The 72,089-nt window shown below is 45.1% G+C and overlaps 4 protein-coding genes and 2 long non-coding RNA genes across 13 annotated transcripts; 3 read left to right on the top strand and 3 right to left on the bottom strand.

The window, feature by feature from the left end:
• The first annotated feature begins 22,134 nt into the window (after positions 1–22,134).
• Positions 22,135–24,340, top strand: LOC125523111 (exocyst complex component EXO70B1). Its single transcript, XM_048688164.2, has 2 exons — positions 22,135–23,010; positions 23,128–24,340. The coding sequence occupies exons 1-2, from the start codon at positions 22,310–22,312 to the stop codon at positions 24,272–24,274; spliced, it is 1,848 nt and encodes a 615-aa protein (XP_048544121.1). The 5' UTR covers positions 22,135–22,309; the 3' UTR covers positions 24,275–24,340.
• Positions 24,341–24,480: 140 nt separating this feature from the next.
• On the top strand, positions 24,481–25,409 carry LOC147958928 (uncharacterized). The gene has a single exon (XM_087532371.1). The coding sequence runs from the start codon at positions 24,525–24,527 to the stop codon at positions 25,407–25,409; it is 885 nt and encodes a 294-aa protein (XP_087388497.1). The 5' UTR covers positions 24,481–24,524.
• Positions 25,410–28,569: 3,160 nt separating this feature from the next.
• On the top strand, positions 28,570–29,745 carry LOC147958927 (uncharacterized). The gene has a single exon (XM_087532370.1). It carries the CDS (start codon positions 28,570–28,572, stop codon positions 29,743–29,745), a length of 1,176 nt encoding a protein of 391 aa, XP_087388496.1.
• Positions 29,746–31,486: 1,741 nt separating this feature from the next.
• Positions 31,487–33,172, bottom strand: LOC147958926 (uncharacterized). Of its 2 annotated transcripts, XR_015609732.1 has the most exons (3): positions 32,527–33,172; positions 31,849–32,278; positions 31,487–31,780 (listed from the first exon to the last, which is right to left on the bottom strand). It is a non-coding gene; the product is annotated as an uncharacterized LOC147958926 (long non-coding RNA). The 2 variants fall into 2 exon arrangements; XR_015609731.1 differs by having other exon boundaries at positions 31,849–33,172.
• Positions 33,173–37,119: 3,947 nt separating this feature from the next.
• LOC125518796 (uncharacterized) lies at positions 37,120–55,664 on the bottom strand. 7 transcript variants are annotated; one of them, XR_007288126.2, is made up of 8 exons: positions 55,360–55,662; positions 53,781–53,842; positions 47,307–47,415; positions 46,366–46,498; positions 46,012–46,198; positions 37,869–39,073; positions 37,292–37,646; positions 37,120–37,206 (listed from the first exon to the last, which is right to left on the bottom strand). It is a non-coding gene; the product is annotated as an uncharacterized LOC125518796 (long non-coding RNA). The 7 variants fall into 7 exon arrangements; XR_015609728.1 differs by having other exon boundaries at positions 37,292–39,073; positions 55,360–55,664; XR_015609729.1 differs by having other exon boundaries at positions 37,292–39,061; positions 55,360–55,664.
• LOC147958925 (protein MARD1-like) lies at positions 43,211–43,759 on the bottom strand. Its single transcript, XM_087531966.1, has one exon. The coding sequence runs from the start codon at positions 43,627–43,629 to the stop codon at positions 43,333–43,335; it is 297 nt and encodes a 98-aa protein (XP_087388092.1). The 5' UTR covers positions 43,630–43,759; the 3' UTR covers positions 43,211–43,332.
• Positions 55,665–72,089: the final 16,425 nt, after the last annotated feature.

The raw sequence follows: 72,089 nt of genomic DNA, 5'->3' as shown, positions 1-72,089 counted from the left end.
TCCCCAAGCTTAGGCTCTTGGATATCCTTGAACATTACCTTGGGGTGCCTTGGGCATCCCCAAGCTTAGGCTCTTGCCACTCCTTATTCCATAGTCCATCGAATCCTTACCCAAAACTTGAAAACTTCACAACACAAAACTTAACAGAAAACTCGTAAGCTCCGTTAGTATAAGAAAATAGATCACCACTTCAAGGTACTATAATGAACTCATTCTTTATTTATATTGGTGTTAAACCTACTATATTCCAACTTCTCTATGGTTTATAAACTATTTTACTAGCCATAGATTCATCAAAATAAGTAAACAACACATGAAAAACAGAATCTGTCAAAAACGGAACAGTCTGTAGTAATCTGGATCAAACGTATACTTCTCGAACTCATAAAATTCTAAAATAAATTGCTGGACCTGAGGAATTTATCTATCATCTGAAAAAATAATTAACTAAATATCACTCTCCAAATAAAAATGGCAGCAATTCTCGTGAGCTCTAAAGTTTCTGTTTTTACAGCATGGTCAACAAGACATTCGCCAAGTCTTCCCAAAGGTTCTACTTGGCACAAACACTAATTAAAAGCATAAAACCACATCTAAACAGAGGCTATATGAATTATTTATTACTAAATAGGAACAAAAATCAAGGAACTAAAATAAAATTGGGTTGCCTCCCAACAAGCGCTATCGTTTAACGCCCCTAGCTAGGCATGATGATTTCAATGATGCTCACATAAAGGATAGGAATTGAAAACATAAAGAGAGCATCATGAAGAATATGACTAGCACATTTAAGTCTAACATACTTCCTATGCATAGGGATTTTGTGAGCAGACAACTTGTGGGAACAAGAATCAACTTGCATAGGAAAGCAAAACAAGCATAACTTCAAGATTTTAAGAACATAGAGAGGAAACTTGATATTATTGCAATTCCTACAAGCATATATTCCTCCCCAATAATAATTTTCAGTAGCATCATGAATGAATTCAACAATATAACCAGCACCTAAAGCATTCTTTTCATGATCTACAAGCATACAATATTTACTACTCTCCACATAAGCAAAATTCTTCTTATTCGGAATAGTGGGAGTATCATAGGAAACTCGAATACTATAAATTGTTTCCACATTAAAAGAGTAATGTTCAGAGAAGGGGCAATCATAATCATGACAAGTTTTATAAATATAATCACTACTTTTTATAGCATAAGTATCATCACAATAATCATCATAAGTAGGAGGCATGCTATCATCATTATAAATTTGCATATCAAAACTTGGGAGACTAAAAATATCATCTTCATTAAACATAGCTTCCCCAAGCTTGGGACAAACATTAATTTCAGCAAATATATTCTCAAAAACATCATCTTCATCAAACATAGCATCCCCAAGCTTGGGCCTTTTCATATCATAAGCATAATCATTCTCATCATTAATAGTATGGATAGCACAAATAGTATACCAATTATCATATTCTTCCAAGCAAGTGCCAAAAAGATTTTCAAGATCATAAGAAGTATCATTATCTTCCACAATTGTATTTTCATGAGGCACAATAATAATAGGAGCAGCATTATTTGGGGGAGATATCATTTTACCTCTCTTCCTTTTTCTTTTCTTCTTCTTCACCACATCATGTGTGGGTTCAATCCTCTTTTTGGAGCTCCTTATTAATGAGATTGGTTGAATAGGAGTCTCCTCCTCGTTACCTGATTCATCATAAGAAATAATAGGAGGATATTGGGAAGTCTCTTCCCTTTCATTAGTATTCTCTTCATCCTCTATTTGTTTTCTTTTCTTTATGTAGTTGGCAATATAAGGATTCTCAATACAATTCACCGCACAATACATATAAATTTCCTCTAGATCAAATCCAAGAAGTTTATAACGGGCAAATTCTAGAAGATAATTAGTTATACGTTTCATTTCTTCGTAACCCATAAGAAAACTAAGTTCATTATGATGTGCAAGGGAAATCAAGTCATCACAATTTTTGGACACGATACGATCATGAAACAATTTGCATTGGGTACTGAAATGATCATGTTCATTGCAAAGCTCACAAGTATGGCCAAGATAATTTAAATTTTCAGCACATTCATCTAGTCTTTCTTCCAACAATTTAGTTTCTAAGTATTTATGCCTCTTGCAATATCTATCTTCCCTATTTGGTGTGTACTTACAAACCCAATGTACTCCACAAAAATTGACATGTTTATAGGAGACATTTTCATCATAACTAGTGCAATCATCATTAGTATCATGGATATTCAAAGAATTCGTACTAACAACATTGCAATCATGCTCATCATTCAAATATTTAGTGCCAAACATTTTATAGATTTCTTCTTCTAGCACTTGAGCACAATTATCCTTTCCATCATACTCACGAAAGATATTAAGGTGAAGCGTATGAGACAAACTCAATTCCATTTTTTTAGTTTTCTTTTATAAACTAAACTAGTGATAAAACAAGAAACTAGAAGACTCGATTGCAAGATCTAAAGATATACCTTCAAGCGCTAACCTCCCCGGCAACGTCGCCAGAAAAGAGCTTGATGTCTACTACACAACCTTCTTCTTGTAGACGTTGTTGGGCCTCCAAGTGCAGAGGTTTGTAGGACAGTAGAAAATTTCCCTCAAGTGGATGACCTAAGGTTTATCAATCTGTAGGAGGCGTAGGATGAAGATGGTCTCTCTCAAGCAACCCTGCAACCAAATAACAAAGAGTCTCTTGTGTCCCCAACACACCCAATACAATGGTAAATTGTATAGGTGCACTAGTTCGGCAAAGAGATGGTGATACAAGTGGTATATGGATGGTAGATAATAGTTTTTGTAATCTGAAAATATAAAAACAGCAAGGTAACGAATGGTAAAAGTGAGCGTAAACGGTATTGCAATGCGTTGAAACAAGGCCTAGGGTTCATACTTTCACTAGTGTAAGTCCTCTCAACAATAATATCATAATTGGATCACATAACTATCCCTCAACATGCAACAAAGAGTCACTCCAAAGTCACTAATAGCGGAGAACAAACGAAGAGATTATGGTAGGGTATGAAACCACCTCAAAGTTATTCTTTCCAATCAATCCGTTGGGCTATTCCTATAAGTGTCACAAACAACCCTAGAGTTCATACTAGAATAACACCTTAAGACACAAATCAACCAAAACCCTAATGTCACCTAGATACTCCAATGTCACCTCAAGTATCCGTGGGTATGATTATACGATATGCATCACACAATCTCAAATTCATCTATTCAACCAACACATAGAACCTCAAAGAGTGCCCCAAAGCTTCTACTGGAGAATCACGATGAAAACGTGTGCCAACCCCTATGCATAGGTTCATGGGCGGAACCCGCAAGTTGATCACCGAAACATACATCAAGTGAATCACGTGGTATCCCATTGTCACCACAGATACGCACGGCAAGACATACATCAAGTGTTCTCAAATCTTTAAAGACTCGATCCGATAAGATAACTTCAAAGGGGAAACTCAATTCATTACAAGAGAGTAGAGGGGGAGGAGAAACATAAGATCCAACTATAATAGAAAAGCTCGCCATATATCAAGATCGTGCCAAATCAAGACACGAGAGAGAGAGAGAGAGATCAAACACATAGCTACTGGTACATACCCTCAGCCCCGAGGGAGAACTACTCCCTCCTCGTCATGGAGAGCGACAGGATGATGAAGATAGCCACCGGAGAGGGATTCCCCCTCCGGCAAGGTGCCGGAACGGGTCTAGATTGGCTTTCGGTGGCTACGGAGGCTTCTAGCGGCGGAACTCCCGATCTATTGTGCTCTCTGGAAGTTTTAGGGTATATGGAGATATATAGGCGGAAGAAGTACGTCGGGGGGGCACGAGGGGCCCACGAGGGTGGAGGGCGCCCCCTAGGGGGGTGAGCGCGCCCCCTACCTCATGGCCTCCTCGAAGCTTCCCTTACGTGCACTTCAAGTCTTCTGGGCTTCTTTCCTTCCAAAAATGGGTTCCGTGAAGTTTCAGGTCAATTGGACTCCATTTGGTTTTCCTTTTCTTCGAAAACCCTAAAACAAGGTAAAAACAGAAACTAGCACTGGGCTCTGGGTTAATAGGTTAGTCCCAAAAATGATATAAAAGTGTATAATAAAGCCCATAAACATCCAAAACAGTAGATAATATAGCATGGAGCAATCAAAAATTATAAATACGTTGGAGATGTATCACATGCCTCCCATATTGCCATGTCAAGCCTCTAACCCACCTTTCCTAGCGAACCGTTGTTTGGCTAAGTTACCGTTTTACTCAGCCCCTCTTATAGCGTTGCTAGTTGCAGGTGAAGTTGAAGTTTGTTCCATGTTGGAACATGGTTATGTTGGGATATCACAATATCTCTTATTTAATTAATGCATCTATATACTTGGCAAAGGGTGGAAGGCTCAGCCTTATGCCTGGTGTTTTGTTCCACTCTTGCCGCCCTAGTTTCCGTCATACCGGTGTTATGTTCCTTGATTTTGCATTCCTTATGCGGTTGGGTGTTATGAGAACCCCTTGACAGTTTGCTTTGAATAAGACTCCTCCAGCAAGGCCCAACCTTGGTTTTACATTTTCCTAACAACCTATTACCCTTCCCTTGGGTCGGCCAACCCGAGGGTCATCTTTATTTTAACCCCCCCCCCCCGGGCCAGTGCTTCTCTAAGTGTTGGTCTGAACCGAGTAGACTACGGGGCCACCTCGGGGAAACTTGAGGTTTGGTTTTACTCGTAGGATGTCTCATCCGGTGTTGCCCTGAGAACGAGATATGTGCAGCTCCTATCGGGATTGTCGGCACATCGGGCGGCTTTGCTAGTCTTGTTTTACCATTGTCGAAATGTCTTGTAACCGGGATTCCGAGTCTGATCGGGTCTTCCTGGGAGAAGGAATATCCTTCGTTGACCATGAGAGCTTGTGATGGGATAAGTTGGAACACCCCTGCAGGGTATAAACTTTCGAGAGCCGTGCCCGCGGTTATGTGGCAGATGGGAATTTGTTAATATCCGGTTGTAGAGAACTTGACACTTGACTTAATTAAAATGAATCAACCGTGTGTGCAGCGGTGATGGTCTCTTCTCGGCGGAGTCCGGGAAGTGAACACGGTCTTGTGTTATGCTTGAACATAAGTAGTTTTAGGATCACTTCTTGATCACTTCTAGCTTCTCGACCATTGTGTTGCTTCTCTTCTCGCTCTTATTTGTGTATGTTAGCCACCATATATGCTAGTGCTTGTTGCAGCTCCACCTTAATTACCCTATCCTACCCATAAGCTTAAATAGTCTTGATCTCGCGGGTGTGAGATTACTGAGTCCTCACGACTCACAGATACTTCCAAACAGTTGCAGGTGCCGATGATACCAGTGCAGGTGACGCAACCCAGCTCAAGTGGGAGCCCGATGAAGATCTTGATTGATGTTTTATGTCTTTTTCGATTGATCAGTAGTGGAGCCCAGTTGGGACGATCAGGGGTCTAGCTTTTGGGGTTGTCTTCTTTTATTTTGGTTCCGTAGTCGGACCTTTGATTGTATTATGGATGATGTATGTTTAACTTGTATTTGTGTGAAGTGGCGATTGTAAGCCAATTCTTTATCCCTTTCTTATTCAGTACATGGGATGTGTGAAGATTACCCCTCTTGCGACAAAACTACAATGCGGTTATGCCTCTAAGTCGTGCCTCGACACATGGGAGATATAGCCGCATCATGGGTGTTACATCCTTGCTGTACACACCTTTTGAGAGAGACACCCATGAATTAGAATTTATTAGAATACTCTATGTGCTTCACTTATATCTTTTGAGCCATATAGTTTTTGCTCTAGTGCTTCACTTATATCTTTTAGAGCACGGTGGTGGTTTTATTTTATAGAAATAATTGATCTCTCATGCTTCACTTATATTATTTTGAGAGTCCTTTAGAACAACATGGCAATTTGCTTTTAGGCATAATAAAAACTTTCATATAAGTGGATTGAATACTAGGAAAAGTTTGATACTTGATGATTGTTTTGAGATATGGAGATGGTGATATTAGAGTCATGCTAGTTGAGTAGTTGTGAATTTGAGAAATACTTGTGTTGAAGTTGGTGATTCCCGTAGCATGCACGTATGGTGAACCGTTATGTGATGAAGTCGGAGCATGATTTATTTATTGATTGCCTTCCATATGAGTGGCGGTCGTAGACGAGCGTTGGTCTTTTCCTACCAATCTATCCCCATAGGAGCATGCGTGTAGTACTTTGTTTCGATAACTAATAGATTTTTGCAATAAGTATGTGAGTTCTTTATGACTAATTTTGAGTCCATGGATTATACGCACCCTCACCCTTCCACATTTGCTAGCCTCTCTAGTACCGCGCAACTTCCGCCGATACCATAAACCCACCATATACCTTCCTCAAAACAGCCACCATACCTACATATTATGGCATTTGCATAGCCATTCCGAGATATATTGCCATGCAACATTCCACCGTTCCATTTATTATGACACGCTTCATCATTGTCATATTGCTTTGCATGATCATGTAGTTGACATTGTATTTGTGGCAAAGCCACCGTTCATAATTCTTTCATACATGTCACTCTTGATTCATTGCATATCCCGGTACAGCGCCGGAGGCATTCACATAGAGTCATATTTTGTTCTAAGTATCGAGTTGTAATTCCTGAGTTGTAAGAAAATAAAAGTGTGATGATCATCATTAGAGCATTGTCCCATGTGAGGAAAGGATGATGGAGACTATGATTCCCCCACAAGTCGGGATGAGACTCCAGACGAAAAAAGGCCAAAAAGGCCCAAAAAAGAGAGAAAAAGAGAGAAGGGACAATGTTACTATCCTTTTTCCACACTTGTGCTTCAAAGTAGCACCATGATCTTCATTATAGAGAGTCTCCTATGTTGTCACTTTCATAAACTACTGGGAATTTCACATTATAGAACTTGGCTTGTATATTTCAATGATGGGCTTCCTCAAATTGCCCTAGGTCTTCCTCAAAAAAAATTGCCCTAGGTCTTCGTGAGCAAGCAAGTTGGATGCACACCCACTTAGTTTCTTTTGTTGAGCTTTCATACACTTATAGCTCTAGTGCATCCGTTGCATGGCAATCCCTACTCATTCACATTGATATCTATTAATGGGCATCTCCATAACCTGTTGATACGCCTAGTTGATGTGAGACTATCTTCTCCTTTTTTGTCTTCTCCACAACCACCATTCTATTCCACCATAGTGCTATATCCATGGCTCACGCTCATATATTGCGTGAAGATTGAAAATGTTTGAGAACGTCAAAAGTATGAAACAATTGTTTAGCTTGTCATAGGGGTTGTGCATGATTTAATATTTTGTGTGATGAAGATAGAGCATAGGCAGACTATATGATTTTGTAGGGATAACTTTCTTTGGCCATGTTATTTTGAGAAGACATGATTGCTTAGTTAGTATGCTTGAAGTATTATTATTTCTATATCAATATTAAACCTTTATCTTGAATCTTTCGGATCTGAACATTCATGCTACAATAAAGAAAAATTACATTGAAAAATATGTTAGGAAGCATTCCACATCAAAAATTCTGTTTTTATCATTTACCTACTCGAGGACGAGAAGGAATTAAGCTTGGGGATGCTTGATATGTCTCCAACGTATCTATAATTTTTGATTGTTCCATGCTATTATATTATCTATTTTGGATGTTAATGGGCTTATTTTTACACTTTTATATTATTTTTGGGACTAACCTATTAACCGAAGGCCCAGCCCAAATTGCTGCTTTTTTGCCTATTTTAGAGTTTCACCGAAAAGGAATATCAAATGGAGTCCAAACGGAATGAAACCTTCGGGAGCATTATTTTTGGAACAAACGTGATCCAGAAGACTTGGAGTGGACGTCAAGAATCAATCGAGGAGGCCATGAGGCAGGGGGCGCGCCCTCCACCCTCATGGGCCCCTCGTTGCACCACTGACCTACTTCTTCCTCCTATATATATCCATATACCCCGCAAACATCCAGGAGCACCACGAAACCCTATTTCCACCGCCACAACATTATGTACCCAAGAGATCCCATCTTGGGGCATTTTCCAGAGCTCCACTGGAGGGGGCATTGATCACGGAGGGCCTCTATATCAACTCCATGGCTCCTCCGATGATGTGTGAGTAGTTTATTTCAGACCTTCGGGTCCATAGCTAGTAGCTAGATGGCTTCTTCTCCCTCTTTGGATCTCAATACAAAGTTCTCCTCGATTCTCTTGGAGATCTATTCGATGTAACTCTTCTTTTTGTGGTGTGTTTGTCGAGATCCAATGCATTGTGGGTTTATGATCCAGATTATCTATGAACAATATTTGAATCTTCTCTGAATTCTTTTATGTATGATTGGTTTATCTTTGCAAGTCTCTTCGAATTATCAGTTTGGTTTGGCCTACTAGATTGATCTTTCTTGCAATGGGAGAAGTGCTTAGCTTTGGGTTCAATCTTGCGGTGCTCGATCCCAGTGACACAAAGGGAAACGACATGTATTGTATTGTTGCCATCGAGGATAAAAAGATGGGGTTTATATCATATTGCATGAGTTTTTCCCTCTACATCATGTCATCTTGCTTAAGGCGTTACTCTGTTCTTATGAACTTAATACTCTAGATGCATGCTGGATAGCGGTCGATGTGTGGAGTAATATTAGTAGATGCAGGAAAGAGTCGGTCTACTTATCACGGACGTGATGCCTATATACATGATCATACCTAGATATTCTCATAATTATTCGCTTTTCTATCAATTGCTCGACAGTAATTTGTTCATCCACCATAATACTTATGCTATCTTGAGAGAAGCCACTAGTGAAACCTATGGCCCCCGGGTCTATTCTCCATCATATAAGTTTCCATCTATTTTATTTTGCAATCTTTACTTTCAATCTATATAATAAAAATACCAAAAATATTTATCTTATTATTATCATCTCTATCAGATCTCACTCTTGCAAGTGGCCGTGAAGGGATTGACAACCCCTTTATCGCGTTGGTTGCGAGGTTCTTATTTGTTTGTGTAGATACGAGGTGACTCGGACATGGTCTCCTACTAGATTGATACCTTGGTTCTCAAAAAATGAGGGAAATACTTACGCTGCTTTACTACATCACCCTTTCCTCTTTAAGGGAAAACCAACGCAGTGCTCAAGAGGTAGCACCTGCCACTACCTCTCCCATGCCCATGCGACCATGCTACGTTAACAAAGAAATCGGCCTAGATCTTGTCCCCACATGCATTTATTTGGGGCTCAAAACATGTTAAAAGCCGTAAATTTTGATTCAAGCGTCAAAATCCAGTTCTGTTTTCACCGTTGGGTTTCTCACGACGAGTTATTCAAAACTAGATCTCATTTGAGTAGGTTTCGTCGAACTTTTTTTAGGGCAACTTTGAGTGCGACTTGAGGCAACTATAGTGCTATAGGGAAGCAACTTCTTCCTTGTGGCCTAGTAGGACTGCCAATAAGTTGGTTCGCGTAGAAATGAGAAAAAACACACAAAACACAAGGCACCTTTACTGCTACATACAAAGAAACTTCACTGCATTATGTGTACCTGTGAATTTTTCTAACACTATCCCGACTTGTTTATTATGGCTGCTCAGTTGTCTTTTCCTGATGGTCAGTTGTCTATGGTTGATATCAGTTTCCTATAAGTACTATATATTGCCTACCATTGATGCCAATTGCCTGCTATTGGTAATTAGTTGCCTACCATTGCTGCTCAGTTGCTTAACTTTATAAAATAGTTGCCTAGAATATTTTGAAGTTTTTTATCATTGTTTTTCTAAGTTGCCTGCAAGCACTCTGAAGTTGCCTAGATTCACCACCAAGTTGCCTACCATAACTAGCAATAACAGATGCAAGAGCATTAATGGCAGACAACTTCATAGTGTTATAGGCAATTTAGAAACAACAACATAGGAGCATGAACAATAGAAACCTTAGAAGTACCAGTAAGAAGTTAGAAGAATGTTAGACAAAATTAATTAGGACACAAAATGTAGTGAAGTTGTCTATTTTTAGCACTATAAAGATGCTTCTAGTAGAAGGAAAGTTGATTATGAAGGTGATGTGACATTACCCAAAGTTGATCTCTATTACTACTTAGTTGATTATTGTTGCTGATTATTTAATTTTAATGGAGTGAAGTTGTTGTTGGGGAACGTTGCAGAACACAAAAAATTTCCTATGGTTTCACCAAGATCCATCTATGAGTTCATCTAGCAACGAGTGATCGGATTGCATCTACATACCTTTGTAGATCACGCGCGGAAGCGTTCAAAGAACGGGGATGAGGAAGTCGTACTCGACGTGATCCAAATCACCGGAGATCCTAGCGCCGAACGGACGGCACCTCCGTGTTCAACACACATACGGTCAGCGTGATGTCTCCTCCTTCTTGATCCAGCAAGGGGGGAGGAGAGGTTGATGAAGATCCAGCAGCACGACGGCGTGGTGGTGGATGCAGCAGTCACCGCAGCAGGGCTTCGCCATTTTTCTGCGAGAGGGAGAGGTGTAGCAGGGGAGAGGGAGGCGCCAAGAGTCAAGGGTGTGGCTGCCCTCCCTCCCCCCTTTATATAGGCTCCCCAAGGGGGGGGCCCTAGGAGATGGGATCTCCTAGGGGGGCGCCGGCCAAGGGTGGAGTGGCCCCCAAGGCAAGTGGGGCGCCCCCCCCCCCCCCACCCTAGGGTTTCCAACCCTAGGCGCAGGGGGTGGGCCAAGGGGGGCGCACCAGCCCACTATGGGCTGGTTCCCCTCCCCACTTCAGCCCATGGGGCCCTCCGGGATGGGTGTCCCCACCCGGTGGACCCCCGGGACCCTTCCGGTGGTCCCGGTACAATACTAGTGAACCCGAAACTTTCCCCATGGCCGAAATAACACTTCCTATATATAATTCTTCACCTCCGGACCATTCCGGAACTTCTCGTGACATCCAGGATCTCATCCGGGACTCCGAAAAACTTTCGGATTACTGCATACTCATATCTATACAACCCTAGCGTCACCGAACCTTAAGTGTGTAGACCCTACGGGTTCGAGAGACATGTAGACATGACTGAGACGACTCTCCAGTCAATAACCAACAGCGGGATTTGGATACCCATGTTGGCGCCCACATGCTCCTCGATGATCTCATCGGATGAACCACGATGTCGAGGATTCAAGCAACCCCGTATACAATTCCCTTTGTCAATCGGTACGTTACTTGCCCGAGATTCGATCGTCGGTATCCCAATACCTCGTTCAATCTCGTTACCAGCAAGTCACTTTACTCGTACCGTAATGCATGATCCCGTGACCAGACACTTGGTCACTTTGAGCTCATTATGATGATGCATTACCGAGTGGGCCCAGAGATACCTCTCCGTCATACGGAGTGACAAATCCCAGTCTTGATCCGTGTCAACCCAACAGACACTTTCGGAGATACCCGTAGTATACCTTTATAGTCACCCAGTTACGTTGTGACGTTTGGTACACCCAAAGCACTCCTATGGTATCCGGGAGTTACACGATCTCATGGTCTAAGGAAAAGATACTTGACATTGGAAAAACTCTAGCAAACGAACTATGCGATCTTGTGCTATGTTTAGGATTGGGTCTTGTCCATCACATCATTCTCCTAATGATGTGATCTCGTTATCAATGACATCCAATGTCCATAGTCAGGAAACCATGACTATCTGTTGATCAACGAGCTAGTCAACTAGAGGCTTACTAGGGACATGTTGGTGTCTATGTATTCACACATGTATTACGATTTCCGGATAACACAATTATAGCATGAATAAAAGACAATTATCATGAACAAGGAAATATAATAATAATCCTTTTATTATTGCCTCTAGGGCATATTTCCAATAGTCTCCCACTTGCACTAGAGTCAATAATCTAGTTACATTGTGATGAATCGAACACCCATGGAATTCTGGTGTTGATCATGTTTTGCTCTAGGGAGAGGTTTAGTCAACGGATCTGCTACATTTAGGTCCGTATGTACTTTACAAATATCTATCTCTCCATCTTGAACATTTTCACGAATGGAGTTGAAGCGACGCTTGATGTGCCTGGTCTTCTTGTGAAACCTGGGCTCCTTGGCAAGTGCAATAGCTCCAGTGTTGTCACAGAAGAGTTTGATCGGCCCCGACGCATTGGGTATGACTCCTAGGTTGGTGATGAACTCCTTCACCCAAATTGCTTCATGCGCTCCCTCCGAGGCTGCCATGTACTCCGCTTCACATGTAGATCCCGCCACGACGCTCTGCTTGCAACTGCACCAGCTTACTGCCCCACCATTCAAAATATACACGTATCCGGTTTGTGACTTAGAGTCATCCAGATCTGTGTCGAAGCTAGCGTCGACGTAACCCTTTACGACGAGCTCTTCGTCACCTCCATAAACGAGAAACATTTCCTTAGTCCTTTTCAGGTACTTCAGGATATTGTTGACCGCTGTCCAGTGTTCCTTGCCGGGATTACTTTGGTACCTACCTACCAAACTTACGGCAAGGTTTACATCAGGTCTGGTACACAGCATGGCATACATAATAGAACCTATGGCTGAGGCATAGGGGATGACACTCATCTCTTCTATATCTTCTGCCGTGGTCGGACATTGAGCTGAGCTCAATTTCACACCTTGCAACATAGGCAAGAACCCCTTCTTAGACTGATCCATATTGAACTTCTTCAATATCTTATCAAGGTATGTGCTTTGTGAAAGACCTATGAGGCGTCTTGATCTATCTCTATAGATCTTGATGCTTGATATATAAGCAGCTTCTCCAAGGTCCTTCATTGAAAAACTCTTATTCAAGTAGGCCTTAATGTTGTCCAAAAGCTCTATATCATTTCCCATCAAAAGTATGTCATCTACATATAATATGAGAAATGCAACAGAGCTCCCACTCACTTTTTTGTAAACGCAGGCTTCTCCATAAGTCTGCATAAACCCAAACGCTTTGATCATCTCATCAAAGCGAATGTTCCAACTCCGAGATGCTTGCACCAGCCCATAAATCGAGCGTTGGAGCTTGCACACCTTGTCAGCATTCTTAGGATCGACAAAACCTTCCGGCTGCATCATATACAATTCTTCCTTAAGGAAACCATTAAGGAATGCCGTTTTGACGTCCATTTGCCATATCTCATAATCATAGAATGCGGCAATTGCTAACATGATTCGGACGGACTTCAGCTTCGCTACCGGTGAGAAAGTCTCATCGTAGTCAACCCCTTGAACTTGTCAATAACCCTTAGCGACAAGCCGAGATTTATAGATGGTCACATTACCATCCGCGTCTGTCTTCTTCTTAAAGATCCATTTATTTTCTACGGCTCGCCGCTCAACGGGCAAGTCAATCAAAGTCCATACTTCGTTTTCATACATGGATCCTATCTCGGATTTCATGGCTTCCAGCCATTTGTCGGAATTCGGTCCCGCCATCGCTTCTTCATAGTTCGAAGGTTCACCGTTGTCTAACAACATGATTTCCAAGACAGGGTTGCCGTACCACTCTGGTGCGGAACGTGTCCTTGTGGACCTACGAAGTTCAGTAGAAACTTGATCTGAAGTTTCATGATCATCATCATTAACTTCCTCTCTAGTCGGTGCAGGCACCTCAGAAACATTTTCTTGAGTTGCGCCATTTTTTGGTTCAAGAGGTAATACTTCATCAAGTTCTACTTTCCTCCCACTTACTTCTTTCGAGAGAAACTCCTTCTCTAGAAAGGATCCATTCTTGGCAACAAAGATCTTGCCTTCGGATCTGAGGTAGAAGGTATACCCAATAGTTTCTTTAGGGTATCCTATGAAGACGCATTTTTCCGACTTGGGTTCGAGCTTTTCAGGTTGAAGTTTCTTGACATAAGCATCGCATCCCCAAACTTTTAGAAACGACAGCTTAGGTTTCTTCCCAAACCATAATTCATACGGTGTCGTCTCAATGGATTTCGACGGAGCCCTATTTAAAGTGAATGCGGCAGTCTCTAAAGCATAGCCCCAAAATGATAGTGGTAAATCGGTAAGAGACATCATAGATCGCACCATATCTAATAGAGTGCGATTACGACGTTCGGACACACCATTACGCTGAGGTGTTCCAGGCGGCGTGAGTTGTGAAACTATTCCACTTTTTCTTAAGTGTGTGCCAAATTCGTGACTCAAGTATTCTCCTCCACGATCTGATCGCAAGAACTTGATTTTCCTGTCACGTTGATTCTCAACCTCACTCTGAAATTCCTTGAACCTTTCAAAGGTCTTAGACTTGTGTTTCATTAAGTAGATATACCCATATCTACTCAAGTCATCAGTGAGGGTGAGAACATAACGATAACCACCGCGAGCCTCAACACTCATTGGACCGCACACATCAGTATGTATGATTTCCAATAAGTTGGTTGCTCGCTCCATTGTTCCTGAGAATGGAGTCTTGGTCATTTTACCCATGAGGCATGGTTCGCACGTGTCAAATGATTCGTAATCAAGAGACTCTAAAAGTCCATCTGCATGGAGCTTCTTCATGCGTTTGACACCTATGTGACCAAGGCGGCAGTGCCACAAGTATGTGGGACTATCATTATCAACGTTACATCTTTTGGTACTCACACTATGAATATGTGTAGCATTACGCTCGAGATTCATTAAGAATAAACCATTCACCGTCGGAGCATGACCATAAAACATATCTCTCATATAAATAGAACAACCATTATTCTCGGATTTAAATGAGTAGCCATCTCGTATTAAACGAGATCCTGATACAATGTCCATGCTCAAACTTGGCACTAAATAACAATTATTGAGGTTCAAAACTAATCCCGTAGGTAAATGTAGAGGTAGTGTGCCGACGGCGATCACATCGACCTTGGAACCATTCCCGATGCGCATCGTCACCTCGTCCTTCGCCAGTCTCCGCTTATTCCGCAGCTCCTGCTTTGAGTTACAAATGTGAGCAACTGCACCGGTATCAAATACCCAGGAGCTACTACGAGTACTGGTAAGGTACACATCAATTACATGTATATCACATATACCTTTCATTTTGCCGGCCTTCTTGTCCACTAAGTATTTGGGGCAGTTCCGCTTCCAGTGACCACTTTCCTTGCAATAAAAGCACTCACTCTCGGGCTTGGGTCCATTCTTTGGCTTCTTCCCGGCAGCTTGCTTGCCGGGCGCGGCAACTCCCTTGCCGTCCTTCTTGAAGTTCTTCTTACCCTTGCCTTTCTTGAACTTAATGGTTTTATTCACCATCAACACTTGATGTTCCTTTTTGACTTCTACCTCTGTTGATTTCAGCATTGCAAATACTTCAGGAATGGTCTTTTCCATCCCCTGCATATTGAAGTTCATCACAAAGCTCTTGTAGCTCGGTGGAAGCGACTGAAGGATTCTGTCAATGACCGCGTCATCCGGGAGATTAACTCCCAGCTGAGTCAAGCGGTTATGTAACCCTGACATAGTGAGTATGTGCTCACTGACAGAACTATTTTTCTCCATCTTACAGCTGAAGAACTTTTCGGAGACTTCATATCTCTCGACCTGGGCATGAGCTTGAAAAACCATTTTCAGCTCTTCGAACATCTCATATGCTCCGTGTCTCTCAAAACGCTTTTGGAGCCCCAGTTCTAAGCTGTAAAGCATGCCGCACTGAACGAGGGAGTAATCATCAGCACGTGTCTGCCAAGCGTTCATAACGTCTTGTTCCGCAGGGAGAACAGGTGCGTCACCTAGCGGTGCTTCTAGGACATAATCTTTCTTTGCAGCTATGAGGATGATCCTCAGGTTCCGGACCCAGTCCGTATAATTGCTGCCATCGTCTTTCAGCTTGGTTTTCTCTAGGAACGCATTGAAGTTGAGGACAACGTTGGCCATTTGATCTACAAGACATATTGTAAATATTTTAGACTAAGTTCATAATAATTAAGTTCATCTATTTAATGAACTCCCACTCAGATACACATCCCTCCAGTCATCTAAGTATAACATGATCCGAGTTAACTAGGCCGTGCCCGATCATCACGTGAGACGGACTAGTCAACATCGGTGAACATCTTCATGTTGATCGTATCTTCTATACGACTCATGCTCGACCTTTCAGTCTTCTGTGTTCCGAGGCCATGTCTGTACATGCTAGGCTCGTCAAGTCAACATAAGTGTTTGCATGTGTAAATCTGTCTTACACCCGTTGTATGTGAACATTGGAATCTATCACACCCGATCATCACGTGGTGCTTCGAAACAATGAACTGTCGCAACGGCGCACAGTTAGGGGGAACACTTTCTTGAAATTATTATGAGGGATCATCTTATTTACTACCGTCGTTCTAAGTAAACAAGATGCAAAAACATGATAAACATCATATGCAATCAAATAATAATAGTGACATGATATGGCCAATATCACATAGCTCCTTTGATCTCCATCTTGGGGCTCCATGATCATCTTGTCACTAGCATGACACCATGATCTCCATCATCATGATCTCCATCATCGTGTCTCCATGAAGTTGCTCGCCAACTATTACTTCTACTACTATGGCTAACACATTTAGCAATAAAGTAAAGTAATTTACATGGCATTTCTCAATGACACGCAGGTCATACAAAAAATAAAGACAACTCCTATGGCTCCTGCCGGTTGTCATACTCATCGACATGCAAGTCGTGATTCCTATTACAATAGCATGAACATCTCATACATCACATATATATTATTCATCATTCATCACAACTTTGGCCATATCACATCACAAAACACTTGCTGCAAAAACAAGTTAGACGTCCTCTAATTGTTGTTGCAAGTTTTACGTGGCTGCAATAGGGTTCTAGCAAGAACGTTTTCTTACCTACATGAAAGCCACAACGTGATTTGTCAACTTCTATTTACCCTTCATAAGGACCCTTTTCATCGAATCCGCTCCAACTAAAGTGGGAGAGACAGACACCCGCCAGCCACCTTATGCAACTAGTGCATGTCAGTCGGTGGAACCGGTCTCACATAAGCGTACGTGTAAGGTTGGTCCGGGCCGCTTCATCCCACAATACTATTGAAGCAAAATAAGACTAGTAGCGGCAAGAAAGTTGACAACATCTACGCCCACAACAAATTGTGTTCTACTCATGCAAAGAGAACTACGCATAGACCTAGCTCATGATGCCACTGTTGGGGAACGTTGCAGAAAACAAAAAATTTCCTACGGTTTCACCAAGATCCATCTATGAGTTCATCTAGCAACGAGTGATCGGATTGCATCTACATACCTTTGTAGATCACGCGCGGAAGCGTTCAAAGAACGGGGATGAGGAAGTCGTACTCGACGTGATCCAAATCACCGGAGATCCTAGCGCCGAACGGACGGCACCTCCGTGTTCAACACACGTACGGTCAGCGTGACGTCTCCTCCTTCTTGATCCAGCAAGGGGGGAGGAGAGGTTGATGTAGATCCAGCAGCACGACGGCGTGGTGGTGGATGCAGCAGTCACCGCAGCAGGGCTTCGCCGTTCTTCTGCGAGAGGGAGAGGTGTAGCAGGGGAGAGGGAGGCGCCAAGAGTCAAGGGTGCGGCTGCCCTCCTTCCCCCCCTTTATATAGGCTCCCCAAGGGGGGGCGCCGGCCCTAGGAGATGGGATCTCCTAGGGGGGGCGGCGGCCAAGGGTGGAGTGGCCCCCAAGGCAAGTGGGGCGCCCCCCCCCCCACCCTAGGGTTTCCAACCCTAGGCGCAGGGGGTGGGCCAAGGGGGGCGCACCAGCCCACTATGGGCTGGTTCCCCTCCCCACTTCAGCCCATGGGGCCCTCCGGGATGGGTGGCCCCACCCGGCGGACCCCCGGGACACTTTCGATGGTCCCGGTACAATACCGGTGACCCCGAAACTTTCCCGATGGCCGAAATAACACTTCCTATATATAATTCTTCACCTCCGGACCATTACGGAACTTCTCGTGACGTCCAGGATCTCATCCGGGACTCCGAACAACTTTCGTATTACTACATACTCATGTCTATACAACCCTAGCGTCACCGAACCTTAAGTGTGTAGACCCTACGGGTTCGGGAGACATGTAGACATGACCGAGATGACTCTCCGGTCAATAACCAACAGCGGAATCTGGATACCCATGTTGGCTCCCACATGCTCCTCGATGATCTCATCGGATGAACCACGATGTCGAGGATTCAAGCAACCCCGTATACAATTCCCTTTGTCAATCGGTACGTTACTTGCCCGAGATTCGATCGTCGGTATCCCAATACCTCGTTCAATCTCATTACCGGCAAGTCACTTTACTCGTACCGTAATGCATGATCCCGTGACCAGACACTTGGTCACTTTGAGCTCATTATGATGATGCATTACCGAGTGGGCCCAGAGATACCTCTCCGTCATACGGAGTGACAAATCCCAGTCTTGATCCGTGTCAACCCAACAGACACTTTCGGAGATACCCGTAGTATACCTTTATAGTCACCCAGTTACGTTGTGACGTTTGGTACACCCAAAGCACTCCTACGGTATTCGGGAGTTACACGATCTCATGGTCTAAGGAAAAGATACTTGACATTGGAAAAACTCTAGCAAACGAACTATACGATCTTGTGCTATGTTTAGGATTGGGTCTTGTCCATCACATCATTCTCCTAATGATGTGATCTCGTTATCAATGACATCCAATGTCGTTGATCAACGAGCTAGTCAACTAGAGGCTTACTAGGGACATGTTGGTGTCTATGTATTCACACATGTATTACGATTTCCAGATAACACAATTATAGCATGAATAAAAGACAATTATCATGAACAAGGAAATATAATAATAATCCTTTTATTATTGCCTCTAGGGCATATTTCCAACAGTTGCTTATGTTTAGCACTAAAGTTGCCCCATCTAGCATCAAAGTTGCTTTTCAAAAAAAAATCAAAACATATCTAGGTGGGGTTTAATTTTGAAGAGCTCGTCGCGACCTGGCTAGCCAACACGTGTGCATTCAATAGCGTTGGCGGGCAGACTCCCCCAGAAAAGGAAAGCACAAGGATCTCACACCATCCATCCCACATAGTTTAGAAAATTGGGATCACGATAGACGACTTAGATCCCACGAAAACTTTTCGACATTGTAGTCAACTTAGGTCCCTTGATGGACAGGCTCCATAGTATTGCAGGTAGGGATGGAAAAAAGCTCGAAGCTCGGGAGCTAAATGAGTAGCTCGTGACTCGACTCGAATTGAATTGAACTCGAAGGATAACGAGTCGAGCCAAGCTTTAGTTTAAGATCGTTTATAGACCGAGTTAAACAATCCAATATCACACGTACTCGTCTAACTCATTAGGCTCGGTACAAAAGATCAGCCGCTCCCAATCAAAAAAAATATCAGCCACTCGGCACCTTACGTCCCAGGCGCACAAACACAAGGCCCAACTGATGAAGGCCCAGCCGCCCAGGAGACTCATGCGTTACAAGGAAATTACATTGTTTGATGATGTGTATGTTTAATATATACAAAATCATTTTTACCATATTTGAGGTTTTATGTTCATAACTCTAGCGAGCTTAACAAGCTAAACGAGTCATCTCGCGAGTAAATGAGTCGAGTCAATCTTGGGTTTGAGCTCGTTATAGTAATGAGTCGAGTCGAGCTAACTTGTTAATGAAACGAGCTTTAGCGAGTCGAGCCGAGCTGGCTCGACTCGACTCGAATTCCAGCCCTAATTGCAGGCAATTGAGGACCACTCGTACATAACTTCGTAGCGACGTAGGTAAACTTGGTTTGTGAAGTAGACAACTTGGAAGCCATGTTATGCAACTTTCCACACTATGGTAAACAACTTTAACAGTATGATAGGCAACTAAACTATTTACAACTTATTTTTCGATATGCAACTTAGCAACCATGTTAACCACCTATTACACTAGTGCATACAACTAATTAGGAGGCTATTAGGCGTATTCAGTTATACACAAGGTGTAATTCATCTAACATCAGAGTGGCTCATGTTTAGCACTAAAGTTGCCTCATCTAGCATCAAAGTTGCTTTTGAAAAAAAACCTCAAAACATATTTATATGAGATCTACTTTTGAAGAGCTCGTCACGAGAAACCCAACGATGAAAACAGATCATAATTCTGACATGTGATTCAAAAATTATAGCCTTTTGAATTTCTAATGCAGGAATCAATGCATGTTACATCATTACTGGGTTCAGACGGTTGGTCAGATAAGGTGAAGAAAAATCAACATATTATACCCGAGGAATCTTTCCATATATACAATAGATGGGTGAGCAGTTTTCTAAATCTGGCATCAATCTGTCCCATCATGCAATTCATGGCTCGCGACGACGTAAGGTCAACTCCACCGCGCGACCCTATCCTGTCCGGCTCCGTCCGTTTGGGGTAAAACGGACAAAGGAGGCGGCCCAGCGCGCGACGGCCCGGGCCCATCTTGTCCGTTTTGTGTTCGGGCCGACCCATTTCGAGCGCAAACTTGCGCCGGGTTTGGATCGCGACGGACACCAAACGGACGCGCGCCTCGTCCGCGTCGGGGTCGCGTGGCAGGCGGCTTACCTACCTCCCACCCGCCCACATCAATGCACATGAGCGGGCGGCCACACCTGTCATCCGCACGTCGAACGGTCGCCGTCCTTCTTTAAGTGGGAAGCGTGGACGGGTCGTCGTCCACACTGCCCCACGCCATCCCGCGGCCTCCTCGAAACCCGACAGCCCCAGTCCCAAACCCTAGCCAACACCTCGCCGGCCAGCCGCCCGCAGCCATGGGCCGCAAAGGCAAGCACGACCGCGAGGCTGGTTCCTCGTCGAGACGCCGCCGCGGCTCGCCATCGCCACCACACCGGGCCCCCGCGCCGCCCGCCTTCTCCATCGCGCCCACGTCCGCCGGCGAGCGCGGCCGGCATTACGTCCACTCGTCGGTGTGCCGCCGTTATTGGGAGACGAGGACGCCGCTCCCCTGGAGCGACGTCCATCTCCCCAATAACTGGCATCTCTTCGCCGACCGGGTCCCGATCCCGCCGGTCCCGACGAGCGGTCGTGCGCGCGACAAGGAGATCGAGCGCCGTCGCCGCCTCCTCCCCGACGACCTCTTCTACGACCCCAGGTACGCCCCCGACTCCGGGCTCTGGGACACCTGGTTTCGTGACGAGCACGACACCAGGCGCGCGTCGTTCTTCGCCGGCACCTCGACGGGGCCGCGGCGGCCACGACAGGAGCGCGTAGCGCCTGCTCCGTAGGAGCGCGGGCGTAGGCGGGTGCGCGGCGTCACGCCCACGCCATCGCCTTCCCCGTCTCCGTCGCCACCTCCCCCTCCTCGCATGACAGCGGAGGAGGAGGCCCGTCTCCTGCAGCGTGTCATGGAGGACTCCATGAACACGCACGACGAACGGCAGTGGGATGGCCTGGAGGAGACCATGGCCCTCTCTGCCGCCAGGGACGTCGCCTTCCCGGAGCTGCAGATGGCGGCCGTCACGGAGGAGGCGATGGAGGAGGACCTGCCGGCCGCGTTCCAGCAGCTGCTGGGCCAGGGGTGGGGCTGGTCCTGCACTGCTTCGGAGATGGCCGCCGGCGTGGGCGTGAACTGGTGCCCCACTCCGCCGCGGTCACCGGAGCGGGAGGCGTCGCCCCGGGAGGAGGTAGTGCAGGCACCTCCGGCTGTCCAGCCCGCCCCCGTCTACCACGCACCGCCGGCCCACCTGTGGACGCCGCCGGCCTACGTCGACCTCGTCAGCGACGACAACGACACCGGCGGCCAGTGAAGACGGCGACGGCCACGGCATCGACGGGCGCGGTAGAAGCGCGCGGGAGGCGTTTTTTATTTTGTTTTTATATGTTAATTATGAAACTGGGCCTTTTAATTGGCCGTAGAAACTGCACAGTTTTGTGGCCGACCCCTACATATGTTTTATGTTTCTTTAAAATGTGTTTATTTACTTTTTTAATTTGACAAAGCCGGACACAGGCGAACTCATCGGCGCTTCAAAAAGACAAAATCCGGACAATTCGGACGTCCGTTTGGGATCGCGCGGTGGAGTTGGCCTAATAACACAGATGCACTTTTAACCATTTGGGATAATGATCAGCCCCAACTCCCACAGAACAGATCGAAGGTCCACCTCAGTTCCCCATTCGGTCTCTGGATCTACCTACAAGTCAACAACCCAGTCTTCGGGTCAAGGTCCGGCTCCGGCAAAACCGCATACGGCAGAGCGCCGCTTCTGCTCGCCGCTCTGACCTCTGCATGGGCGCCGCGGCAGGGAAGGCCGTCGAAGACTTGGCATCTGCTGCTGATGGGACAACAACGCGAGCGGAGGATCGGCTCGCCGTCGCTGAGCGCGTCATCCTCGAGTTCGAGCGCCGCCGCTCATCCTGCGACGGCTCCGACGTCGGCATATGGGACGCGCAGGCGACCTGCACCAACCAGGGCCTCCTCGCCGCGGTCGACGAGATAGTCTTCCTCAAGGAGATGCACGCGTTCCCCATGGCCTCACCCGCCGGCCGCCGCATGGACGGCGCCCTCCGGGCCGCCATGTCGTGCCTCATGGAGGAGTTCCTCAGCCTCAGGGTGTGGGACGGTTCCCAGCTCGAAGGCAGGAGCGGCCTCCGCTTCGCCATCGACAAGCTCTCCGTTTCAGTGGCAGCGGCCCGTGGCGCGTCGTCGTCGTTCGCCTTCCTAACCGGCGGAAGCACGGCCAGCACGGTGAGAACCAGCACAGGCGAGTTGAGCTCCCGCACCGTCGATGTACTTTACGCGTCCGGCTCCGGGAGCCAGCCGGCCGGGCCTGATGTCTTCTCGGACGAGGAGTTTCCCGATGAGCTCGACCTGATCTGCCCGGCGAGCTTGTCCGTCCTCCACGAGATCTCACTGCGTGTCATCCGTGCCGGCTATACGAAAGAGCTGCTGCACACGTTCGCCGACGCTCCCTGCGAAGTTTTAGACAGGTACAAACAGAATCCTCTTTAAATTCTTGATTGAAAGGTACAGATCTGAATTTGGCATTTGGCCTCTTTTCTGTCAGAGTTGATGAACTGGAATATTGTGACCATGGATTGGAGCAGGTTCTTGTCGATTCTCCAACTCCAAGTGGGATGCTCTCCGGAGGCCGAGACCGGCGAGTCGATCAGCTATGAGAACGCCGAGTGGTGGACGGCGGAGGACATGATCCGGCGGTGGATCCTGGCGACCAAACTGGTGGAGAAGGCCCTCGTTACTATGCAAACGCAGCTCCACGCGCAGAGCAACGGCGCCTTCGACAGGTTCAAGAACGACTACATCATGGCCATGGCGAAGCGGAGATCCTACATCCTGCTCAGATTCGCAGACGGGTTCACCAGCACGCGCTCGCCGGAGAAGCTCATGTACGTCCTGGAAATGTACGAGGTCCTTGGCAGCGCTGTCCCTGGGCTCGTGCTCGTGCTCACCGGGCAGCACAAGGAGCTCTTCTCCCGGCAGGTCGAGGTGGTTCTCGCAAAGCTGGCGCGCGCGCTGAGGGCCATGATCGGCGGTGCCGTCACAAAGGTCCGAGCCGGCGGGAGCTCTGGGACGCAGGGCGAGACGCGCGGGGTCGGCGCCGGCGTCCATCCGCTGACGCGGTATGCCGTGTCCTGCATCGAGTCGCTGGCACCGCACCGCGGCGCGCTGGATGTGATCCTCGCGAGCACGGGCGGCATCCTCGAGGGCGTGAACTCGTTCGGCGATCTCTTCTCGGAGCTAGTCGCGTCCCTGGAGCCCAAGCTGGAGGAGATATCCACCCTCCGCGGCGAGGAAGGAGGCGGCCTGCGGCACCTCTTCCTGGCCAACAACACCAGCTTCGTGCTGAAACGCGCCGGCGCGATCGGGGGAGACGACGAGTGGGCCGCGTGCCGCCGGAGCCGAGTCGAGCAGCACGTGGCGGGCTACGTCGAGGCCTCCTGGGCGCCGGTCGTGGCCTGCCTCGAGGCCGGCAAGCCCGCCACCAAGGCGCTGGCCAAGTTCAACGCCGCGCTCGATAAAGCGTACAGCGGCCACGTACGCTGCGAGGTCTCGGACCCCGAGCTCAGGGCGGCGCTGCGGAAGGCCGTGTCGGAGAACGTCGTCGGTGCTTATGGCGCGTATCTGCTGGAGCACCCCAAGCTTGGCAGGTCTGCCAGGCACACGCCCGATACCCTGGCCGGGTTGGTGTCCGACTTGTTTGAAGGAGAGGACGCGTCGGGCAATCATTCCTAGCACTGCTCGGAATACGCGGCCGGCTCGGATTCTGTGTTCGATTGCAACCCGAGGCGGTTTCTTTCTTGGGTCTACAAATAGGTCATGAATTTGCAGATCAGGTTACAGACCTGGGCGACAGGGGCCGGTGAACCACGGCGACCGCGCCGGCAAAAGATCGCGGCCTGTGGACAAGCAGCAGAAGCACCTCTATCTTGTTCTAGACGACTGGACCAGGGGCCTCACCATCCGCAAGATCGACATCGACGCCATGGACAGCGGCCCCGACCTGGACCTGGAGCCCGCACCTGTTTATCCCGTGAACTTCACCGCCCTGGGCAGCAACATCTTCATCGCGAGCAACAGGCACCCCGGCACCATGGTGTACGACACGGAGACGGGCGGGCTGGCCATCGGCCCTCTCCTCCCGGACCCGCTGCTCGGCGGCACCCGCGTCTTCGCGGCCACCGGCGACACGCAGCAGCTGTACGCGCTGAAGTACAGAATCTGTGACATGCAGCAGGCCTTCGAGGTGATGTCCACGGCCTGCGTCGAGGATTGGCATCCCACCTCTTTCCCAAACCCAAGCCAGGACTGGTCGTGGGCAACCGTCCCGTCGCCACCGCCATTCCCCAAGGATTCCCTGATCACCGCCTACGCCATGCACCCGGACGGACGCACTCTCTTCATGTCTTGTGGAAGCAACCACGACACACACCACCACCACACCTACTCCTTCGACACCAAGAACCATAAATGGAGGTCTCGTGGCGACTGGGCGTTGCCTTTCCAAAATCAGGGCTACTTCGACGGCGAGCTGGACGCGTGGGTCGGCCTTCGCAAGGACGGCTACGTCTGCGCCTGCCGGGTGCCGTCCCGCAGCAGAACGCTCGCCGCGCAGCCGGACTGGAAGATGGCAAAGGACGAGCTCTTCCTCGAGCACCCGGGGAGCATGGGTGCCACCCTCACGTACATGGCGAACGCCAGGTTTTGCCTTGTGGAGACGGAGGAACTGGAGTTTGACGGCTTCATGCTCTATATCACCATTTTTGGTATCAAGTACAACCATGAGGGAGAGCTGCAACCCACCGCCCGTCGCACCACCAAATCATGTCGACTGCATAGGAAAATAAAATCAAATCAAAGAAACAAATGAATAAAAACAAAAAACATAGAAGAATAAAAGAAGGAAAGTGAGAAAGAATAGAAAAACGATAAAACCATGAAAAAAATGAAGAGAAACCAAAAGAAAACCAAAAGAAAAAATGAAGTATAATAACGAAAGAAACCGAAGAAGAAATAAGAAAACCGAACAAGAACCAGTGAAACCAAAAAAGAAGGAAAAAAATGAAGAGATAAAAAGCTCCTGTCTTTTTCTCAAGTAATGTGCGCCTCCAATGCAAACACGAAGTCAACAATGACCCAGTGACTTGCGGCTCCATGCACAATCGAAATGACCAGGGAGCGGATCCACGAGACAATCTTTAATTGAGTACTCCTTCCAAAAAATCATTTTCATCTCCTCATGTTGCGACAAATAACGCACATGCATCCAAATCCTGAACCGTTTTCATTGTTGGATTTCTCGTGTCGAGATTTTTTTAAAAAAATCTCATGCCGATAGGTTTTGATGAACTTTTTTTCATAAAAAAGACGAAAAAACCACACCAGGGAGCACTTTTTTTTCTTTCCGAAAGCTGCTTCCGAGAGCACGGCCGTGGCTCTCGCGAATGTAAATTTGTGCCTCTTGCGAAAGGAAAAGGAAAAAAGGAAAAGAAAAACATGTTATTTTCGTTTCCGAGAGGCACGATCGTTCCTCACAGAAACAAAACCGTGTCAGTCGCAAAAGCAAAACCGTGCCTCTCGTGGAAGTAAGAAAAAATATGTTTTTTTCGTTTCCGAGAGACACGGCCTCTCACGGAAGCAAAACCGAAATTTCTTTTCTCGCTCTGCATACACACGCTGGTTTGAGGGGTCGCCGCGTTTTCAAAGGCCATCTGGGCGACATGGGCTCCGCTAAGATGTAAGTTGTTTGTATGCCTTGCGGTTAGAAAGGGGATTTGGACTGCTGATCGCCTTGCCAAACGTGGTACCTCCCATATTGATAATTGTATTCTTGGCTCGAGTGAGTCCGAAGATGCAGATCATCTTCTGGTTGGTTGTTCAATCTATATTGGATTTACCGCGATCACTCCTACCATCAACACCTTCCTTTGTGAGTGGAGGTCATTCGCGAGAAGCGGAAGTAGACCTGAGGATAGGAAGAAGCTCAACTGTTGCATATGTCTTGCTTGGTCTATTTGGAAGGAGAGAAATAACCGAGTGTTTGTAACAAATGTAGATCAATTGACACATTCTTGTGATGTCAACCAACGGTTCAGAGCGGGAGCCAAGTGCTTGGAGTCCTTTTTCCTCTAGGTTGCTAGGTTTTGCTTTTGGTAGTCTTTTCTGGTCGTCGTTGAAGTCGCTGTAGGGGTCGCTTCTTGTGGTTGTGTTGGTTGAGTCACGCTTCCTGTACTGTTAAAAGATTACGGTTTTTCTGCTCCTTTTCTTCTATAATAATGATCACATGCAGTTCTTATGCATTGTTAAAGACACAGTGTTGTTCGCCCCTACAATGCTCCAAATTTTGTAAAAACTAGACCCACCCGAGCCGGGTTGGTAACCATAAACCTTTGATCTACGAATTCAAGTGAATAGCAATGTAGATAAACTTTTGCTGTAATAGACTTTAATAATTTGATAAGAACATCAGACCCCACCCCCCCTCCCCAGCCGCCACTTTCCTCCTAAACATCCAGACCAATAATACCCGAATCTTATTTGGCACCTTAAGCACCGAAAACAGTGTAAATCTTATGGAACGCACACACCTCCGACCGAACGGGCTGGCTCACTTAGGACTATAGCGATAGTGCGGTTCTTCTAGCGTTTTTTTTTTGTGGCCGGTTCTTTTGTATTCTGTTTCTGCCCGTTTTGTTTTAATTTTCATAAACTTTTTTATTTTCCTTTCCAAATTCGTGGATTTATTCAAATTGCTGAACTTTCTCAAATTCACAAAAGTTTTTTTCAAATTCGTTAACTTTTTTCAAATTTTGTGTACTTTTACGAATTCATGAAAAATATCTTGTGAACTTTATAATAATTGGGAAACTTTTTCAAACTTTTGAACTTTTTAAAATCATGAACTCTTTGCAAAATTTATGAACTTTTTAAAATTCATGATTTTTTCCGATTCTTAGAGAAGTCAACGATCAATGGGTCAAACGGTTAACTGTCGACAGGTCAAACAGTCAGTGGTTAAAACGTCAAACTCTCATCCTATGCAAGCGGGTTCGAGAGAGGCACCGGGCCAGTCTAGGGATTGATTGATAAAGAGTTGCTTTTAATGGGCCGGCCCAACCGCGCATTACACATTAGCGCGGCTTCCCCTAACTGACGAAAATGGCGCTGGTTAGGAGGTCTACTAAAAAATAGCATACCCGGCTCATATGTGAGGCGGTCAGGACACGTCCGGATGTGGCGGCCACATCGGATTGGCCAGCGTTGGCCCACCCCAACTCCACAAAATTATTTGTGCCAAATTATTTTCTTTTCCTTTCTAGAAACATACATCAATTTTTTTGTGTTGTGAGTGGTATACGCTACACTTGGATCCTGGTGCCACATACGGTATGCATAGAACGTTGCAAATCGTAAGTACACACGAACATGTATGCAGTACGTCTTGTTAGGTGCCGTGCCGCTCTGAAACGCCTTCTAGCGACTTGCACCAAGTCCCAATGAAACTCGCGCGGCAACTCTCGATCGGTAGCCGCGCCTATCTTATAAGAACTAGATGATATAGTCCTCAATTTTGTTTCATTTTCGGTTCACCATGTCAGCAGGGAGTTCAATACTCCGGCTCACTCGTATGCACAACGTGCTTGCTCTCTCGAGGCCACGGAGTGCTGGTTAGAGCAGAGCTCCGATTTTCTCCTTGTTAGCCTTCGGGTAGACTGTAACCGAATGATTCTGAAATAAAGTTCTAGCTTCGATGCAAAAAAAAGGTGCCGTGCCGCTCGCGTTCGAGCAATGCTATACTTACCTACGTCATTGTGCGGGATTTACGTAGGGTTTCAAGAAGGAAGGTTTCCTAATGATTACGTAAACGGACGACCGTAAGTCTAGCATTTTTGTGCGCGCTCTGTTATGATCCTAGCTACTAATCAAGTAATACTCCCGTGCCGAAGACACAACCAACACGCCCTCCTTTGAGGGCAAGTTTGACCAGAAGAAACACAATCCCGCTTACGAGAGTCGATCGAGATCCATGCATGGCGGGCGCCGAAGGGCTCCCCGCGGACCTCCTCGCGGCGATCTACCGCCGGTGCACCTCGGCGTACGACCGCGCCCGCTTCGCCGCCGTCAGCACGTCGTGGCGTGCCGTCGCGTCGTGGCACCCGAAGCTACCGGCTATCCCGCTGTTGCTTCCGTCGACCGCCAATGGCCGGCGCGACCGGATGACGCGGGCGTACAGCCCGGAGGACGGCAGGGTCCTGCGCGCCCCGCTGCCAGGGCTCCCCAAGTGCAGGCAGATCGTGGGGTCCCACGACGGCGGCTGGGTCGCCGCCGCCACCGGCTCCCGGATCGTGGTCGTGAACCTCTTCGGCCGCGGCCGGGTGCTGCTTTCTCGGGACTTTACATGTACATGCCCCTCTGCTAGACAAGCCGCCCACAAGATCTCCGTTCAAAAAATCATCTTCTCGGAGGATCCTGTCTCAAAAGGCTGCATCCTTGCCGCGATAACCACCACAGGGTGCAAGATAGGTCTTTATAGGCGTGGCAGCCTGGAGGACGGCGGTGCGGATGGTGGGTGGATCACACGAGGGTGCGGGTGGGTGGACGACGGATTCCCTGCACTCAAAGACATCGCCTTCTGCAACGGCGAGCTATACGGTCTTTCGTGGACTAAAATGTTATACAGGTTCGTCATCGGGCAGAACAAATCCGGCGCGCCGGTGATCACCTCAGTCGACCAGGTAACCATGGCACCCATGGGCTACGGGGATGCCGAGTATATCATCGAGCTATGCGGCAAGCTTGCGATAGCATTGGAGATCTCAAACCCATCCAAGGGTAAGAAAATTACGGTGTTCGAACTCGCCGTCAACCCTAACAAAACAACATGGTCTTCCTTGTACGTATGGGTAAAGGTGGTGAACCTGGGAGAGCATGCCCTGTTCCTGGGGGCAGGATGCTGCAAGGCGGTGCACGTGTCGTCGACCGCGGACAAGCGCGGCATAGTGGAAGCAAACTGTATCTACTACTCCTCTAACGACGACTATCCAAGCAGCTTGGTGAGGTTGGACCTCGGCAGCTGTTTTGTGTATTGCTGTGAAAGCAACTTGCACCACTCACAAAGGATCGTGTCACGGGGATACCATTGCTACCCGAAGGATGACCGTAGTGGTAACTATAGTTGTACGTGGGTTTTGCCTCGACAATTCTAGCTCCTATGACAATGCTTGCATGTACTGCGTCAGTATTATCTTATGTAGGAGTGAATTTCATATTTCATATCTGTATGAAGAACTTGTATATTCTACCTAAAAAAAGGAATTGCAATATTATCGTTGAAAGTATATGCCAGTGATGTATTTATGTCGCATAGCTAAGATGAGAATAGGCTCCTTTGTTTTCAAGTCATCTAGTATTACGATGACACATTAATTGTTTGCTATGTCTAATAATCTACCAGTAAATGCGTACGTGCATTAGGCTGGTCGTAATAGGAGTATCATAAGCGGTATCATGCATGTCAACTAGACTTTTTAAATGATGTGGCACATAATTAAATGACGAAAGAGAGGATGTGTATCATATATCATATCATGATACCGTATTTACTCTACTCTTATAAAAAAAAGAGTTGGTGATGTTGGTGTGCCCGCCATCCTGCAATATAGGCCGTCCGATTTATATCTGACGGATAGAAAGGAAACTATAGCAATTTTGCAAAAAGGTACCCACTCCCCTCTCCACATTTGCAAATAAGGTCTTTCTTCGTTCATCATTTTCTCTCATAAGATAAACTACTCATACAAATGCATCTTGATGTTACGTGCAACGCATGGGCATCTTGCTAGTCATATTAAATGTTGTACTAATTTGTGTCATGGCATCTTGCTAGTCATATTAAATGTACTAATTTGTGTCATGCATGACAATTAATAAGGCAACGTAATATTATAACTTATGATACTATGCATTACGAAGGTGGTATCATATTAATAGTATCATATGTATGATACTAGTATATGATACTCCCTATTACAACCAGCCTTATGTTGATATTGAAGAGGAAATTGATCGTGTCTAAACCCTAGTACGTGTTAATTATGTGATTAACATAGATGTTCATATTTGGTATATGATATTAATTGCACGTTAAATATGTTGATCACTCGCCATTGAAATAATGTAGGTCATTGTTGACATAGTTTGATGGCTGAGATTTTGGGTCTGCCTCTTCGGATCTTTTTATACCGGTACTAGCACACATACCTATGTGCCGCAACGGGAAGAAAATTAGTGTGTCCATCAAAACGTTCATCAGCGTGTTATGACAATATCTAACAGTGACACTCGACGACGGCATGTAGGCGGACTCCAAGATCTAGACTTTTTTTTCTCGTAAAAAAATTGAATTAATAATCCAACACCTAGACTCCGAAAGAATTATTGTTAAGCACAAATTTGGCAGCCGGCAGGTAGTCAAGCACCGAGATCTAGACTTGTTTTTCTCGTAAAGAATGAAAAATGATTAATAATTAACTAAGGAAGAATTGATTTTGAAGATAAATTTGGCAGCCTGTTTGGACCCCCGAAGGATTTATTGAGTCGCACCTCTTTGTTTTACCCAAAAAGATAAAAGAGTCGCACTTGAAGCAGCAGTTGAACCGGATCATGTATGTACTCCTAGCTTGCCTCCATCGAGGACAAGCACCTCTTTGATTGTTACTAGTAAGCATGCACGTGCAAATGCACGTTTCGACTAATATTACAAAACATATCTAAGAAAGAACATAGATAGACAAAAAAGAGCACTGAATACATTTTCCCAGTGGAGCACGTCATTCATCATAACCAACTCCATATTCTAAGAACAAATCAAAAAGGCTGGTAACATAAACCAATGCATCCATCCACAAAACAAGCTCTGCTTCTTCACATCAGACATCCACAAGCATATAAACCAACGATTAAAAATGAATTATTACGATCACATTCAGTTAACAGGAGAGTATATTGGGTTGCAAAATACACAACATCATAGCACAAGGATTCTAAATTTCTAAATACCACACTGAATTACGATAACAATGAAAATAAAGATAGAGGCATTGAGAAATGCAAGACCGTTGCACTATATCACTCCAGTATTGTTCCATGGACAGGGATGCTCCTAGGCTTTATTGTTATCTTGAAAGAAAATCTAGCATGAAAGTCATCTTTACTCGGAAAAAGCATAGGAGCTCCCTGAACCTACAGATTGCACCCTTTGTGTTAGTCAAGTCCGAAAAATAGCTAGGCATTGATAGTCACGATTGTACCTTGTAATCAAGTTCTTTGCTTCATCGATGTCTTGGTTGAAGTGTTCCCTGAAAATCTAAACTATACTGGGAAAAAAATCAAAGCCTTTATATTCCTAGATGATAGAAAACAATGTAGTTGTTGCTGAATTTCACTGGAAACGATGTAGTTGTTGAAAGTCACTGGAAACAGTGTTGTTGTTGATTCACGAAATCATCATGTTCCAAACAGGGTCTTGCAGTATAGGAAAAGACCTTTCGGAATTCCACACAATGTTTTAGATCCTCATAGCTGGACTTGTACGCAGCAGTCAGAGTCGTTCAGATGTTGGTCAGCTAGCTTTAGGAGAAACATAATCACACACTATCTGAGTCGACTGTTATTCATCTTGACAGTAAGGCACAATATTCATAAAATTCCTATTATGTTTCTTCGTGCCAACACTTCAACCTAGAACAGTAAAAAAGATATTATGTATAGTCCTTACATTCAAATAGTCCAAAAAAAACATAAAAAAAGCAGGAAACCATTGGCATAAATGACCTGCATACAATCCTCTGAAGTCTGCAATATAATACCAATTGGCAGGCCAACATTCAGAGAAGCATGTATTGAATTTAGGTTGTAGTTCAGAGAACCATGCACTGAACTTAGCTTGTAGAGATTCAAAGAAGCATGAGTGGAGGAGCCGAGTCTACCTTTTCCTATTATCACTTGGGATGTCTCTATTTTTCTGTTAGGGTCAAGAAGTGCTCAGGGTCTTGTTGATCTAGAACATGTTGACTATCCGACTTCCATGCTGCAAAAGATAGGCATCTCCCAAATTATGTTGCCAAAATTTATTTATTTTTGAACCAAGATGGATATCAATCCTCCCAATCATGTGCTTACTTATATAACATAAGAGATTAGAGGTATGTTCAGTGCCATGCATTCAGTTTCATGCAAAGCACATAAGCTCTATATTGTAGGTCGTTGTATTTACTTTCACTCGGTATATTAAGCAATAGGAGCACAATTGCAGTCCTTTTCTTTGTTACACCCTGTTTCCAGTCAATCACAACTTGAAGAGACAAACCTCAAGAATCTGAATTCATGAGGTCAACTAAATTTAAAATATTGGAACCAACAAATATTCAGCCTGGTGATATTGTTAATTTGTTATAAATGTGTTAACCTATAGAAAGAAAGTGAATAAGCAGCATACTTGTCCATTGTTTTCTTTTGAGGGCAAGAAAGTAGAAATACCTCTACTGGACCCCTCAAGTGCTAAAAGTGATCACTGCCCTTGTGTTTGGACTTCTTATACTCACGGTTATTGTGCAAGTACGCATCCCTTTGTTCAGCTGTTGTGACGCCCGGATAATTAAGCTACAGTAATCTCCTGCTAATGATGCCAGGTCATCACTCTTACTATTGCTAATCCTCGGTTTGTCCAAATCATGATTCCAATTCAAATTCAAAATTCAAGTTTCTCAAACATGACAAATAAAATGTTCAAAGTGTGGCAAATATTCCATATCTAATTACGGTGGTGACCCAACACTTTTGTAAAATGTTTAAATCCTCATTTGTGAATATAACAATGGCTTAAACAACCATTGAAATGCCTTTTATAATTTCTAAAAAGTTAAACTATTTTATGTGTGGGTGAAACTTTTTGTGACAGAGGTATAACTAGTAATACTAATTCAGAAACTACTTTTGTATTTTAGCTAAACTAAAGTATTATGGAAATTAATTAAAACAGTGAAAGGTAAATAATAAAAAGTAATTAAACACAAAAAATACTAAACAAGACAACCCCCTCCTCCTGGGCCACTTGGCCCACCTAACCACCAGGCCGGCCCAAGCGCACTGCCTCCCCCTCCCTGTTCAGAGGGGGGATCGTGGGCAACGCCGATGCTTGCCACTGCACCAGCCGTCGCCGTGGCGGCCATCCGACGGCCCTCCGGCGTTCCCCCTGCCTATATCTACCCCCTGCGCCTGCGCCTGCAACCCTAACCCCTATCCCCTCGCGCCCCACTCTCCCTCTGCCACTCGCGCCCGACGCCCCTCGTCGTCATCGTCGCGGCCACTGTCGTCTTCGGCATGCGGGAGCACGTCCAGGATCGAGGACGTCTTCCACTTTCGGTCGCCGTGGATCTCCGTCGGGGATCATCGTCTTCGAGCCTTCCCCGAGCTCACCGCTCAGCCCGTCGTCCTCACTGTGAGCCGCTGCGCCGGTTGCGCTCCTTCCTTTTCGCTTTAGCCGTCCCCATCGTAGAGTCCGTCGAGCTCCGCCCGTAGTCGCCGCCCCGTTCGTCGACTCGTCGTCACCGCCCACGCTCGATTGACCACGCGCGCGCGCTCGCGTCGCTGTACTGACTGTCGTAGCTTGTCGTGCTGGCCGTGCACCGCGCCCGCGCCACCCGCTGCCGCGCTGCTGTAGCCACTGCCACGCTGCTCTGCTTGCTGCTTGCCGGCCGTCGCCCCCTGGTCCGCCGGCCTGCAACCGCGGCCTGCCTTGCCCCTCGCCTCGCGTCGCTCACCGGCCCAGCCTCACGCCGTGCAGCCCCGCGCCCCGCGCCCAACTCATGTGCATGCTGTTGCTGCTCTCCTGAATGTACTACTACTAGTTACTGTAGCTGCTACTAGCTAGCTTTGCTAAATCTACACTGTCTAACCCTCTAAACAGCCCATAAACTGCAGTTAAACAACTATTAACAAGGCTAAGAAAATTATGAGTAGAAAGTATACTTGATAAACTTTAATTTACCCCACTGGATCAAGTCCTTTCAAAGCATCGATTAAATCCTACAAAAATCACAAAATGTCATCTTCTCTTACACTTAGCATTGGGTGTGTGCTTTAAGCCATCACTGGCCGGCCCGTACAAATTAGCTTAGGGGTAGTTTCTAGTTAGTTTAATTGCTAGCCAATGACAAGTTGGGCCCCTGTTTAGATTAGATAAATCTACTTGGGAATTTAATAAAACTGATTAACTTTTAGTTATTTCGCTGGCCCTGCTGTAAATTAAAATGATAGATTAAATTAAAAGTGCCTAAGTCTATGATAGTCGGGACCCACCTTTACTATTCATCTTTTGACCGGTCAAATGTTGACAGGGTCAACTCTGCTGACTGGACTACACATATCAATTTGTCATTTAATTTCGAACTAAAACAATTTTAGAATGTTGTTTAAATCTTTGAAAAATTATAGAAAATAATCCGTAACTCGGATGAAAAAGTTTTATACATGAAAGTTGATCAGAACGACGAGACGAACCCAGATACACAGCCCGTTCGTCTGCCACGCATCCCTAGCATAGTGAACACGCAACTTTCCCCCTCCGATTCATCTGTCCGAAAACGCGTAACACCGGGGATATTTTTCCGGATGTTTCCCCCTTCACCGGTACCACCTCATACCGCGTTAGGGCACCCCTAGCATCGCTACTTGACATGTCATGAATCGCTATGCATCTGTTTGCTTAATATTTATTGTTTCTCCCCCCTCTTCTCTCGCTAGACACCGAGACCTACGCCGCTGCTACCCAGTAAGACTACGGTGTTGACGACCCCTCTCTCTTGTCAGAGCAACCAGGCAAGCCCCCCTTTGATCACCAGATATCGCCTACTCTTCTCTATACTGCTTGCATTAGAGTAGTGTAGCATGTTACTGCTTTCCGTTATTCCTATCCTGATGCATAGCCTGTCCTTGCTACTACTGTTGTTACCATTACCTGCTATCCTACTGCTTAGTATAGGATGCTAGTGTTCCATCAGTGGCCCTACACTCTTGTCCGTCTGCCATGCTATACTACTGGGCCGTGATCCCTTCGGGAGGTGATCACGGGCATATACTATATGCTTTACACAGTTACATTACTTATGATACTGTTCGGAGATGGGGGCTGAAGGGGCAGGTGGCTCCATCCCGGTAGAGCTGGGCCTGGGTTCCCGACGGCCCCCGACTGTTACTTTGAGGCGGAGCGACAGGGCAGGTTGAGACCACCTAGGAGAGAGGTGGGCCTGGCCCTGGTCGGCGTTCGCAGATACTTAACACGTTTAACGAGATCTTGGTATTTGATCTGAGTCTGGCTACTGGCCTATACGCACTAACCATCTATGCGGGAGTAGTTATGGGTATCCCGGCGTCATAGTATCAGCCGAAGCCTTCATGACGTCAGCGACTGAGCGGCGCGCGCCGGATTGGAACGTAAGCCTGCTCTTGTATTAAGGGGGCTAGTTCTGCTTCCGGCCGCGTTCACAACGTGCAGGTGTGCCAAGGGCGATGGGCCCAGACCCCTGTGCGCTTAGGTTTAGACCGGCGTGCTGACCTCTCTGTTGTGCCTAGGTGGGGCTGCGACGTGTTGATCTTTCACGGCCGGGCATGACCCCGAAAAGTGTGTCCGGCCAAATGGGATCAAGCGTGTTGGGGAATGTGGTGCACCCCTGCAGGGAAGTTAATCTATTCGAATAGCCGTGATCTTCGGTAACAGGACGACTTGGAGTTGTACCTTGACCTTATGACAACTAGAACCGGATACTTAATAAAACACACCCTTCCAAGTGCCAGATACAACCGGTGGTCGCTCTCTCACAGGGCGACGAGGGGAGGATCATCGGTTAGGGTTATGCTATGCGATGCTACTTGGAGGTTTTCAGTCTACTCTCTTCTACATGCTGCAAGACGGAGGCTGCCAGAAGCGTAGTCTTCGAAAGGATTAGCTATCCCCCTCTTATTCTGGCTTTCTGCAGTTCAGTCCACCGATATGGTCCTTTACACATTTACCCATGCATATGTAGTGTAGCTCCTTGCTTGCGAGTACTTTGGATGAGTACTCACGGTTGCTTTCTTCCTCTTTTCCCCCTATCCCTTCTACCTGGTTGTCGCAACCAGATGTTGGAGCCCAGGAGCCAGACGCCACCGTCGACGACAACTCCTACTACACTGGAGGTGCCTACTACTACGTGCAACCCGCTGACGACGACCAGGAGTAGTTTAGGAGGATCCCAGGCAGGAGGCCTGCGCCTCTTTCGATCTGTATCCTAGTTTGTGCTAGCCTTCTTAAGGCAAACTTGTTTAACTTATGTCTGTACTCAGATATTGTTGCTTCCGCTGACTCGTCTATGATCGAGCTCTTGTATTCGAGCCCTCGAGGCCCCTGGCTTGTAATATGATGCTTGTATGACTTATTTTATTTGTAGAGTTGTGTTGTGATATCTTCCCGTGAGTCCCTGATCTTGATCGTACACGTTTGCATGTATGATTAGTGTACGATTGAATCGGGGGCGTCACAGCTGTCATCATTGAGTATCATTCTCTATCACGGAGTCATTTCTTCTCAAAAGATGCATTTAGTTGCTTTGATGCTATTCAGTGCTGCTCATCTGAAACCAAATATTCACCACATGTTAGGTACAAAGTCAATCATTGTCAGTAATTTAATGTGGATAAAAGTACTTGTCACTGTACCTGTCATCTGAACGGAGCAGCCTGAGATATTATTTGTTGGATTGTGCAGATGCAAACACTTTGCATATGTCTTTTGTTGGATTGTGCAGATCCAGTTGAGCAATCCCTATAGCAGTCCCTAAAGTTGCAAGTAATATAGGTGGGAAAATAGCTGGAGGTAACAACGAGGGTGTGTCAACCGATGGCAAGAGGCACGACGTGGTCGGACAGGGCGGGGTGGCGAGTCGCTAGGCAGACTAGGCGTTGCGGATGCTGGCGGTAGCTCATATGCGGGGACGGAGATTTCCTGCTCCCCTGATTAACTTTTTCAACCATGTCACCAACAATCAGAGGCTGTCCATTGTAGTAGGAATCCCTGGCTTGTGATGAAGGATCATACAAGATTATACAGGTAGTCATGATGATGAAATCGGCTCACATAATGTTCAGTTGGTTCCAGCTTCGTGTTATGAAGGTGAATCATAATATATTTTTTGCACTTAATTTCAGATTAATAGTGAAGTATAGTTGAAGCTACTAAAAAGCCAAGTGTGCAATATGATGGAATGGACATGAGCAGGGGCTAAGTGGATCGAACCTGGCGGTAGAGTATTTATAGGCCCGACGGCCCCTCCCACGCGGTCGCCGCACCAACCCCACAGCCCATCCAGGGCGCCCGCGGCTGGCCGAGGCGTCCGTTTCCGGGGGCGACTGGGGCGGGGAAGCGCGTCCCTGGCCGGCCAGGGCGTTGTGGCTCTCGCGCGCGGAGCTCTGGCTATCGGGCGGTGCTCGAGGGATGCGTCTCCGGTAGCGGGGCGGGGCGGGGACGAGCCAAACCTCAGGCCTCAGCGGCTGGGGCGGGGCTGCGGCGGCGGTTCCTCATTCGTTTCTAATAGGACGTCGGGGCCAACAGTGAGGGGCGGCGTGTGGGGCGGACGGCATGCCAGGGGCGGGATGCGGGCGCCAGGGAGGGCAACGATGAGGGGAGGAGGCAGTGGGGCACCGGGGAGGTGAGGCACCAAGCGGGAGAGGAGGGAGGTTGGGGATGGAGAGCTCCTATGCGTGCGAACGTGAGAGGAGGGGAAGTTGTGCGCGGCGGGGGATAAGAATCGTGCGTGAGATCGGGATAGCAATTTTTCAGAAAGGGAAGCAGGAGTTTAGGAGTGGCAGGGTGGGTAATTAAAGTGTAAAACGTGTTTGATGTTGTTGGGGTGGTTTAGTCCATCCGATTCTATGATTCGACGGATGAGATGATTTGGTTTTTCGCCCTCTCGTTCTTTTATAGAAGTAGTAGATGCATGCGCGTTTTCTTGCTTCTAGCTTTTCCCACTTTGAAGTTATTTATTTTTGAGTTGGGCATAACCCCTTTCCATTACTTAGCATAACGGAAATAGAAATAGTTTTAAGAGTTCAAAAGAAGACCTAGAAAGGGGAAGCGAGCTCAAAGCATCGCTGGGAAACCCACAATAAACACTCGTTATCGAGCAGCTCATCATGGGGCGAAAACCCAACGACACCCTAAAACCAGCCGACTAACTCTAACCAGGAGAATTCCAACAAGTTTTAGGAGGGTTACTCCAGACATAAACCATGAGCCCACACAGGGGCGAAAGGACTATTTTTTCCAGATATAGTTAAACATTCACGCAGGAGCAAACGAACTATCTATCAGCAGCAAACGCTTCAGCTCTCAGTTTGAGGTTTCCCTCGGCGCTGCACAGATCCGCATCATGTTCGATGCATTGGTCCTCAGCATCTTGGCTCCGCGCTCCATCATCTCTCGATCATCTCCTGTCATCAAACCTGCCCAGTAGGTAAGAAAACCACATGCAGAGTAAACCACATCAAAAGGCGACCTCATCTGTTTAGACTCAAAGGTAACACTGTTACGATTAATCCACATCGCCCAACAGAAACCTGCTAGACCAAAGGTATAAAATTTCTCCCCATCAGGTAAAAACATGTAAGCCCATGAATAGTACTGCCAAATGTTACTTGGACACATATCCATGCCCAGTACACAGCCTACAGTCCTCCAGAGGACTCTGGCCATAGGGCAAGTGAAGAAGAGATGCTGGGATGTTTCTCTCTCCGCACAGAAGGAGCAGGCAGGATTTTCCAGCCACTTTCGTCTACTCATCACATCTCTAGTTAGGATAGCGTCCTGAAACAGTTGCCAAAGGAAAATTTAAATTTTAAGGGGAATTTTTGCTTTCCATATCCACTTATAGTTTGCCCCCGCCACATTTCTTTCCAAATATTCATAAACAGATTTCGTAGTAAACCTACTTTTCTTCCCCAAGGTCCAGACCACTTGGTCGGCTTCGCCAGGCATCGGCCAAGTCCCCACTATAGATTTGATATTACTCCATTGCTCAAGCATGGGAGGGTGGAGTTGCCTTCTAAAAAAGTTTTTTATATGCATGCATTCTCTTTGGTTAGATTCCCATGAAATGTTTCATTGGCACACACTCCCTCTGTCTCAAAAAATTTGTCTCAAATTTGTTTCTTAAATGGATGTATCTATCTCTAATTTGATGCTAGATATATCCATTTCAAAAACAAACTTTTTCGAACGGAGGAAGTATGTGTTAGTCACCAACGAACTTAATTTCTTTGTTAATCTAGCCACGGATGAATTTAATTTCTACGATTCTCTCAAGTAAACACATTCCATACCATATCATTTGTGTGTTAGTTGGTCAACTTGTTGATTCTTGACTTCTTGTTACTCATAGGCGGATATATATCACGAAATTTGTGTAAGAAAGCAAGATAGATCAGTTTTCTGAGAATCAGATAGGATTATTAATTAATAAACAAATTCTGTCTTTTGGCATCCGAGTGATGAGCTCGTTAGGTGGAGGCCCAGCAAATCGGCTTACATGGCCCAGGTGAAGGCCCAGCCGAGTGACAACATATGAAGTATTTTTTAGCGAAATCACTAATTAAGGAGTACTCGTTACAAAGAACACTCCATTTTCTCAGGTTGCGACAAGTGACGCATATGTAGCGCGCCACTTGTCGCAACCTGAGAGTTTTCCCTTTTTTCGTAGATTCATTTATTTAAAATGTTTTATCTTTTAAACCGTGCGTTCAAATCTCGAACCGTTTTTATCATTGAATTTCTCGCATCGAGATCTTCAAAACTAGATCCCATGTTGATAGGTTTTGATGAACTTTTTTTTCATGAAAAAAACCAGACGAAAAAACCTGGCGAAAAAACCGAACAGGGAGCGCGGTTTTTTCCCCTTTCTGAAAGAGGCACGCCCGTGCCTCTCGCGAAATCACACCCGTGCCTCTTGTGGAAGCAAAACCGCGACTCTCGTGAAAGGAAAAAAAACAGAAAACGTGTTTTTTTCGTTTCCGAGAGGCACGACCGTGACTCTCGCGAAAGCACAACCGTGCCTCTCGCGGAAGCAAAACCGTGACTCTCGCGAAATAAAGAAAAACCAGAAAACGCGTATTTTTTCCCTTTCTGAGAGGCACGGCCGTGACTCTCACGAAAGCACAACCGTGCCTCTCGCGGAAGCAAAACCGTGACTCTCGCGAAAGAAAAAAAAACAGAAAACGCTTTTTGGTTTTCCCTTTCCGAGAGGCACGGCCGTGACTCTCGTGAAAGCACAACCGTGCCTCTTGCGGAAGCAAAACCGTGACTCTCGCGAAAGAAAAAAAAAGCAGAAAACGTGTTTTTTTTCGTTTCCGAAAGGCACGGCCGTGACTCTCGCTAAAGCACAACCGTGCCTCTTGTGAAAAAAACCGTGACTTTCGCGAAAGAAACAAAAAAGAAAACGCGTTTTTTTCGTGAAAAAGCTAAGGAAGACCGGGAGAAAATCAAAACGTTGAAAAAAATAGGGAAAAACCAATTAAAAAAGCCGAAAACGCGTGCAGAAAAATAAAGAAAAAACAAAATTCGGAGGAAACGTCCAGAGCGCGACACGTGTCGAATGGCTAAGAGCACGCCAAGTGGCGATGATCGTTGCGAGGCTCCCGAAGGAGCGCTCGTTAACTAGTTGCTCTCTATTTTTCCTGTATGTTAACTGAAACGAGTACCCCTCAAAAAAAAACTGAAACGAGTTTTACTGCTACCGTGTGGACGGACCAAAATATTAGAGAAACACACCATCCTTTATTAGGTACTAGGAAAAGTGCCCGTGCGTTGCAACGGGAGAAGAAAAGAATAGCACATGCTCTAACCCAATAAATTAAATTAGTGACGTTTCAATAATTTATATACCACAAAAGGTGTAAAAAGGTGTAATGAAAAGTATAGTTTATAAGTCAGATATGAAACATATTTTTTGTGTTTTCTGTGTGTGTCCTAACCTGTGTACATATATTATATATTAGTACAACATTGCCTAATCCTTATCCAGCTATGAATGTTGTTTGTCTCCTTTTTAGTTTTATTAATAATGTTGTAAAGGCAAGAGCTCCTCCCTCCCGGCGTGTGGGACGAAACAGGTCACCGTTGCCGCACTTTCTCTAAAAAAATTGTAATAGGTGCTAGCACGCATAGCATCGAGTCAAGGTTTTGTGTTTTGTTTTGAAAAATTTACTGTCCTTGAATGAATCGGTGAATTTTGGATTTTTGATTTTTTTGGAAAATCTCGGACGAAAAGGACTGAGATTGTACATTTTTTTAATTATGAATTTTAAAATTCGAAATTTGTTTTTTTAACGAAAAATGAGCAAAATATGAACTAAAAACGAATTGTACAATTTTTTTTAATCCTGCAGCAATGGACTAAACCAGAATCTATCTGAACAACACCGATCCTTTGATTGATATACAACCACGAATAGCTCTGAACAATTCAATTTAGCAGACTATCCCAAACTTCAATCAGCAGGAATACCACAGTACTTACTACTCATCTTGGTGTGGTTAATACTCTCTCTGTTTTTATTTAGTCTGCATATTAGGTTTGATTGAAGTTAAACTTTGCAAAGTTTGACCAAGTTTATAGAAAAATATATAAAAATTTGTCATAACAAATCCATATGATGTGAAAGTACATTCAATAATAAATCTAGTGGTATTGATTTTTTTATTGTATATATTAATATTTTTATTTATAAACTTAGTTAAAACTTACAAATCTTGACTTTGACCAAAGCTAATATGGGGACTAAATAAAACCGGAGAGAGTACTATATCAATCTCAGCAGGAATGCCTAGTACTTGCATCTACACCACATTCTGGTCCCGTTCCAGCCGGCCGGGATGAGCACGTCCGCATCCAGCAGCTTCCGATACATTTTTGATTAAAAAAAGGCACGAGGCACCCAAAATCCCCACTCATCGCCACTGAGTGCCCCTTCCACAGTCCACTATCCACACATCGCCGTTTCTCTCATCCACTCAGGTGCCGCTCCGCCTCCGTCTTCTTCCTGCTACCTCACCACCCAAGCAGCCCGCCCTTCTCTTCTCCATCCACCTAACACCACCCAAGCGCTGCTCTCCTATCCTCATTCCTCAGCCGCGGTGGCTGCTGGCCAGCCACTTCCTGGCTGGCAGCGCCGGCGTGTTTGCTGCAACGGCTGGGGCGGTGGCCGCCTGCTCGTCGGCGCACGGGGGCCGGGGCGGAGTCCCGTGCCGTGGTGGTGGATCCCCTCCCGGTGGGTGGCTGTGGGCAATGGGGCCGGTGTGCAGTGGCTTGATTGCTCGCCAGATCTGGCGGCCGGCCAGCACGCGCGGGGGCTAGCTGTGGCGCCTGTGGCAGAGGCAGTCTTCTGGTGGTGCTGCTCGTCTGCCGGTGGCCGTGGGTGTGGCGGCGCCTATGCAACGTCACCTATGCCCAAATCCAATCCAATCCAGCCCCTTTTCTGCTGTGTTTATGCCCAAATCACTTGACAGGCGACACATGCAGCGCCGGCCTGCCGTGAGCAGCTCCGGTGAGCCACGTCTTCCTTCTTCAAGCAAGGCAAGTCTCCTCGTTCTGGCTCTGCTCGATCAATTATCACTGCACATCAGCGGCTTCGTGCACGCAAATCTCTTTGGCACAAGCGGAGTAACATTTCTTCGTCAGGCACCGTATGTACCATGGCGCTCTCGCCGGTTAGCTCGAGACGGACACCCCATGGTGTGCACGCCCGGACTCTGCTCTGGCCGAGAACCTCTGCAGCCTCCGGGCTGCCTGCCTGGCGGAGACAGCGTCGAGCTGCAACTGCTCGTGCCGGCACTCCTTGCTACAGAAGGGTGTGTCCCCTCTGTACATGAAGACGTCGCTGTCGCGCGCCAGCCGCTTGGCGCAGAGCGCGCACGCGTCCAGCGCCGGCATGCCGGGCTCGCCCACCGGCTCGTGGCGCGGAGGCCGGCGGCGACGACCTCGTTGCTCTTGGCGACGCCAAGCCATGCCTGGCTCCACTGCCGGAGCCTCTCCCCCGGTTCACCGTTGTGGTAGCGCCCGCACTCCAGGCCGAAGCCGCCCCGCCGCAGCGCCTCGGTCCGCCGCGCCCGACGCCTACAACGGCAGCCGCGCTCTACAACCCCGCCGCGATGCCTCGCCCCGTTCCTGGGCTCGGGCAGCGTGGACGCCCGCCACAACGCATCCCCCTGCCTTGGTTTCTGCGGCGTCAATGCCGGCGGCAAGCGGCGGGGCGTGACCGGCGGTAAAGTGGAGGCAAAAGCAATGGATAAGTGGTGGAGGAACGAAACGTTATCCCTTTAAGACAGGACTGCGGGTTATTTTCTCATAAATGGGAGGACTTTTTTGCAAAAAGGCCAGCGACGTACGACCAGACGCCATCGCTGTTTATTAGTAGGTAAAGATATATCTCTACTACTTAAAAAGAACGTAAGGTTCTATTTCACCTCTTTTTTGTCCAACCTTTCATATATACGTCGCACTCTTTTTTATCCTCTTTGATTTTTTCCTTCCATATTTGATTGTTCTCCTATCCATTTAATTGTCTCATGTTTATTAACTTATCAAAATAAATATATATTTTGTTAACAAGTCATTACATTCTTACCAAATAAGTGCTTAACAATAAATGGCAGAGAAATCATGACGATTGCATACAAACATTTGGTAAGATTTTAGCATATCAATATAATAATATACATGGATTCTCAAAAACAATAATATAGTACAATAATAGTCGTGCAGTCAGGGGCTAATCTACTAGAATGTTTATACTCCCGTTGCAACGCACGGGCAATTGTCTAGTATAATAAAAAGATAGATATAGATATATTGATTTGTCTCAAAAAAATAGATATATTTATTCTGTCAAATCAAGAAAAGTTGACATAATTAACCACCCGTACATATCATGTGATGATATCTGTCCTCATGCTGGACCCTCACTCGTCGGATGCTTATCTAATTGGATTATGGTCCCCGTCATTTTGTAGTGAAAAAAATAAAAATATTAATGTACAATAACACATCATTTTAAGAAGAGAAATTAAGATCTCTCAGCTAATGGGCGACTACTTGAAGAGATCAAAGGGTTGCTTCGGTCTTTTGATGATTTTAAGGTTGCTTGGGTGCGGGTTAGCGAATAAGGTCGCACATATCTTAGCTAGGAATGGTTGTTGTAATGCCTTCTGTAAATCTTGGCTCCATGTTCCTCCCGAGTGTATTCGCCCAAAGGTAACATATGAGGGAGCTGCGAACTATGAATAAATTAACAACATTTCCCTCAAACAAAGAAGAGAAATTAAGAATAGCGTGGATCACCTCGCACACCCTTGCCTTAACTTTTGCTGCTTCGTTTTGCCCTCTTTTTGCTCATGATCGGCATTACAAAAGAGGCGACGGCATTCACCATTACCGCACCAACATGGGTGCTCACTGACACCGCGCAAGTACGGGATGTGGCCATCGACGCCACCCGCCCACCCCTACGCGTCAGATCATCATCGTTGTTGTCAACGTTGTTGTCAACGTATACAACACATGCTCAATGCAACACCTTGGTCCGGGCGCTCCAGTACCAAGCACCTCGGCCGTCACCAGCACTAGGAGGTGAATGCTTTGGCTGCCACGTCCTTCCCCATTCGGCTGCTCGTCGGGCTAAACATGTCATTACCCCACCACAACCATATTTCTTCCATGTGATCGGTTTCAGACTGTGCCCAACTCCACCACCAGGAACACCATACATAACCTGATCAAGTAAGGAGGGTCATTTCGTCCCGTCAGCCTTTCCTCTGCCTATTCATCCAGACTAGCCACTACATCACCCATTCACCCTGATTTCCAGCTAGATTTTCTTTGACTTCCAATTGGTTTGAGGAGCCCTTAAATGAAATTGTAATGATCCTCACAAACGATGTATTACTTATTACAAATGAATAAAGTCTGAGTTTTTTCAAAAAAAAAAAGCCACTACATCACCCTGTAGAGGCTCACCATCAACCTTGACAAACCCCCGCAGAGTGGCGAGCGAGATTGCGGCTCCTACAATCCATCTGGATCTAGCGAGGCCCTCGGCACCTAAGCGTGCCATCTCTTATGCTGATTCACAACTGCAGTGACAAATCGCCAACTTAGCCTCCGCCTGAGAACATGGATTCCACGACGTCTCAACCTCCCCATCAGCACCGCGAAGACACCTCCCCATCAACGCCATTAAGACTGCTGCCTGCTAATCTCCACCACCTCAGCATGGCAGTGGATGATGGTGCAGCGGCATATGGAAACAGAGGAATGGAAGAACCTTGTTTAGTGAATATATACACCACTAACACAATACTAGGGAAAATAAAATTTATTCCATAACCTTACCAAAGAGAAAAGAAAATGTCAACATGACTTCACATGGTGCATCAATTGGAGGTTCTCATAGACACATAATTGTTCTTCCCGTGGATACAACCATTGCAACTTAGGATGCACTCTTGTATCCTTAATCCACTAGTACTCTTTTAAGTATAGAGATATCCGATTAAAGTTTTACATCTGGAAACAAGTTCTGAAAATAACATTGAATAATTACTTTTAGTCGAAACAACGGATATGATAAACTAATACTTGAAAATTACACCACATTACCATTTGGATCACATTATATATATTAAATCTCTGCCAAACGTCGCACATAAATGATTTTTAAATAAGAAAATTATAAATCCAACTTACCTCAAAATTAAGAATACGTTCCCAATTTCCTTGAACATATTTAAGAAGACATAAGTGGCCCAATTCAACCATTTATTGGATCATTTAGGCATTTCCTGGTGATCATAGATGCATGTAGTAGTTGCCGGCACGGCTGCGGGGCCAGTTGAGCTAGACATGAGTTTTTTTTTAATATTTAACATCTATTAAAAATTTGGTCACATATGACATGAAGGGCAAAAGTGTCTTTTTACATGCAATTTAACGGTGTTAGATGGGAAAATGGACTGAAGTGTCATAAAGGGCACAAAATTTAGACTTGGTGTTGAGATAGGAAAAAAAGTTTTCAGTGTCAAATAAGAAACAAAATTTAGGGGTGCTAAATAAGGAATTCTCTCGCCTTTATATTTGACGGTAAGCCAAATGAAAGAGAACTGCTAAGTTGCTTTACCAAAATTTGGATTTGGTAGGCTACAAATCAAATCCAACTTGTTTTGCCACATTATTTGCATTACGCTATCTTGATGAGTTAACCTTGGCGTTAAATCAAACAAGCCGTAACTAGGGACAAAATTACATGGACAATGCCAAAATTTGGTAAAAACAAATTGTATCAAACCAAAGGGTGGTTAGGAAACTGTGGGAGTAGAAGGACAGAACCAAAACACGTTGTTTGCTTTAGTACGTTATATACAGCTAAGAGTGGTTAACAAACTGTGGCAGTAGAAGACCAGAACTAAAGAGTTAAACATGATGCTGTACTTACAAGAGTGAATAGTTTAGAGTCGAATGCTTCCTCAAACTTATTTATATGATCATTCATTCGCTAAAACTGGAGTAGGTTTAACCAAAAACATAATAGGGAGGGTTAAAAAGGGACCTCTGCCATCAAACATTATGTTCATGTAGTTACCTAGTTATTAATGCATCTGAAAATTGATTTATTGGTCAAGAGAGAGTACCTGACTAAATTTCCTATTTCACATTGCGGTCTGGCAAACGGAGTCAGCAAGCTTGAGACAGCAACTGCACAACTTGCAAGAAAGTCACGATTATGATGACCCATAGATTCTGCAAAAGAGTCAAATGGCATATTAGTGTAAAGCAAATGGTTTTCAAAGTTGCCTATTTATTTAGATATCACAACAAAATCACATAAGCACTATCTCAAACAAAACTGAAATATTGCAACCAGGCCACGGACAAAACCTTTTCATTTCAAATGACAAGGGAATTCAGCATCGGAAAGCAAAGCAGTTTTCCTTACAGAATCAATCAGTGGTTTCTAGATAGGATGGTACAATGGTTTTTTTAACTAGCTTGAATGTTTCGTCAAATCAATTTATCCCAAGGAATAACTCTGTTCTACGCATACAGTACAGGCAACTGATGGTAGAAAAAAATCTGGCCTAACTGAAAGTGATCTCCAAACTTTGGTGAACCAACTTGAAATGGGCCTCCACGGTGTCAGAATGAAGGTGGTAGCTCATAGGTTCCTGCAACTTTATTTTCAAGAGTGGGTTTTCTATCCTAGGGGGTAGCTTCCCCCGATGATCCAACGCCTATTCGTACATATGGATCTCCGTGAACCGCCACCATTATACGTGCTCATTAGTATCATTCATTCACCATTAGCATCGTATGTGGATAGGGACCTTTCTCAAGATACATTGTGCTGCAAATAGTCAATGGTATATTGGCTACAGATGTTTACAGGCATGCCGTATCTTCCAGTACAAACCAAAACAAAACTACAAAAGGCTATGATATCTTAGCTACGACTATGATATCTTAGCTACGGATGCTTATGTTATGAAAGCAACTTGTATATTGGGAGGCCAAAGCCAGCATATATACACATACATGAGGATGCCAAAAGGCTACAAAAGGATGCCAAGAGACTAGAATGGAAAAGGCCAAAAGACATCACTAATATAACTCTAACCCCCCCCCCCCCCCCCTCAAAACTCATGGTGGATCCACAACACTGAGTTTGGAGAGGTAAAATCTATGTTGTGCTCTAGTTTGGGCCTTCGTGAAAAAGTCTGCTAGCTGTAACTCAGAAGGCACATACTGAAGAGCAATAACATGATCCTCCACAGCAGCGCGCACATAAGAAGCATCAACACCAATATGCTTGGTAAGTTCATGCTTCACAGGATCCCGCGCAATGCTGATAGCACATGTACTGTCTCACAAGAGGGTGGTAGATGTAGTAACAGAAACGCCTAATTCCTCGAGTAACCATCGTAACCAAGTCACCACTCCAGTCAGAAGAGCCATAGCTCGTAACTCCGTCTTTGCACTCGAACGGGAAACTGCAGTTTGTTTCCTCGTCTTCTAGGCAATGAGAGAACCACCAAGAAAAACACAGTAAGCAAAAAGTGAACGGCGATCAGTAGGATCACTAGCCCACGTAGCATCTGAATAGGCCTGGAGCTGTAACGAGCTGGAACGGGAAAAAACAAACGATGAGAGATCGTGCCACGATGATATCATAGAACACGTAGAAGGTGACTAGAGTGAACTAAAGTGGGAGCAGCAACAAACTGACTTAAAATATGGACAGGATAGGAGATATCCGGGCTGAGTGACAGCAAGATAGACAAGACTCCCAACAAGATGACGATAATGCGTCGGATCAGACAAGGGCTCGCCATCAGAAGCGTGAAGCCGAACATTGCGCTCATTACTAAGAGCCACACAAGCAAGAATATCCTGGATATACTTTTCTTGAGAAATAAAAAAGGCATCAGAGGTGGAGGAAACCTCAATCCCAAGAAAGTAATGAAGAGGACCAAGATCAGACATTAGGAACTGCTCACTGGGACGGGCCTTAACAAAGGCAATGTACTCAAAATCGTCGCCAATGATGATCATGTCATCAACATATAGAAGAAGAAGAGTCCTACCATGAGCAGAAAGGTGGACAAACAATGCTGGATCATGAGCACCGGGGAAAAACCAGTTGCGGTCACCATAGAGGCGAAGCGCTCAAACCAGGCACGGGGGAGCTTGCTTAAGGCCATAGAGAGAGCGACGAAGACGACAAACCATGCCATCAAGAACAGAATACCCAGGTGGTGGCTGCATATAAACCTCCTCACGTAACTCACCATTTAGAAAAGCATTCTTCACATCAAGCTGAGACACAGACCAATGGCGAATAGAGGCCACAGCGAGAAGTGTGTGGACAGTGGTCATATAGGCCACAGGAGCAGAAGTTTCATCATAATCACGACCATGCTCCTGTTGAAAGCCACGAGCCACAAGACAAGCTTTATAACGATCAGAGCGAGTCTTTATCTTGTACACCCACTTACAAGTGATGGAACAAACAACGGGAGGAAGAGAAACTAGATCCCGCATGTCGGTGCGCTCAAGGGCAGCAACCTCCTCAGCCATCACAAACTGCCATTCAAGATGAACAACAGCATCTCGATAAGAAGTTGGCTCAAGAATGGTCGAAAGACCATAGCGAGAAGGAGAATATTTGTCAAGGGGTGGACAAGGCCGAGAACAAAGACCATAAATCGGTTGAGAGGAAGACGACACACTAGAAGTAGAGGGGACATCAGTAGACTCATCCACAATACGTGGACGAAGAGTATAATGGAAAGCAAAGGAGGGAAGAGGTGGAACCACTGGAGGTGGTGACGAAGAATGTACCGGTGATGAAGGTGGACAAGGGGAAGGTGTCGGTGATGAAGGTGGAGAGTCATGCGATGTGGGAGGAGAATAAACTATAGGAGAGGACGGGGTCGGATCTGCAACAGCGGGACGAGGAGTAGGAATACTGGGCACAAAGGGAGGTGTATCCGAAAACATAAGAAAAGAGATGTCATATGTGGAGAAGGCCGAGGAGGATGGACGCGGGTAGAAAGGGCGGGACTTCATCAAAGGTCACATCCCGGGAAATACGAACGACCGACAGGATCCCAACACCGATAGACCTTATGCTCATCACTGTATCCGAGAAAGACACACTCAACAGACTGAGCGGTCAGTTTGGTGTGTTCACGAGGGGCAAGCAAAACATAGCAACACAACCAAACAAACGAAGCGCCGAATAATCAGGAGAACGGCTAGAAAGACGCTCGAGAGGAATACCATCCTGTAGAGCAGCAAATGGCCGAATGTAGATGAGATAGGTGGAAGTGGTAACAGCCTCAGCCTGGAAGAGAGGCGGCGATCATTATGGCACGCGTCGTCTCAAGAAGGTGACGATGCTTGCACTTAGCCACACCATTCTGAGTATGAGCACCAGGACAAGAGAACTGAGTAAGGGTACCCTGCTCAGCAAGGAACCCTCGCAGCGCATGGGAGATATACTCACCAGCTGAATCTGCACGAAAAATCCGAATAGGGGTGGACTGTGTATGAACCACGGCAGCAAAAAAAATTGTATATCGCCAAGGCAGCCACTGGTACAGGGCAGGCGCGTGTCTCTTTGCGGGCCTGCTTCTTCGACGACGTCCGCAAGCTGTTCGACGGTTTGCCCACAAGGTACAAATGGACTCCGCCGACAAGTTCTTTTTCCACAAATTTCTTTGTGACTCGGTTGATTCTTCATCCGACAATGAGGAGATGGTGGCTGCTGTGTTGGTCGTCCATGACCACCTTAGTAGTCAGCAGCCGTTGTTCCGGGGCTTGATCCCGGGACACTGGCGTTGAATCGCCACCGAAATAGCGGCCATTTCTTTCTTTGGAAGGACTACTTCGAGACACTCAACCCTCTCTTCAAACATCACCAATTCCGGCAGCGTTTCCACATGGCTAGGCACCTTTTCAACAGTATTCGAGAGGGGGTGGTCGGGTACGATAAGTATTTCGAGTGTAAGGAGGATGCCCTTGGAAAGATTGGATTCTCCTATTATCAAAAATGCACTGCAGCTATTCTGATGCTTGCATACGGAGTTCCGGGTGATCTCATTGATGAGTACATCCATATGAGCAAGTCCACATGCCAAGAGTCCATGTACATGTTCTACAAGGCTGTGATTGCAATGTTTGGCCCTGAGTACTTGAGAGAGCCAAACGTTGCAGATACAGCCCGCTTGTTGGCAATGAATGCCAAATGAATGCCAGCAGGGGCTTCCCAAGGATGCTTGGTAGCATAGACTGTATGCACTGGGAGTGGAAGAACTGCCCTTCTGCTTGGCAGGGGCAATATAGGGGCCATGTCAAGGCGGCATGGCCGGATCGCACACTGATCTCAACGTGCTTCAACGCTCTCCGGTGTTTGCAAGGCTTGCCGAAGGCAACTGCCCAGCCGGTGAATGTTAACATCAACAGCCACAACTACAACAAAGGATACTACCTAGCTAACAGTATCTATCCTCAGTGGACTACTATTGTGAAGACAATCTCCAACCCTGTAGGAGAGAAGAGGAGATCTGCACAAGAGCAAGAGAGTGCTACGAAGGATGTGGAGCGTGCCTTTGGTGTTCTCTAATCTCAGTGGGGCATTGTCCGGTATCCTGCTAGAACTTGGGGCACCAAGAAGTTGTGGGAGGTGATGAGTGCTTGTGTGATGATGCACAATATGATCGTAGAAGATGAGCACCCGTAACGTATCTACAACCAAGGGTTTCAATTTCAGGGTGACAATGTTGTGCCTGAGCATGGAGGAGTGGGAACGTTTGCACAGTTCACCCAATTTCATCATCAAATGCATAATTGGGAAACTCACATTCAGTTGCAAGATGATTTGGTTGACCATATGTGGGTTCACGCTGGCAACCAATAGATGTATCTTCTTTTTTTAAGTATTTGAGACAATTTAATTTTTATTTGACTTGTAAACTTTGACATATTTATTTGGCTTGTGAACTATGCTATATTTATTTGGCTTATGAACTATGCTATGTTTGTTTGCTTGTGTAACCATGTGAAATGTTTGTATTCTGTTTGAATTTATGTTTGCAAAACGACGGCAAGCCAGCCGCGCGGGCGAAAATGTGTCCGCACGTTGGGCGCACTGCCGACCAAATGAAAAACAGGACAGACGACGAGCGGACGGCCGACCCAAACGGACAAAAGGCGGACAAAGTGAACGTCCGTTTGGGTCGGCGCGTTGGAGTTGCTCTAAGAGACTTTATTAAATCTATAGTTTACTATACACCTGCATGATGGCAGATGCTAAACAATGTTGGCACATATCCCCAAGCAATCAATCCTACAGTGGGATTAGAGGGGTAGCTATCCCAGGGTCAGTTCAATATGCCATGGAGGACTAGCAAATCCTAAGTAGAAGGGTCAACCCTGCTGTTGATGCACTTCGATACATGGTATCATATATAAAAATGCTGCTATCTTTATATGTCAATTCCTTACCAAGAAACCTTATTCACAAGGAAAATATGGAAGTCGGAGAGAAAATAAACATCACACTAAAGAAAACATATGACTACGCAACAAGGTATAAAGTTGTGACTGACTCACAAACTTCCAGAAGAATTCACATAATATCAGAAAAATAGTTAATTGACATTTTTCTTAAAGCTACAGATCTGTGGATCAAGAGGTGCCAGTGATATTAATGTGATAGCGCCCTACAATTTCGTGCCAAATATCCGCATTAATCTTTAACTTAGCCCACTACATCAAAAGGATGGAATGCAGAGCAGCACAAGAGGTCCAGAACTAGAAAAACTAACTGCTCCGAATATAAACACAGCCATATGATTAGCTCTATAAAGACAATTTGAACCTTAAAATGATGTACAGAGAAAAGGAAAATGCAAATGGGAAGGCAATATATATGTAAAGTGAGACCCAACTCAACAAGAGATTTAAACACCCTTTTTCTCAAACTCTTAGTGCTTCAGCTGTTCAGAGGAACTAAATATGCAAGAATACAAGGATGTATGATGAATTGATTATTCCACCATGTTAAGGAAAGTGACACATATCTTATCATATTAGGTGCCATCTTTATAAGGGCTTTTGTAGAATCTTGATTGCCAATATCTCTTCAGAGGTCAAGAGGACCATACACCAATTATAATTGTTCGCTTATAACAAGGAAACCACAAGGCGTCAGGATCTCACCCAAAGTAAAAGGTGTAAGCAATTGGAGTGTTCGACAGGATTAGACACTAGGGTACTGTTCAGACCTAGATTCTTGTATAGGGCAAGGATCTAAGAGTTCTTACAGGTTCCGGAGTTCTTAGTGATCCCTTAGTGTATTCTGGTTGTATGTAAGGAATTTATGGTCAGGTTTCACCACTTCGTTCTTGATTCAGTTTCGCAATATTTGACACAGAACTATGATATCCAACCTACATAGTCTCCAGCAAGATTCTCAGCTTATATAACATTTGGGAATACAGTAGCTAATAATCAGTTGTCCAGAAATTTTTAGTAAACCACAAATATGAACTAGAATAAAGAACAATCTCATCATGTACAATATAACAGTATGTATTTCTTACTTGTAACTTCCTTGCAAGTAATGCAGTTGTCGCCTCATGCTTGGTGCCACCACATGCAATAACTGCGCAAAAATATTACAACGATCAAAATATTTCACAATGATCAAAAGATGCAAAGTAAGTGTATATATAAGGCATCTAGATAACTTAACACCCTGTTTTTGCTGGCCAAGAAATATCTTTTCTCGACACAAATTAGCGAATAAAATAATAAGCATTACACAAATCGACGGCAGCTTCTGACCTTTGTTTGTGGTCCCTCCATACCAAAATATAAAACGTCATATATTTTGGTACAGAGGTAGTATATAAGAAGCTATTGACACAAACTAGGCTCTATTTAGAACAAATAATTCCCACCAGGCAGAACTTGCATCTAGAAAAGCGTACCACAACAATGTACACAATGTATAAACCAAATGCTCCCTAGGCGCCTCTGCGCTATCCAGGGGCGCCTTAGGGCTCCCTCTGAAGGAGCCACCACCACATCCTCTCATCCCGAAACCATTGCCGTGGCCTACGATCTGCTCCCGACGTCGACGAGAGGCTTCTCCTCTGTCGCCTTGGTCTAGTTCAATGTCTTCCCCTCGTGTCACAACTTGTTAAGAGGAAATCCTGGTGGTTTTGGTTGAGGCATGTGGGTGGCACAGCTCACGGAATACAATCTGGTATTAATCAATTGGATACGATGTTGTGTTTTTGCCTTTTTGGTGCTTCAAATACCGATCCATGATTTTTCCAGGTTGAAACCCATGATCAGACCCTTCACTGGTCAGATCCAACAAGGACGGACACACGCCATCTCTTTTGCTCAAGGCATCTTCTTCAAGGTTGACAGTCTGGTCTTCACTGGTTGGACTCGAGAAGAATGGTATGTGCACTCAGGTTGACGTGTTTAGCTTCCACTTTAGGTGTGTCCTCTAGATGTGGCGTCACTTCCTCATTCGTGCAGCCTAAGGTATGACAACGAGTTCATCCAACATGGCAGAACAGGGTGTGCCTACACACGAGATTAGTTTTTGCCTTGTACCTTTGAGAATGAAAATCCTTCATTGGCTGGATCAGGCAACATCGTCGCATAACATGTGTCATTTCATTGTTGAAGGCATCGCTTTGGAAGATGAAGGTGTTGACTTCCTTCCGAGGTGTTTTTGCTGTTTCTGTTCTGGCCTTACTGGTTTGGTTTGACTAATTATCGTTCTTAGGCGTTTGCTGACACTTTGTTCTCATAGTCATGGTTGCTTCCGCCGATGGTTGCCACATCCAGTACTCCAAATGTAACTCTCTTTTTTTTTAGGAAACACATGTAATGAATTATGGTTGCGTGAATCATCTAGTCTAGATGCAAAATAAAAACCATTCCTTTTCCAAAAAATAGCAATATACAGTGTATATATAGTGTTGACGAACTCATATCAACCTATCCATGAAATGTCGGCCGATGTCTCTACTTCCTATCCCACTAAAACACAGATCCATGTCGAACGATTAACGGATGTGCAAACACGAGCGAGATCTGGTAGATACAGGAAATTCCCCACGAAAAAATAAGCGGTAAATTCCAGGATCTTCCACTCACCTCAAACCCTCGGCGCAGGCGGCCAGACGCGCCCGAGACCAAGCATTCCCGGCTGCGGGAGGCGAGGCGGACCTAAAAGGCGGCTGGTGAAGGATCTGCAGACGGCCGCGGATTCCATGGAGGCGGCTGGAACCCTAGCGGGAGCAATACTATAATGGAGAATTGGAGGTTGCGAGCTGCTGGAGCATGGAATTGGTTTTTCGGCGAGGGAAAAGTCGGAGGGAAGGTGGAGGCGAGAGGGGAGAGGGAAAGAGTAGTCGTGGGTACAGAATGGCAGATTTGTTTACTCTCGGTTAATTGGGGATTTGGGGAGGGTTTGTGGCTGCCAAGGCGGCACGTCACGGGGCAGGTCATTTTCAGAAGAAACAGCTGTCGGTAAGAGCAAAGGCAGTTGGATCCATTTTATAAATAAACAAGCAAGGACAGTCTATTTCAACTTGGCTGGTTTATGTTTTTTTAATCTAAAGCAGAAACAACTACTCCCTCCGTTAGTCCGCATAAGGTTTGATCAAAGTCAAGCTTTATAAAATTTGACTAATTTTATATTAAAAAATATAAACATTCACAGTATGAAATCAATATTATCAGATGCATCATGAAACGTATTATCATACTATATAGTTTTAGTGTTGTAGATGTTCATATTTTTTTATATAAATTTGGTCAAACTTTGTGTAGTTTGACTTTAACCAAATCTTATATGCGGAGTAAAAAAACGAAGGGAGTACTCAGATGGGGGAGTATATTCAGAGAGCATCAAAGGCCGTAGACTATTCGGGACGTCTGCTGTAACATTCCGATTCTCGGAATGTTTAAGAAAAAGTTTTCCAAAAATCAGGACGAAAAAATTTCGTTCGTTTTATTTGTTAATAAAAGCTTAAATTGAGTTTTTATAAAGTTAGTGAATTTAATTTGAACTAACGTCAACTTAAATTAAATTTGTGTTTTGATCTTTGTTTTAACTGGTTTTTAAATTTGTCTTCAGCATATTTAAATATGCGAGTCTACACTGTCTTGGATATCTCAGTTCTTTTGATATGTATTCGAGCTTCTTTTCCTTCTCTAGATTTCTTAAAACAGAAATCAATTTCTTTCCTTTTCTCAATCTCGGGCCAAATTTCATCGGACCATTAGATACGTTCTACCATTTGAATTGTCCAGCTATCTTACTCATACTTTCCATTCACACATACATTGTTTCTGAGACAAATCCACCAATACATGCATCTGTACATCTCTCTTCTCTTCCCTGGATTCATCCAATTGTTTTTGTTTTCTTTCTCAAGTCACATGGGCCTAGCCCATCTATTTTTTCCACTGTTATTTTCCTCCTACCCTCCTTCCTTATGGGCTGGCCAAACTGGCCCATTCCTCCACCTAGCGAACCTCCTCTCCTTCCTGTAAGTTCCCAAATCAATCTACAGAAGGAAAACAACCACCATAGGAAACGTTCACGCATGATGAAAACCCCTCCTGTTTCTATCTTTAATTGCTACATTTCCAAATCTGAAGATATGCAGCCATCTCCCAAGCGCCAGCACTCTAGCGCTCCATCTTCTTCCTCCACGCACACATACACCGAAGAGAAACAGTCAGAAACAGTGAGTGCGTACATCTAGTGCCGCCCCTCCTTATTCCCATAACTCTCCACTGTTCCCAAATCAGTGAGTATATATACCTGTGCTCTATCTCCTCTGCCAGTCGAATGACTTCTCCTTCATCCTTCATGTTTCCTTCCTCCCTCTCTGTTCTAGTGCTGCTCCATGGACGCCGGCGCTCGATTCCGGTGACACAGGCCATCTTCATCAGCACCCTTGCGCCCTAAGGTTCCTCTCCATACCACGGGTCCATTCAGAGAAGAAAGAATGTGATCCGTCGATCACATGCGAAGAATTTTATATGTCCGTCCACACTGTTCGTCAAGTTCATTGCATCGATTCGTCGCACTCGGTGAGCCTCTGCGTAATTCCTTTTATACGCGCACTATATCATACCCGTAGTACGCTGTAGACATCTCTTTACATTCTATGATGGAAGTTGGCCGCGCCAATTTCGTCATGTCCATGAACCGGAGGCCATCCGATGGTATTCATATTTTTCTTTAATTTTCATTCGTCATATGACTTCGTACCCCAAAGCTGAAATATCCCCTAGGTCCTTTGTAACCCCGTGGAGGAGTTAGATTACTTGTTTGGTCAATTGGATGTGTGTAGATTTTTATTGTTTGTTGATCGGTGATGTTTTTGTTTGTTTGTTAAAATACATTATTTATTATTTGTTTGTTAAAATACGTTATTTATCGTATGCTCATGACATGCCTAGGATTCACTCTTAATTATTCCATAATTCTAGGAGTTAGATGTGATTGACTAGATTTATTGTAAGTACTTATTTTATTTATTTCTTATAGTTTTGTATGGTGTCTCATGTTGTTATTTTCTTTTTTAGATAATGTAGTTCTCTTTTGTGCACGTGTACAAAATTTGGTGAATGATCACCAAGCTTATAATTTCATAGAATTATTCTAAGCTTTGCTTTCTTTATCGAGTCATGGAATATTTCATGTTTTGATTAGTTTCTTTTGTTTAGCATGAATATATATTAGATATGTTTTATATATTTGTTCTCACCCATGTTACATGTTTATTTTATTGATTTGAAATCATGCCATATCTATGATAGTTCTTCAGGTAATTATTGTGTGTGTTTTCATGTAGTTTCTTTATGTTAGATATCAAATGAAATGCTTTACTATGGGGAACTAGTATATTGTAGTTTGTTGTATAGCTCGTGATTGCCTAGTGGTTCCTCTAATTTTGAAGATGTTTGTTATCCAAGATTGTATGGATAGATGCTTTATGTCATGGCTTGGTCGCTTAGATTTGTATTGCTATGTATGGTTTATGCTTCTAGCATATAACCTTGTTTAATATTTATTATTACCCTAGGTGTTTTGTTTATCTAGGATGATAGTTATGCATGCTTAGTTGATTGCTAGGTTGTGTTAGTACTTACTTGAAGTAGAATGCATGTTTTCGTGGTATGCCTACCATGTGTTACATGATTGCTATTTTATATTGTATGACCAATCATATGGTTAATAATTGCTTGGAAGAAGTACATGTTAGTAGTTTATGATCTCATATATTTTAATGAAGTAGGATTCTTGCTTCAATACTGTGCCATGATATTGTGATTGTATAACTAGATGGCATAGAATGTGTGTGTGTGTGTATGTATGCATGTATTAGATCATGCCTAGTTGTCCACTACGCATTTGCAAGTGCAGGTTGTACAACATAGGAATGCATGCCATCTTGTTACTCATTCTACTATAGTATATTTTTTGATGGCATGATTTAGTTGTTTAAATTGCCTACATGCTTAGTATGATGTGTCCATGTGTTTTGTATGTTATAAACAACAATTGTTGTGTGCTACTATCATGCTTCCATGTCCATGCATGTCAACTAGTCTCATAGAGTTGTGTCCTATTTCCATGCTTTCTATTTATGTTAGTCGATATAAACTAAGTTGGGTGTTGCATTGTAATGTATTGGTACCGTAGTGTGGTATCTTGTGTGATGACCATCCATGTTTACACATCATATTAGTTTATCTTGTTATTGCATTGTTGTATGCCTAGCATTTGATATATTTTCCTTACCTTACTATTGCATTATGATATGCCTAGACATATTTCATGCAAGTAATCTTTCATGTCTTATGATGTTGTGTGTGTTATAGTTGCTTAGTTTAGTTCTTCCTTATAGATGTTTAACTTCGTTACATCTTAGTCTTATGAGTGTTTTAATACTTGTTGATATGACTCATATACTTAGGACGAGTCATATGTCATGTTAGTTGAGTTGTGTTGTGGTGATATTATAATCGCTAGTGGTTATTGGTATTAGTCATTCTTTAGTAATAAGACCATGTCTCAGTTTATTACCTTCTCTTGATAACTCGTATGTTTGATGCTTGTGTTGTTAGTTTATTTGTATTAGTTGACTTGTGTGTGTTGTTGTTACATTGGATCTATATAGTTTAGTATTGCTTTAGGACTGGACATAGATCCAACTTAATTCATGTGTGTTGTATGTTGTTTCATTCCTTAAGTACTATGGTTTGTAATGTTGGTTTGGTTGTCTTAGGGAACATTTTCTTTGAGTTATTATAGTTGATGTATATGCATGTTTGGCTATTGTTGACCATTACAAATATTTAGATTCTATCTAAATATTTATTTGTAGTTAACTCTTACCTTTTCATTCCATGTGGTGATCATTTAGTCAAATGCATAGGATGGTTCCATTTCATATGTGTGGATGCCATTGTGTTTGTTATATACTTGTTTCATGTAGAGTTAGCCATGATGTGTAGGCACTACTACTGGTTAGTAGCATAGTTGATACTAGATCGTTGGTCTTGATCGCCAAGCCTTCCTTAGCCATTTCAACCTAACCCTGTCACTTCATTGAATCATCTCTCTTACATCCCAATCGCGCTACCTCATTTTGGAATCTCCGTCTTGATCGATATCTTGCTATCCATCCGCTCTTAATTTGTTTGGATGTTATTTGGATTTACTATTGCTTTGGTATTTATTGTTTGTCTTTTGCTATCGTTACGACGAGTAGGGAGTGGCGATGTTGGACAGGGAGATAACAGGTTACGAAGAAGGACTCAACAACGAAGGCATGCCTCCTTCTTTGATCATACTTATCCTATGTTTTACAAAATTGCATTGTGTTTTATGGTTACTATATGCATGCTATTTTAATTCTTGTACCTAGCATGTCGATTGACACATTACCTTGATCTGCTTGTCGCCTATTCACTTGACACCTGAGTAGAATTATAGTATTCTAGTAGAGTAGAAATGCTTAGCCATGCTTATATCATATAGGTCCATTGTTGAATGGTCTTTGGATCATTGACACTTGAAACTTGTTGTTGAGCTCGCTGAGCTAGGCTGGTTGGCCCTTGTTGATCTCCTCTACTCTCTTCTACTCTGGATGAAACCTACCATCTGAATACTGGCGCGGGAGACAACTGAATCAAGGATTGAAGGAGTGATTAGCTGCCCTTCACAGGTTGAAGGGGGAAATCAGTCGTCCGTGCCGCATGAGGCCTAATAAGTCTTGGATTTGAAGATTGTGATAACAATACAGCCACATGCTATATGGGCACTGGCTTGGTTAATTAGTTAGTTCACTCTTATTGTCGTCATCGTCGTACCGCAGATGGGATAGCTGCCTTGCGAGGAGTATCCTCGGCACAAAAGGGGGGGCCCAGACTGTGAACTGCGGTTACTTCCGTGTTGAAACCTAGTGGGCTTGGCACAGTAAGTTTGGTCTAATGAAAGACCTCGTCACAATCTCCCTGCCGGTATACCAAATGGTGTACTACGCTAGCGACGGCTAGTGGCAACAAGTCGGGATTGTGTCATGTGGGTAAAGTGTACAACCTCTGCAGAGTGTAAAACTATTTGAATAGCCGTGTCCACGGTCAAGGGCTACACATGAATCTTTCTTGACGTACAGGACCTGTCTTGCTTATTCCCTCTTTGCCCCTATTCTTGAAACCTATGAAGGACGTGAGTTGATCGAGGATCCTCACTTTGATGAAAGTTATTCTGGAGATAAAACATGTTTTCATCAAAAGGTGCTTTTATTCAATTGCTTTATTTTTGAAACAAAATTAGCTTTTATGCAAATGAGCCATACAACCTTCCTTTGAAGCCACATGTAGCTATTAGGTCCTTCTCCGAGGGAGGCATGTTGAGTATGTAATGTACTCATGGAAATAATTTTGTTGACAACAGAGTTCCATGAAGACGAAGGTGATGACTACGACTATTATGGCGATCCGTAGGAGTGAGGTCACGTGGACTACATTGATGCCTGTGGCTGAGATGGAGTCTCCACGCACTGTACTTTTCCGCTGTTTTTCTGAATGTAATAAGTGTCATGAGACATTTATCTAGGTATGCCTTGTGGCAAGATATATTAAAATCGTAATACCTTTTATGTATTGTGCAATGATATCATTTCACTGTGTTGTCAACAATGATCCTGGGGTTGACAAATATACACAGGAGGGTGTGGAAGTTAATTCCGGGTTCTCACATCTGCGATCAGTAACTGCTCACCTCAGCTCCTGGTCAATGCGGCTAGGCCGTGAGCCAACGCATTGCATCCTCTCTTCATGTACTGAATCTTGCAAGCATTGAAACCCGCCATGATCCTTTTAATGCCCATGATTAGGCCATAATGAGGAGAGCGTGTCGGAGTTTGTGATTCCAGATCATTGACAATGGTTTGATTGTCCATCTCCAGCACAATCTTACCATTGTAGCGGCTCGCCATGGCCTGTAAACCACTGAGGGCTGCTCGGGCCTCGGCCTCCTCGGCACTTTGGCATCGTGGTAGCTTTTTGCATATCGACAGGAAGACGAAGCCACGGTGATCCCTGACGACACCCCCAACAGTGCTTTCATCGGTTTCACCCAAGAATGCTGCATCAGTGTTGACTTTGGCAATGCCCTGTGCCGGTGGCGACCAGTGGTCGACATGATTTACTGCTACCTGATCCCCTGCTATCTCTATTGCCCCTTTTCCCTTATCACCAGTCTCCTCAAAACGTCCAGCTGCCGTTTTTAGCTCCTCTTCGTATTTTGTCAGAAATTGCTTTGAGCTAGCAATTGATTCTCTGTCGTAACTTCGCAGGCAGTCTTCTCTTAGATGCCAGCATCTCCAAAGTGTCAGCAGGATCTTTGTTCATCCCTCGTCATTTTCAGTATCCAACAGAGTTTGCAACCAATTATCCCCCGTGTATACAAACTTATCTTCAGGGGGTAAGTTCCACACATCCCTCATGGCAGCTCTGAGTGCTCTGCTTTTTGTGCACATAACCACTGCATGGTGTTCATCTTCGATTCCATTCCCACAGATACTGCATGTGGCGTCCAATTCAAGTGTTCTCTTCCACTTGTTTTCCTTGGTAGCCGGTGTGTACGTAGCTACTCTCCAGCTGAATATGTGCACTTTTCCTGGGATTTTTGACTTCCAGATGAGATCCCTGAGGCTTCTATCATTTGGCTTGCTAGAGGAGCTAGATGGGTTTTGGAGCATTTGAGGGAGGCTTGTTGCAGCTAGTTTGTAGGCACTCCGTACCGAGAAGACACCGTTCATCTCGTAATGCCAGGCCAAACAGTTATCCATGTCCAACGTTGGGATATTCAGCTTGCATATTTCATCAGCATCAAAGGGAAAAAAGAGTTGTCTGATTAACGTTTCATTCCACTCTTTCTTGTCTGGTAGCATGAGTTGGCTAACCCAACGAATCCTCGACCTACGGATGAAGGGGGAAGTTTTTAAACCTTCCCGTTTGGGGATCCATTGGTCTCTCTGGATCTGTATATCCCTTCCATTACCGATCCTCCAAATAATGCCCCTTTTCAGGAGCTCAAGCCTGAACTCAATGGCTCTCCATATGGGAGACGCATCGGCCGCAAACACCGTGTCTAGGAGGTTACCGTTAGGATAGTATTTAGACTTAAGCACCCTTGCACACAAACTGTCCGGGTATTGGATTAATCTCCATCCTTGTTTGGCAAGTAGTGCTTGGTTAAAGAGGTGCATGTCTTTGAAGCCAATTTCTCCTGCTCTTTTAGGCTTGATCATCTGTTCCCATGACATCCAATGCACCTTGCGGTGTCCTTCTTCATCTCCCCACCAGAAATGTCTGACCATCCGTTCGTACTTGTAGCAAAAACCTTTGGAGAGCATAAAGACACTCATTACAAAGGTAGGGAGGGCTTGGACAACTAATTTAACCTGGGCATCCTTAGCTGCATAGGACATGAACTTCTTCGACCAATCACTACATCTTTTTCGGAATCTGTCCATTATTGGCTGGAAATTTTCATCTTTCATTTTACCTTCTGGGGTTGGCAGTCCAAGATACTTGCTCTCAAAGGTATCCGATGTCACACCAAGAATGGCTTTAATTTCCTCCCTTGTCGCCAACGGGCAAACTTCACTAAAGAGGAGGGAGCATTTGCTAACGCTTAGCAACTGACCGGTACACTTCTGGAACTTGAGAAGTACTCTTTTGAAAGTCTCTTCTTGTCTTAGTTCGGCCTTGAAGAAAATCAAGCTATCATCTGCGAACAAAAGATTGGATATACCTAGACTGTTTCTCGCAATTTTTAAAGGGGTCAGCTCGTTCTCTGCTAATTCCTTCTTCAGGAGGTGCACTAGGCCATCCGCAACGAACAAAAAGAGATACGGGCTGAGAGGATCTCCTTGCCTCAGCCCCCGAGACGGTGAGAACGGTTCGAGAAGTTCACCATTGCATCTTACCGAGAACCTCACAGATCAGACACATTGCATTAACCACTCGATCCACTTGTCACAGAAACCAAACTATCTTAGCACTCCCTCTAGAAACCCCCAATCCACTCTGTCATAGGCTTTGGCGAGATCCAGTTTGTACGCATAATAATTATCTCTTAGGTTCTTGTAGTGTTGGATTTTATGAAAACATTCAAACGCAATGATGGCATTATCCGTGATCAATCTTCCTGGGATGAAAGCACTTTGGGTTTCCGATATGATTTCATTGAGCATGGGCCGCATCCTGTTTACAAGACACTTGGAGACCACTTTGTAGATCACGTTACATAGGCTTATCGGTCTGTAATCCTTGAGGGATTGCTGATCATTTCCTTTGGGGATGAGCACAATCATCGTGTCATTTATTCCTTTTGGGAGAACTCCGTTGTCAAAAAACTCCAATACTCCTTTCACCATATCCTCTTTAAGTACATCCCAATTCCTTTGAAAGAATCGAGCAGGTAAACCGTCCGGTCCTGGGGCTTTAAGTGGGCCAATCTGGAACAAAGCATCGCCGACTTCTGTGCTGGTGAAGGGTTATGTTAATTGTTTGTTCATGTTGCTGCTGACTCGTTCTACCACAAGGTTCAGGACATTCGTTGGGTCGATCTCGTTCTTTGCTTTATACAAATCCTTGAAAAAAAAGCCGTCGTCATCTCCTGTACTGTTTTGGCGTCCTCCACCCATGCGCCATTTCCGTCTTTCAGTTTCACTATGGTGTTTTTCTTCCTCCTCCACATTGCCCGCTGTTGGAACCACTTTGTGTTCTTGTCTCCCTCTCTTATATAGGTGGCCCTAGACCTTTGCCTCCACATCAGTTCTTCTCTCAACAGCAGCTCATCTAACTCTGCAGACAGTTTAATTTCCTCTCTTCTTGTACGATCTATAGGTGGCAAATTCCATATGCTGCTCAACTTTTTCCGGATCTCTGCTGTTTTCCTAGTCACAGAGCCAAAGTCCCGCTCGGCCTAGCTTTTTAGTGCTTTCTGAATGTGCTGAATTTTATTGCCTAACTCCCGCAAGTTTGCAGCCGGCCCAACTGAATGCCAAGTGTTTTCTATGGTGTTCTTCAATGTATCCGCTCTCTCCCACATCTGTTCATATCTAAAGATACTTTTTCTTTTTCCATCGACTGGCCTCCATTCTCTCTTGTTGCCCACTCAGAGAAGGATGGGGAGGTGGTCTGATCTTGACGAACATATGTGTTCTACCGAAGCGTTTTTGAAGTACTCCGCCCACTCCGGTGTTGCAACAAACCTATCCAACCAAGCTCGCACATTTCTCGCCCCCCTTGCTTGTTATTGTAGGTCCACCCAGGTCCTCTAAAGCCGAGATCAAAGAGGTTGCAGTCCGATAGAAGTTGGCGAAAATTCTCCATATTTCTCTAGGATCTTTTGGAAATAGAGTAGTGCTCTTCCTGCCACATAGTTTCGTTAAAGTCCCCCACCATCATCCATAGGAGGTTACTTGTATCCTTTATTCTTCTTAGCATGGTCCACATATGGTGCCGCTCATGTGCTTTTGGTTCGCCATACACAAAAGTGCCCCTCCACTGAAGACCATTGGGGTTTAAACGGATTAACACATTGATATATCTCGCCCCTGCGGCAATCTTTTTTATTTCAACACTCTCATCATAAAAGAGGGCAATGTCGGCACCTTTTCCAATGACGGGTTGCGTGATACAATGACGGAGTCCGAGCCTCCACTTGAGGTTCCTAACATACTTATTATTCTGCCGCGTTTCAGTGAGGAAGACGAGCTTGGGCTTGTATGTGTGCATGAGGCACACTAGTTCTTGAACTGTGCGAGGCTGCCCGAGACCTCGACAATTCCATGCAAGTACCGTCATGGCTCCTGCTGAGCGCCGCCATTAGCGCCCACCAGTTTGCCGGGAGCCCCTTACCCGGTCGCTTCTTTTTTTCCTCTATTCCATCCTTCTCTACCTCCTTCTGCCCAGCGCCACAACTCTTTTTCTTCCGTTCTTGACCCTCCTCTATGCCTGAATCTGCACTTCCCTCGATTATCCCCATCTCTCGCTCTCCTCTTTTCCCCAATACCATGGCGGTCTGCAAGGCATTCTTTTTTACCCCCCTGTCTGGCTTCGTGCCCCTCTTCTTCAGATGTTCACCTACAAACGCAGCCATCCCAGCAGCCGCATCGCCCTCCATGTTAGTGAAGAGGGGTACAGGTCCAAACCCGGGCGGGAACTCCGGCTCATCAGCACCACCAGCGGCAGCAACCTGAATTGCTTCCGGAGTGGCATATTCAGTCCCCGCCTGCACCACCAGTGATTCCTCTGCAGCACCGGTGTTCAGCAGTTCAGTCACAGGGGCCTTCAAACTTTCTATATGTGCATCATGTCCATCAACTGCATCGGTCATCTCATTGTTGTGCTTGCCCCCCTGCATGGATTCACTGCCGTTAGGTAGTGCCATGGTCTGGGTTGCTTGGCCCATCACTGTCTTCATAGTGCAATCTCTTGTGTTCGGTGCTTGGATAGTTGCCACTTGGGGCCCCCGTTTCTTCGCAGGGTCACCATCTTCAGACACCTTCAGAGCGCTGACAGCCGCAATTGCGGCCTGGACCTTAGGGTTCGCTAGAATCTCCTCTGGTAGTATCTCATGATCGGTCTTGGCCTAGTTGCGGCAGCCCACATGTTGCCCCTCCTTCCCAAAGCCGAGGAGCCGACGTGCACTGTTAGCTACTAGAGAGACATAGCCCCCTACTGTTGCTCTTTTTAAACGGGGAGGCGCGCATTGTTGCCGTGTACCTCATCTCTTGGAGGTCCACCGGCAACTTACAATCGCGTTGGCCATGCCCGAGGAAACCACAAAACCCACAGAACCTAGGTACTCTCTCATACTTCATTTCTAAGAAGAACAACTTCCGTGATACAAACATCTTAAGAAAAAGTATAACCAAGTTCACCGAGAGCGAAACAAAACTCAATCTCCAGCATGAGATGAAGGTGTTGCCGACATCACCCCGTCACCGAAACCAGCGGGACATTTTATCATGCGGTCATAAGTTGGTGTGCTAAGGTCCGGCTAGACCAACGCCCTAGAGAAGAAGTCATCATCATAAAAGCCTTGTGAAGAGCCCCACTGCTGCCCGTACCACTGCCAAAAGAGCGGGGCGAAGGAGAACATTACCTTAATATCAACACGAATACACACAAAAGACTTGCCCGAATCCAAAGGACATGAGATGACATAGACACCTCCTCCTAGATCAAACGATGGCCGAGAGAATGACTGCCCTAGTGAGATACCTGGGAGGAATTTATTCGGCATTGTCATCGCCATCGTCGAAGCCAGAACCATGGACAAGCAAAGACCTAACTAAGACACTGAACTACTGAACACACCTGAAAACAATGTCCAAAGATCCCTTCCCTCCCGTCGGCTCCAGAGTAGCGGGTGGAGGTGAAGGATTCCCTATGACACGTAACCAGGATGCATGTTCCTTGGTATGGTGAGTATTGTTGGGGAACACAATAATTTCAAAAATTTCCTATGCACACGCAAGATCTATCATGGTGATGCATAGCAACGAAAGGGGAAGAGTGTTGTCCACGTACCCTCGTAGACCGTAAGCGGAAGCGTTATGACAATGCGGTTGATGTAGTCGTACGTCTTCACGATCCGACCGATCCTAGTACCGAAAGTACGGCACCTCCATGATCTACACATGTTCGGCTCGGTTCCCACGAACTCTCAATCTAGCTAAGTGTCGAGGGAGAGCTTCGTCAGCACGACGGCGTGATGACAATGATGATGAAGCTACTGGCGCAGGGCTTCGCCTAAGCACTACGACGATATGACCGAGGTGGATTATGGTGGAGGGGGGCACCGCACATGGCTAAGAGATCAATGATCAACTTGGGTGTTCTAGGGTGCCCCCTGGCCCTAAAGGAGCAAGGGGGGACGCCGGCTGGCCCTTGGGGCGCGCCAAGGAGGGGAGGAGTCCTCCTCCTAGTAGGAGTAGGACTCCCCCTTTCCTAGTCCAACTAGGAGGAGGAAGGGGGAAGGAAGGAGAGGAAGAGAGGGAGGGAAAGAGGGGGCGCCGCCCCCTCCTTGTCCAATTCGGAATCCTCAAGGGGGGGCAGACCAAGTGTTGGGGAACATAGTAATTTCAAAAAAAATCCTACGCACACGTAGGATCGTGGTGATGCATAGCAACGAGAGGGGAGAGTGTTGTCTACGTACCCTCGTAGATCGTAAGCGGAAGCGTTTATCAACGCGGTTGATGTAGTCATACACCTTCATGATCTGCCCCGATCAAGTACCGAACGTACGGCACCTCCGCGTTCAGCACACGTTTAGATCGATGACGTCCTCACCTTCTCGATCCAGCAAGAGGGGCGAAGTAGTAGATGAGTTCCGGCAGCACGACGGTGTGGTGACGGTGTTGGTGAAGAACAATCTCTGCAGGGCTTCGCCTAAGCACTACGAAAACTATGACGGAGGATAAACTAGAGGGGACGGGGTAGCCGGCACACGGCTTGGTGTTTCTTGATGTCTCTTGGGTGCTAGCCCTACCCCTCTATTTATATGTTGAGCCTTGGGGTCGAAACTTGGAGTAGAAGCCTCCACAAAGTCGGTTTCACCTGAAAGGCAAGAGTCCTTCTCGGACTCCAGGGCCAGACGCCAGGGTTCCCAGCGTCTGGCCCCTGGACTCCACAAAACTTCCTTTTATGCTTTCCAAAAACCTTGTGAGCTTTCCCCTTTGGCCCAAATAAAGTGTTCTCGTACCCAAACATTTCGAGAAACATCCGGAACCCCTTCCGGAGACCAAACACTATTATCCCATATATCAAACTTTATCTCCGTACCATTCCAGAGTTCCTCGTCATCTTCATGATCTTATCCGGAACTCCGAATCAACATTCAGTTACCAACATACATAACTCATAAATACTATATCGTCAACGAACGTTAAGCGTGCAGACCCTACGGGTTCGAGAACTATGTAGACATGACCGAGACACTTCTCTGGTCAATAACCAATAGCGGAACCTGGATGCCCATATTGGCTCCTACATATTCTACGTAGATCTTTATCGGTTGAACCGCATAACAACATACGTTGTTCCCTTTGTCATCGGTATGTTACTTGCCCGAGATTCGATCGTCGGTATCTCAATACCTAGTTCAATATCGTTACCGGCAAGTCTCTTTACTCGTTCCGTAATACATCATCCCGCAACTAACTCATTAGTTACAATGCTTGCAAGGCTTATAGTGATGTGCATTACCGAGTGGGCCCAGAGATACCTCTCCGACGATCGGAGTGACAAATCCTAATCTCAAAATACGCCAACTCAACGAGTACCTTCGGAGACACCTGTAGAGCACCTTTATAATCACCCGGTTACGTTGTGACATTTGGTAGCACACAAAGTGTTCCTCCGGTAAACGGGAGTTGCATAATCTCATAGTCATAGGAACATGTATAAGTCATGAAGAAAGCAATAGAAACATACTAAACGATCAAGTGCTAAGCTAACGGAATGGGTCAAGTCAATCACATCATTCTCCTAATGATGTGATCCCGTTAATAAAATGAAAACTCGTGTCTATGGTTAGGAAACTTAACCATCTTTGATTAACGAGCTAGTCAAGTAGAGGCACACTAGTGACACTATGTTTGTCTATGTATGGACACATGTATTATGTTTCTGGTTAATACAATTCTAGCATGAATAATAAACATTTATCATGAAATAAGGAAATAAATAATAACTTTATTATTGCCTCTAGGGCATATTTCCTTCAGTCTCCCACTTGCACTAGAGTCAATAATCTAGTTCACATCACCATGTGATTTAACACCAATAGTTCACATCACCATGTGATTAACACCCATAGTTCACATCTTCATGTGACAAACACCCAAAGGGTTTACTAGAGTCAATAATCTAGTTGACATCGCTATGTGATTAACACCCAAAGAGTACTAAGGTGTGATCATGTTTTGCTTGTGAGAGAAGTTTAGTCTACGGGTCTGCCACATTCAGATCTGTATGTATTTTGCAAATTTCTATGTCAACAATGCTTTGCACGTAGCTACTCTAGCTAATTGTTTCCACTTTCGTAATGTATCCAGATTGAGACTTAGAGTCATCTAGATTAGTGTCAAAACTTGCATCGATGTAACCCTTTACGATGAACCTTTTATCACCTCCATAATTGAGAAACATATCCTTATTCCACTAAGGATAATTTTTGACCAATGTCCAGTGATCTACTCCTAGATCACTATTGTACTCCCTTGCCAAACTCAGGGCAGGGTATACAATAGGTCTGGTACACAGCATGGCATACTTTATAGAACCTATGGCTGAGGCATAGGGAATGACTTTCATTCTCTCTCTATCTTCTGTCGTGGTCGAGTTTTGAGTCTTACTCAACTTCACACCTTGCAACACAGGCAAGAACTCCTTCTTTGACTGTTCCATTTTGAACTACTTCAAAATCTTGTCAAGGTATGTACTCATTGAAAAAACTTATCAAGCGTCTTGCTCTATCTCTATAGATCTTGATGCTCAATATGTAAGTAGCTTCAGCGAGGTATTTCTTTGAATTTTTTTATTCAAGTATCCTTTTATGCTATCCAGAAATTCTATATCATTTCCAATTAGCAATATGTCATCCACATATAATATCAGAAATGCTACAGAGCTCCCACTCACTTTCTTGTAAATACAGGCTTCACCGCAAATCTGTATAAAACTATATGCTTTGATCAACTCATCAAAGCGCATATTCCAACTCCGAGATGCTTGCACCAGTCCATAGATGGATCGCTGGAGCTTGCACATTTTGTTAGCACCCTTTGGATCGTTAAAACCTTCTGGTTGCATCATATACAACTCTTCTTCCAGAAATCCATTCAGGAATGCAGTTTTGATATCCATTTGCTAGATTTCATCAAATGTGGCAATTGCTAACATGATTCAGACAGACTTAAGCATCCCTACGAGTGAGAAAATCTCATCGTAGTCACCACTTTGAACTTGTCGAAAACATTTTTGCGACAATTCGAGCTTTGTAGATAGTAACGCTACTATCAGTGTCCGCCTTCCTCTTGAAGATCCATTTATTCTCAATGGCTTGCCGATCATTGGGAAAGTCAACCAAAGTCCATACTTTGTTCTCATACATGGATCCCATCTCAGATTTCATGGCCTTAAACCATTTTGCGGAATCTGGGCTCATCATCGCTTCCTCATAGTTCGTAGGTTCGTCATGGTCAATTAACATGACCTACAGAACAGGATTACCGTACCACTCTGGTGCGGATCTCACTCTGGTTGACCTACGAGGTTCGGTAGTAATTTGATATGTAAGTTACATGATCATCATCATTAGCTTCCTCACTAATTGGTGTATGAGTCACAGAAACAGATTTCTGTGATGAACTACTTTCCAATAAGGGAGCAGGTACAGTTACCTAATCAAGTTCTACTTTCCTCCCACTCACTTCTTTCGAGAGAAACTCCTTCTCTAGAAATGATCCATTCTCAGCAACAAAAAATTTGCCTTCGGATCTGTGATAGAAGGTGTACCCAATAGTTACTTTTGGGTATCCTATGAAGACGCACTTCTCTGACTTGGGTTTGAGCTTATCAAGATGAAACTTTTTCACATAAGCATTGCAACCCCAAACTTTAAGAAACGATAGCTTAGGTTTCTTGCTAAACCACAGTTCATACGGTGTCGTCTCAACGGATTTAGATGGTGCCCTTTTTAATGTGAATGCAGCTGTCTCTAATGCATAACCCCAAAACGATAGTGGTAAATCGGTAAGAGACATCATAGCTTGCACTATATCAAATAAAGTACGGTTATGACGTTCGGACACACCATTACGCTGTGGTGTTCCAGGTGGCATGAGTTTGTGAAACTATTCCACATTGTTTTAATTGAAGACCAAACTCGTAACTCAAATATTCGCCTCTGCGATCAGATCGTAGAAACTTTATTTTCTTGTTACGATGATTTTCCACTTTACTCTGAAATTCTTTGAACTTTTCAAATGTTTTAGACTTATGTTTCTTCAAGTAGATATACCCATATCTGCTCAAATCATCTGTGAATGTCAGAAAATAACAATACCCGCCGCAAGCCTCAACACTCATCGGACCTCATACATTAGTATGTATTATATCCAATAAGTCAATTGCTCGATCCATTGTTCTGGAGAAGGGAGTCTTAGTCATCTTTGCCCATGAGGCATGGTTCGCAAGCATCAACTAATTCATAATCAAGTGATTCCAAAAGCCCATCAGCATGGATTTTCTTCATGCGCTTTACACCAATA

The sequence above is a fragment of the Triticum urartu genome, chromosome 7A (genome assembly GCF_056163025.1).
Source record: "Triticum urartu cultivar PI428250 chromosome 7A, HENAU_Tu73, whole genome shotgun sequence".
Classification (NCBI taxonomy): domain Eukaryota; kingdom Viridiplantae; phylum Streptophyta; class Magnoliopsida; order Poales; family Poaceae; genus Triticum; species Triticum urartu.
This window is presented reverse-complemented; position numbering and strand designations above follow the sequence as displayed.

Coding starts and splice junctions, on each gene's coding strand:
- LOC125523111 (XM_048688164.2), top strand. CDS start 22,310: ATGGGCGCCGCGGCAGGGAAGGCCGTCGAAGACTTGGCATCTGCTGCT. Junction 23,011..23,127: donor CCCTGCGAAGTTTTAGACAG/GTACAAACAGAA, acceptor GGATTGGAGCAG/GTTCTTGTCGATTCTCCAAC.
- LOC147958928 (XM_087532371.1), top strand. CDS start 24,525: ATGGACAGCGGCCCCGACCTGGACCTGGAGCCCGCACCTGTTTATCCC.
- LOC147958927 (XM_087532370.1), top strand. CDS start 28,570: ATGGCGGGCGCCGAAGGGCTCCCCGCGGACCTCCTCGCGGCGATCTAC.
- LOC147958925 (XM_087531966.1), bottom strand. CDS start 43,629: ATGGCTTGGCGTCGCCAAGAGCAACGAGGTCGTCGCCGCCGGCCTCCG.